General features: G+C 38.7%; 1 protein-coding gene across 1 annotated transcript; it reads right to left on the reverse strand.

Annotated features, from left to right (window-relative positions):
* Positions 1 to 23,385: 23,385 nt before the first annotated feature.
* dipk1c (divergent protein kinase domain 1C) lies at positions 23,386 to 53,213 on the reverse strand. Its single transcript, XM_048266886.1, has 4 exons — positions 52,544 to 53,213; positions 37,863 to 38,594; positions 29,142 to 29,306; positions 23,386 to 28,160 (listed from the first exon to the last, which is right to left on the reverse strand). Exons 1-4 carry the CDS (start codon positions 52,754 to 52,756, stop codon positions 27,900 to 27,902), a joined length of 1,371 nt encoding a protein of 456 aa, XP_048122843.1. The 5' UTR covers positions 52,757 to 53,213; the 3' UTR covers positions 23,386 to 27,899.
* Positions 53,214 to 61,903: the final 8,690 nt, after the last annotated feature.

Below are 61,903 nucleotides of genomic sequence, written 5' to 3' on the forward strand. Positions count from 1 at the left end.
CCGAACACCTGCCATAGGATTCTAATTGCTTAACGGCCGTATTGTGATGTCATAATCATAATGTTAAGTCAATGGGGAAATTTTGATTAGTTTTTAATTAATAGTTTAAAAAGTATAGTAAGTAAGTAAGTTACAAAGCTGAAAAATACATAGCACCCATGTCCTAAGTAAGACCTACGTAACATAGTTTGAATGAAGTTTCTACGTTAAACGGTTGAAGCTGCATTAAGTGCGTTAGAAGAAGAATAAGAACTAGAAAAGCATTTCCTGAAGGAAATACAGTGCATGAAAATGCAAAAATATGATGTAAAATATCATACAGATTAAAAACAAACTATATTGGTTGCTAGGTAGATGAGGTTTAATATAGTTGGAATGACTGAACAGTTAAATAAGTGGATAGTTTAAATGGTTAAATTATTTAGGTAGATAGTTGACGATAACTGACACTTGGAATGGCTCTAATGTTTGCTAACAGTTATGCTAACTATGTTAACAAAGATAATAATGTTAACCAAGTTACTATGCTAACTAGCATTCTAACAATGTTAAAATGCTAAGTATGCTAACCATGTGACTTAGCTAACTTAGCTAATCATTTTTAGCAGTTATGCTAAAAATGCTAACTAGCATGCTAACATGCTAACCATGTGACTTAGCTAACTTAGTTAATAATTTTTAGCAGTTATGCTAACTATGCTAACTAACATGCTAACATGTTAACTATGCTAACCATGTGACTTAGCTAACTTAGCTAATCATTTTTAGCAGTTTTGCTAAAAATGGTAACTAGCATGCTAACTATGCTAACCATGTGACTTAGCTAACTTACCTAATCATTTTTAACAGTTTTGCTAACTATGCTAACCATGTGACTTAGCTAACTTAGCTAATTATTTTTAGCAGTTTTGCTTAAAATGCTAACTAGCATGCTAACTATGCTAACCATGTTACTTAGCTAACTAGCTACAGTGGGTAAGAGTCATAGTTGATGACAAGTAACAGTTACAATGGCTGAACAGTTAAAAAGTTCAGTAGTTTAAAGGGTTAAATTGTTTAACAGTAAAATATAGTGAGGACTTTTATTTTGAAACAGTTTTTGGCAGAGGAAGCAGTTGAACAGGATGTGTAGTCTTAATAGGGCCAGTTTGTATGCTTAAAGCCTGAGACTGGCAGTTGATCCAGGTGGCCCGAACACCTGCCATAGGATTCTAATTGCTTAACGGCCGTATTGTGATGTCATAATCATAATGTTAAGTCAATGGGGAAATTTTGATTAGTTTTTAATTAATAGTTTAAAAAGTATAGTAAGTAAGTAAGTTACAAAGCTGAAAAATACATAGCACCCATGTCCTAAGTAAGACCTACGTAACATAGTTTGAATGAAGTTTCTACGTTAAACGGTTGAAGCTGCATTAAGTGCGTTAGAAGAAGAAGCATAAGAATAAGAAGAAGCCTAGGAAGAACAGTACAGTGCATTTTCATGCACTGTAACTAGAAAAGCATTTCCTGAAGGAAATGCAGTGCATGAAAATGCAAAAAATGTGATGTAAAATATCATACAGAGTGAAAACAAATAATGCAGATATAGTTACAATAGTGTTGCTAGGGTACATATGTTGGTTATTATGCCAAATTAAGTGGTTGCTATGCTGGTTGCTTCGGTAATCCTTTTGGTTGCTATGGTGGTTGCTAGGTTGAAGTTGTGGTGGTTGCTAGGCTGTTGCTAGGGTATTTGACATGGTTGCTAGGCTGTTGCTAGGATATTTGACATGGTTACTAGGCTGTTGCTAGGGTATTTGACATGATTGCTAGGCTGTTGCTAGGGTTGTTATGGTGGTTGTTATGCTGTTGCTAGGGTACTTGTGATGGTTGCTATGCTGGTTGCTAGGTTAAACTCATTGGTTGCTATATTGGTTGCTAGGTTGTAACTGTGGAAGTGGTTGCTAGAATGTTGCTAGGGTATTTGACATGGTTGCTATGCTGTTGCTAGGGTACTTGAGGTGGTTGCTAGGCTGTTGCTAGGTCAGTTGTGGTGGTTGCTATGCTGGTTGCTAGGTTAAACTCATTGGTTGCTATGTTGGTTGCTAGGTTGTAACTGTATAAGTGGTTGCTAGGCTGTTGCTAGGGTATTTGACATGGTTGCTAGTCTGTTGCTAGGGTACTTGAGGTGGTTTCTAGGCTGTTGCTAGGTTAGTTGTGGTGGTTGCTATGCTGGTTGCTAGGTTAAACTCATTGGTTGCTAGGTTGTAACTGTGGAAGTGGTTGCTAGGCTGTTACTAGGGTATTTGACTTGGTTGCTATATTGGTTGCTAGGTAGATGAGGTTTAATAGTTGGAATGACTAAACAGTTAAATAGGTGGATAGTTTAAATCAGTGTTTTTCAACCACTGTGCCGGGGCACACTAGTGTGCCGTGAGAGATCATCAGGTGTGCCACAGAAAATTACCCAAATGTCACTCACTGGTCCAGAAAAGCAACTGTTGCATCAAAGAATTTATAACCACATGCCCTCATTGATTGTATGATTGCACTATTTGTGGTATGCAGGCATTGTACAACTGGGCCCCCATATCCAGTATTCACAGAATCATCACATTTCCAGTTCATAACAACAATTAAATTATAGATATAGTCACCTACAAATGAAACAGAGGGCGCTTGTTTTATTGAGCAGGTCTTGCATAGAAGCCATAATAAAGCCATATCTGTGTATTATTTTAAATTTTAGGCTATGGTATGTTTATTTTTTCTTCACACAGGATGTTAGTGTGCCGTGGGACATTTTAAGTGTCAAAAGTGAATAGGTTGAAAAACACTGGTTTAAATGGTTAATTATTTGCGAGGTAGGTGAGGTTTAATGTAGTTGGAATGCCTGAACAGTTAAATAGGTGGATAGTTTAAATGGTTAAATTATTTGAAAGGTAGATGAGGTTTAATATAGTTGGAATGACTGAACAGTTAAATAGGTGGATAGTTTAAAAGGTTAAATTATTTGCTAGGTAGATGAGGTTTAACATAGTTGGAATGACTGAACTAGGTAGATGAGGTTTAATATAGTTGGAATGACTGAACAGTTAAATAGGTGGAAAGTTTAAAAGGTTAAATGATTTGCTAGGTAAATGAGGTTTAATATAGTTGGAATGACTGAACAGTTAGATAGGTGGATAGTTTAAATGGTTAAATTATGTTGTGGACAGAGGAAACAGTTGAACAAGATGTGCAGTCTTATTAAGAGAATGAGACTGTATGCTTAAAGCCTGAGAAACTGACAGTTGATGTAGGTGGCCGGAACACCTGGCCTAGGATTCTAATTACAGTGCATGAAAATCCACTGTACTGTTATTCCAAGGCATTTTATTATTACAGTGCATGAAAATGCACTGTACTGTTCTTCCTAGGCATTTTATTCTTATTACAGTGCATGAAAATGCACTGTACTGTTATTCCAAGGCATTTTATTATTACAGTGCATGAAAATGCACTGTACTGTTATTCCAAGGCATTTTATTATTACAGTGCATGAAAATGCACTGTACTGTTCTTCCTAGGCTTCTTATTCTTATTCTTCCGCTAACGCATTTAATGCAGCTTCAACCGTTTAACATAGAAACTTCATTCAAACTATGTTATGTAGGTCTTACTTAGGACATGGGTGCTATGTATTTTTCAGCTTTGTAACTTTTATACTTTTTAAACTATTAATTAAAAACTAATCAACATTTCCCCATTGACTTAACATTATGATTATGACATCACAATACGGCCGTTAAGCAATTAGAATCCTATGGCAGGTGTTCGGGCCACCTGGATCAACTGCCAGTCTCAGGCTTTAAGCATACAAACTGGCCCTATTAAGACTACACATCCTGTTCAACTGCTTCCTCTGCCAAAAACTGTTTCAAAATAAAAGTCCTCACTACAATATTTCACTGTTAAACAATTTAACCCTTTAAACTACTGAACTTTTTAACTGTTCAGCCATTGTAACTGTTACTTGTCATCAACTATGACTCCTACCCACTGTAGCTAGTTAGCATGGTTAGCATGTTAACAATGCTAACATTGTTAGCATTTTAAACAAAACTGCTAAAAAGGATTAGCTAAGTAACATGGTTAGCATAGTTAGCATGCTGAGAAACTGCATTTCTCAGCATGCGGTTCCGGTCGGCCGGTCGGCGTGCTCCGTATGTAACTACCTAAACTTCCAAACTTATCTATCTTAAATCTCCTTGTTACCATCTACTTTCTACGGATTTACTGGCTACCGATTATATCTCGTGAACAAACTCTTGCATAAACTGTTGTTGCTCGAGGCTTTGGATTATCGGACTCTATAACCTTGATCGCCAAACTTTTCTGTCAAACGTTAACGTTAAACGTTAAGCCAGTATCAAGGGCTGCAAATAATACCGGGCCAAGGAAACGATATCTGGAAGAAGAAAGCATCAAATTCCTTCTAACGTCTCTCAAAACAAGTGACTCAATATAAAAGTGAGATCTTCTCAGATTACTTACCCGCTACCTGTGTTCGAAGTTATCAAGGAACTGCACGATATCGCTGTTGCTAGCCAACTAGCAAACAAACGTTTAAAAACAGTTGACACCGGCGAGCCCTCGCCGTGACACGATGCCTCCCCTCAGCTGTGCACCAGGCTGCGACTCATGCGCCCTTCTCAGCGAAAAAGATAGTGGAACTCGAAGCCAGAATAGCGACCCTCCATCAGATTGAGAAGGATGAACAGTTCCTCGACACCATTCTCTCCGTGAAGTAACGTTACCTCTCTTACACACACAAATGCCAGATGCCCTGATTTCACTCTGTCCTCCAATACTTTAACCATGCCATGCACTAATGCAACTTCTGTCCCTGTTGCTCTCCCCGGCCTCTGCTGAGAATCAAGCCTGCTCTGCTGGCCAGCTCCACTCCACACCAGCCTGAGCCATGGCGTAGAAGCAAGCATCACAAGCACGGCAGACGGTCCGGACGGCACTCAGGCCCAGCCCAACCTACACGACTGGAAAATCGCTATGCCATTCTGACCGAGGATGAGGAGCCCCTCCAGCCCGAGACAACCATCCTGGTCCCTCCTCAAAGTCGGGCCCCCCCCCCCTCCTCCCCGGACCTCATCAACCTCCACCCTGGTCATCGGCAGTTCCATGGTTAGAGACCTCTGCATTCCCCATCATGTAGCGGTCCCTCCAAGGTCTACTGCTTCCCTGGTGCCAAGGTCCTTGACATCCAGCAGAAACTCCCAAGCATCCTGGCCCCGCCACACCAAGGTCAACAACATCATCGCATTACGCGTGGGCACGAACGACATCAGAGATAAGCAGTCAGTAGCACTGCAGGAAAACTACAAAACTCTCATCACCACTCTGATGGGCACAGAAAAACGCTTTGTCATCTCTGGGCCTCTCCCTACCTACAGAAAAGGTGCTGAGAGATGGTCCAGACTGTTTGATCTCCACACCTGGCTCAAACGCTACTGCGCTTCCCTAAGCATCCCTATGTCAACAACTGGGGCTTGTTCTGGGAGAGGCCCAGTATGCTGAAGCGTGATGGTCTCCACCCAAACCAACATGGAGCCAGGCTACTCTCTGACAACATAGCGTCCACACTGAGACATTGACATTCTGTAGAAAATATTACAGATTCCGCCCCCAGGTATTGATTCGAATGGCATTATACATGTGGATGAGTCTGAGAATGTTTTCTGCAGGGTAACATACAATACTACTACCATAGATCAAGCTGTGTCATGCAATAGCATGACTTATGCTTATAGTTCTATTCCAACGTTGATTTCTACCCAACGTATAGTAAAAAAGAAAAGACAAATTTAAAACTAGAAACCTAACAAATATTCTTTCCATACCTCAGCATATTCCTCAAAAGCCAGAGGCATTTTCAGCTAACATGGGTTTACTAAATATAGGTGCACTTACTACCAAAACCTTTGCAATCAATGATTTTATTAGTGAAAAAAAATTGGATTTTCTGTTTCTTGTTGAAACCTGGCTGACTTCAGACAGCGAAGCTGTTCTTGTTGAGACTTGTCCCCCAAATTATAATTTCTTCCACTCAATTAGACAAGGCAAACGAGGTGGTGGAATTGCCTCCATTCTCTCAAACAAATATAGTTGCACACGAGTCAACTTTGGCGAATTCGCTTCCTTTGAGTATATTGCCCTCACTCTGAAGGCTGACCCAGCTGTACTTCTATTAACCTTATACCGCCCTCCTAAACTATGGACTGGCTTTCTCGACCAGTTTTCTGAACTTATGTAAGCTCATCATCACTAGCTATGATGGGATAATTGTAAATGGCGACTTCAATATTCATGTCAATAAGACAACTGATGCTAAAGCCAGTAAGTTCCTTAATGTGTTGGACAGTTTAGAGCTAAAGCAGCATGTTACAGGACCCACCCACAACCTTGGCAACACCCTCGATCTAGTCATTTCCAGAGGGATAGAAGTCACAGACTTATCAGTAAATGATATAAATATGTCTGATCATCATTGTGTATCTTTTAATATTGTACTACATACTCCAAAAATTCATCCCGAAATTGCAATCAAATCGCGACTCTTGGACATTAGAGCAGAACAGCAGTTCATAGCTCTTATAGACTCCATAAATTTAGATATTTTACATCATCCCATTGATCAAATGGTAGAGGCTCTTAATCGTGAATTAGGCGCTCTGCTTGACAGAGTGGCACCCTTAAAGACTAAAAAAAGGCCCTGTAGCAAACTGACACCTTGGATGAACGAAAATATCCATGATCTAAAAAAGATCATGTAGGGAAAGCTGAGAGAACATGGAGAAAAACTAAGTTACAGGTTCACCGTGCCATTCTAAAAGAAAAAATTGCAAATTATAATAGAGCTATTCGGAATGAGAGGAGGAACCACTTCTCTAAGGTAATTGCTGAAAACAGTGGAAACTCTAGGGTGTTGTTCTCTACCATTGATAGGCTATTGCATCAAACACCTTTTGATACACTCAGTCAGGCATCCTCTCTAAGATGCGAAGAATTTGCAGACTTCTTCAAAAACAAAGTCATTTCTATAAGGGAGGCTATTGGTAACACAAGTAATATGTTTGATAGTACACCCAAAAACAGCCCCCCAAAATTAAGGTCCTTTAGCACTATTACTCAATCTGAGCTTGGTAAAATTATAACTCAAACCGGCTCCTCAACATGTGTTTTAGATCCAATCCCTACTACATTCCTCAAAAAAGTATATGATGGCTTAGCTCCCTTTTTTCTCAAGGTAATAAATACCTCATTAGAAACAGGTATATTTCCAACTGCTTTTAAAACCGCTGTTGTGAAACCTTTACTTAAAAAGTCAAATCTTGACCATACCAATCTGAGCAACTACAGGCCTATATCAAATCTATCGTTTTTGAGCAAAGTACTTGAAAAAGTTGTTTGTAATCAGTTAAATACCTTCCTCAACGAAAACAGTATCCTTGAAAAATTCCAATCAGGTTTTAGATCAAATCACAGCACAGAAACGGCTCTAGTAAAAATAGTCAATGATCTCAGACTAGCTACCGACTCAAACAAAGTCTCAATCCTTATTCTTCTGGATTTGAGTGCGGCATTTGACACCATTGATCATAGCATCCTAATTCCTTTAAGTGGGTGGGTCTCTCTGATAATGCTCTAAACTGGTTTCAAACCTACATTACTGGCAGAGATTTTTATATCAGTCTAGGAGATCATGTATCTGAAAAACATGACTTGCCTTTTGGTGTGGCCCAGGGAGCTGCCTTGGTCCTCTGCTATTTTCTCTATATATGCTTCCATTGGGAAACGCCATAAGTCAGCATAATGTAAACTTCCACAGCTATGAGATGATACCCAATTGTATCTTTCTGTGGAGCCAACTAACCCAGATGGCCTTTGCTCCCTCACTGCATGCCTAACCTCCATTAATCAGTGGATGAGCAAAACTTTTTTGAAACTAAATGATGACAAAACAGAGGTACTTCTGGTTGGACCAAAACTAAAGCGAGATATTATTCTTAGTAATCTGGGGAACTTGGCACACCAGGTCAAACCAAAAGTAACAAGCCTCGGTGTCATCTTAGATGCAGTGTTAAGTTTTAAGCCCCATATCAGTAAAGTTACTCAGACAGCCTATTTCCACTTGATAAACATTGCCAAAGTGCGGCCCTTTTTAACTCAACAAGATGCAGAAAAACTAATTCACGCCTTTATCACTAGCAGGTTAGACTACTGCAATGCACTTTTCACTGGTCTTCCCAAAAACATCTAAAGAAATTGGCACTCATACAGAACTCTGCGGCTAGACTTTTTAACTAAGACTAAGAAGAGAGAACACATCACCCCTGTGTTGGCTGAACGGCACTGGCTCCCTATTTCCTATAGAATTGATTTTAAGGTTATGTTAATTACTTACAAAGCTCTGAATGGCAGAGCACCTTCATATATCTCTGAGCTTTTAATATCTTATCAACCACAAAGGAAACTTAGATCATCCAATTCTAATCTTTTAATCGTACCCAAAGTGCTCCACAAACAAAGTGGAGAAGCTGCGTTTATCCATTATGCCCCCAAACTATGGAACACCCTGCCTCTGTACATCAAGCAGGCGAGTTCAGTAAATATTTTTAAAAAAAGATCTGAAAACATACCTGTACAGGAAAGCTTTTAGTTAACTCATCTTATCCTGTAGACTACATTTTCAGATTATTCTACATCTGCAACTATTGGAGGGCGCAGCCAGCCAGAAGCAGATGGGCTCCCCCTATTAAGTCAGGTTCTGCTCAAGGTTTCTTCCTGGAATATGGGAGTTTTTCCTTGCCACAGTTGCCATATGGCGTGCTTGTGGGGGGTAAGAGGGTTAAGGCTGCCAGTCTTATGACGTCATTTTCTATATTTTTGATATGTTGCTGAGTATATCATAAACAGCAAAGAAAAGTGATTGATAATGACTGACTGACTATTACTGTGTTACATGCTTCAAATGTAAAGCACTTTGAGCTGCATTCTGTGTATGAAAGGTGCTATACAAATAAAGCTTTATTATTATTATTATTATTATTTATTATGCTAGCACGTTAGCATGTTAGTTAGCATTTTTAGCAAAAGTGCTAAAAATGATTAGCTAAGTTAGCTAAGTAACATGGTTAGCATAGTTAGCATGTGAGTTAGCATAGTTAGCATAACTGCTAAAAATGATTAACTAAGTTAGCTAAGTAACATGCATGGTAGTTAGCATTTTTAGCAAAAGTGCTAAAAATGATTAGCTAAGTTAGCTAAGTCACATGGTTAGCATAGTTAGCATATTCCTGGGGGTGCACATCAGTGAAGACCTCTCCTGGACCACCAACACTGCATCACTGGCGAAGAGAGCTCAGCGCCGCCTGTACTTCCTGCGAAAACTCAGGCGAGCAAGTGCTCCACCAGCCATCATGACCACATTCTACCGAGGCACCATTGAGAGCATCCTCTCCAGCTGTATCGCTGTGTGGAGGGAAGCTGCACTGAATACAACAGGAAAGCCCTGCAGCGCATAGTGAACACAGCTGGAAGGATCATTGGTGCTTCACTCCCCCTCCCTGAAGGACATTTACACCACCCACCTCACCCATAGGCGACCAAAATTGTGAGTGATGCAAGTCACCCCCGCTCACAATCTGTTTGATCTACTGCCCTCTGGGAAGAGGTACAGAAGCCTGCGCTCCCGCACTACCAGACTCACCAACAGCTTCATACACCAAGCTGTAAGGATGCTGAACTCTCTCCCTCCTCTCCCCCCTCCACCCTCAGCTACATAACATCCTGGACATTGGACCCACAATGGCCGCCTGCACTACTCCACCTGCACACTTGAACACTTGCACACTTGTACACTTTACAACTTGGTGTTGTTGTCCTGAAAACACAACACTTCTGCTGCTCTTACATAACTTGCACCACTATGCCACTTTCTTTATTATTTAGGTCAAACAGTATTTTATAGTATTTTACAGTATTTGCACTAGTATTTTATTGACTGTCTATGCACAATTTCAACAAAATTTTGCTGCTCTTATTTTTTTATTATTATTATTATTATATGTGCCCTCTTATTTACTTATTTACTTACTTTTTTGTTTACTTGAATGTTATGTTTGTCTGTGGACTTAAAATTGGTCAAATATGTCTTGTCTTCACCGTGGGATAGTGAGAAACGTAATTTCGATCTCTTTGTATGTCTGGAACATGTGAAGAAATTGACAATAAAGCTGACTTTGACTTTTGACTTTGACTTTGAGCATGCTAGTTAGCATTTTTAGTAAAACTACTAAAAATGAAAACATTAGCTAAGTTAACTAAGTTAAGTAACTTGGTTAACATTATTATCTTTGATAACATAGTTAGCATAACTGCTAGCAAACATTAGAGCCATTCCTACTGTCAGTTATCGTCAATTATCTACCTAAATAATTTAACCATTTAAATTATCCACCTATTTAACCGTTCAATCATTCCAACTATATTAAACCTTATCTACCAAGCAAATCATTTAACTATATAAACTATCCACTTATTTAACTGTTCAGTCATTCCAACTATATTAAACCTCATCTACCTAGCAACCAATATAGTTTGTTTTTACTCTGTATGATATTTTACATAATATTTTTTGCATTTTCATGCACTGTATTTCCTTCAGGAAATGCTTTTCTAGTTATACTTCTTCTTCTAACGCGTTTAATGCAGCTTCAACCATTTAACGTAGAAACTTCATTCAAACTTTGTTGCGTAGGTCTTACTTGTGACATAGGGGCTATGTATTTTTCAACTTTGTAACTTTTATACTTTTTAAACTATTAATTAAAAACTACTCAACATTTCCCCATTGACTTAACATTGGGCCTTTATGACATCACAGCAATTAGAATCCTATGGCAGGTGTTCAGGCTACCTGGATCAACTGCCAGTCTCAGGCTTTAAGCATACAAACAGGCCCTATTAAGACTACACATCCTGTTCAACTGCTTCCTCTGCCAAAAACTGATTGAAAGTAAAAGTCCTCACTACAATATTTCACTGTTAAACAATTTAACCCTTTAAACTACTGAACTTTTTAACTGTTCAGCCATTGTAACTATTACTTGTCATCAACTATGACTCCTACCCACTGTAGCTAGTTGGCATGGTTAGCATGTTAGCATTGTTAGCTTTTTTAGCAAAACTGCTAAAAATGATTAGCTAAGTAACATAGTTAGCAAGATAGCATGCTAATTAACATTTTTAGCAAAACTGCTAAAAATGATTAGCTAAGTTAGCTAAGTCACAGGGTTATTATAGTTAGCATGCTAGTTAGCATAACTGCTAAAAATGATTAGCTACGTTAGCTAAGTCACATGGTTAGCATAGTTAGCATGTTAGTTTGCATAGTTAGCATAACTGCTAAAAATGATTAGCGAAGTTAGCTAAGTCACAAGGTTAGCATAATTAACATGTTAACATGTTAGTTAGCATAGTTAGCACAACTAATAAAAATGATTAGCTAGGTTAGCTAAGTCATATGGTTAGCATAGTTAACATTTTAACATTGTTTACATGCTAGTTAGCATAGTAACTTGGTTAACATTATTATCTTTGTTAACATAGTTAGCATAACTGCTAGCAAACATTAGAGCCATTCCAACTGTTAGTTATCGTCAACTATCTGCCTAAATAATTAAACCATTTCAATTATCAACCTATTTAACTGTTCAGTCATTCCAACTATATTAAACCTTATCTACCAAGCAAATAATTTAACCATATGAACTCATCATATTTTTGCATTTTCATGCACTATATTTCCTTCAGGAAATGCTTTTCTAGTTACAGTGCATGAAAATGCACTGTACTGTTCTTCCTAGGCATTTTATTCTTATTACAGTGCATGAAAATGCACTGTACTGTTCTTCCTAGGCTTCTTCTTATTACAGTGCATGAAAATGCACTGTACTGTTATTCCAAGGCTTTTTCTTCTTCTTCTTCTTCTTCTAACGCAGTTAATGCAGCTTCAACCGTTTAACGTAGAAACTTCATTCAAGCTGCGTTGCGTAGGTCTTACTTAGGACATGTGGGCTTTGTATTTTTCAACTTTGTAACTTTTATACTTTTTAAACTATTAATTAAAAACTACTCAAAATTTCCCCATAGACTTAACATGGGCTGATGACATCACAATAGAGCCGTTAAGCAATTAGAATCCTGTGGCAGGTGTTCAGGCCACCTGGACCAACTGCCAGTCTCAGGCTTTAAGCATACAAACTGGCCCTATTAACCCTCTATACCCCGTAGCGGCCGTCGACGGCCGTTCTGTATTCTCCTGTAACGGCCGCGGCCGGCCGCAATTCTTAAAGAGACATCTGCTACAGTATAACCTTCATACATGAAATAATACAGCGTTAGTGGATAAATAAACACCAGACTTTTATTTTGACACACATAAATGGCTAGGTCGCTATTGACTTTTCTCCGGTATTTTGAGTTTAGCCTGTTGACTGACCGGGCTGAGGACTTACGGTGCCTCTGGAGTTATGGCTTCTAACAAGCGTCAGCGTCTTTTCTCATTAGATGAGATGGTATTGATGTGCATCCACCATGTTTTGATGTAAGTGACGATCATATTGATGTAAGAAATTGACAAAATAAAAACATGAAAGTGTAATAAATTTAACGTTAGCATCCTCCCGTTTGTCATGACTGACTTAGCTGCCTCTCTGGCATAAAAAAATTGTATGGCTGTCACTGTGAAAGTCAGTTAAAGTTTAGCTAGCACCAGCAAAATATAGGCATAATTCAATGATGGGTCATGGCCTAATTAACAATAAAGTTTATGATAAACCCATGCCAGGTTTATTTGCAGTTATATCACATTAACATTACCCCTTTCTGGCATGTACAGTAAAGCTAACATTATCGTTATCCCACTTACAGATAGTTATTGCAAACTACTACTTATGTATGTCTCTCTAAATGAGTTTTTGTTGACTAATAACCAAAGCGGGAACCACCGTTGTGTTTTCTGCTTATGGATGTCAGGAAAATGTATTTGTATACAAGTAGGCCAATGTCTCGTCATCTTATTGATTACAAAAAAAGCCTGCTAATTTGCTACCTTCACTGATGTAACGTTAACGTTAGTCTGAGACTCGTAATGTTAGCACAGGATAGGTTGAAGGTTAGTGAACGAGTGCAACAGGTTCATTATCATCAACTGATCAAGTTTAGATAAATTATATAACATGATGTGCATATAAAACAAAACGTAAATCCATGTCAGGATTAACAGTCCCTGTTGTTGGTGACATGCTTATCAAATGAGTCACGATTTCATACGCTATGCTTCATGGCCTCACGTTAGTTCATATCCTCATCATTTTTTTAGCTGTAAGGCTCACTGTCCAGCTAAATCCCAAATAAGTGCAAGATATGCCAGTCTATTTCAATGAAATCAGTACTCATATAGTATCGTGTTTCCCAGCTTCTAATACAGAAATATGTGAACCATATTTATAACTTTTTGTTAGTGAAAAACTTTGAGACTGTAAGTGAGTAGGCCTATGGCTGTCTATGGGAAACATGAATATATAATTTTTAATGGATCATATATCATTTGAAAGAGCAATTTCTAATCTTTAAACTGAAAGAAACTTACAATTGACACTTTTCATTAGATTTTTAGTTATTCTTGGTTATTTAAAATGTTTCTCAAATTGCCCTTTTCTCTTAGAATTCCCAGGAATCTGAAGCATTGTTGTAGAATTCCACTGGGGTATAGAGGGTTAAGACTACACATCCTGTTCAACTGCTTCCTCTGCCAAAAACTGTTTCAAAATAAAAGTCCTCACTACAATATTTCACTGTTAAACAATTTAACCCTTTAAACTACTGAACTTTTTAACTGTTCAGCCATTGTAACTGTTACTTGTCATCAACTATGACTCTTACCCACTGTAGCTAGTTAGTATGGTTAGCATAGTTAGCATGATAACATTGCTAACATTGTTAGCATTTAAAAAAAAACTGCTAAAAATGATTAGCTAAGTAACATGGTTAACATAGTTAGCATGCTAGCATGTTAGTTAGCATTTTTAGCAAAACTGCTAAAAATGATTAGCTAAGTAACATGGTTAGCATATTTAGCATGCTAGTTAGCATAGTTAGCATAACTGCTAAAAATGATTAGCTAAGTAACATGGTTGTCATATTTAGCATGCTAGCATGTTAGCATGCTAGTTAGCATTTTTTAGCAAAACTGTTAAAAATGATTAGCTAAGTTAGCTAAGTAATATAGTTAGCATGCTAGTGTGCTAGTTAGCATAACTTTTAAAAATGATTAGCTAGGTTAGCTAAGTAACATGGTTAACATAGTTAGCATGTTAGCGTGCTAGTTAGAATAGTTAGCATACCTACTAAAAATGATTAGCTAGGTTAGCTAAGTCACATAATACTAGTTAGCATAACTACTAAAAATGAAAACATTAGCTAAGTTAACTAAGTTAAGTAACTTGGTTAACATTATTATCTTTGATAACATAGTTAGCATAACTGTTAGCAAACATTAGAGCCATTCTAACAGTCAGTTATCGTTAACTATCTACCTAAATAATTTAACCATTTAAACTATCAACCTATGCACTGTAAAAAGAAGCCTACGAATAACAGTACAGTGCATTTTGTACACTGTAATTATTGGCCTTTTGTTTTGCTTTAGTTGTTTGTGTTTTTTTTTTGGGGGCCAATATTGTTGTTGCATACCCCTCAAAAATCGGTAGCTGCGCCCCTGTTTATCCTATCAGCTGTTCTGGTGGAAGCGCGACCACAGTGCAACCACTGCTCACTAGAGGAAGTGTCTCCCCTGCTGGCGTGGGGGCGTAACGGTTGGACTTAGTGGTTTATTGAAGTGACCCTGCTGTGGTAGCCTAAAAAATCTAGACGCGCCCCTTGCTGCCAGGGCTAGTCTAGCAACTCTCCGTTGGCTTGTGAGCTCCATAAATCGAAACTCAATCAGGCCAATGAAGTATAAGTATATATACTTTTTTGATCCCGTGAGGGAAATTTGGTCTCTGCATTTAACCCAATCGGTGAATTAGTGAAACACGCACAGTGTACACACAGTGAGGTGAAGCACACACTAATCCCGGCGCAGTGAGCTGCCTGCTACAATGGCGGCGCTCGGGGAGCCGGCAACCCTCCGGTTACAAGTCCAGAGTGCTAACCAGTGGGCCACGGCTGCCCCACAAATGTGTATAGAGTCGTTAGGTGGGCTAAACATAAAAATGATTGATGGCAGAGTTGCAACGGTTTGGCTTAAATTCCCTGCTACTTGAAAACAAATAAGATGGATGTTGCTGTTGGCAAACAGTGTGACATGAGTTAAGCTTTTATTAAGTTGGCAAACGTTTGAGCCAACTAGTTCCGCTGGTGGGAAACGCATGGGACTCATAGCGCTGCCGCTGTCCTATTGCGTGCAGAGGGAATTTGAAAGACAACTGATTATCCCGCCCCTCGGACTGAGCACTGCGAACGGTGAGTGCCCAGACCCTACATTTTAATGTGGGTCTGGCTCGTCAGGCTACTGCTGTGGCGATAGACTGAGAATGTTTTGGACTGTGTAAATAGTCTACTACCAGGGAAATAGCCAATCTATTTATATATATATATGTATATATATATATATGTAAGTATATATATTTCATTCAACAAAAATATATGCAGTTTTGCATATATTTTTGTTGAATAAAGATAGTGATAAAGACAATCATTTATATATTTGCCTTTGAAATTCTCATTGTGTTGGTGTGAAGGGAAAATCTGAATCTAAACTCTATCGACTGTTTTAAGTCAGGTTACATTATTGGAGCTTGCAGGGAACAGACATGTCATACCCAGCATCATTTCTGCCTGTTGAGCGTATTACTGGGAGTTGTTTAAGCAAGACCAAAGGCCACAGTCATGCCAGCATGCACAGTTCACTCCTCCTGCTACCCTGATTTGCATTTGTATAGCTCACAGCATTTTCATTTACATGTTAAAGCCTCCCCTAGAATTAGGAGTTGGGGGGTCATGGGCGGACGACTGCCAAGCAAGGCCCACGTCAATTTCTGACAATTCATGGCAGTTGACTGCAAACTGCCGCGAACAGCCATTAACCTGAACTTCCACGACAATCTACAGTGCCGCATACTGACGAAAATCACACTTCATGCAGTGTTTGCGATGAACGCGGCAGCCGTCTCCCCACTATCCCATCTAATACTGGAGTTCTTTTTGGAGATCTTGTGAAAAAAGCGGAGAAACCACCAAGATCTGAGAAGAAGACACGCACTGAGGATGCTGCTGACGCAGCCTTTTCCATCACCAGGTTCAATTGATGTGCATAGCAATGTACAAAATGTGAATTAGGGTACATCCATGAATGGATTTAAAACAGAAAAATCGTTCTTGCACAGTGTTAGCAGAGTCTATGTAGCGAAACACTACAACTATTTGGCAGTGGGTGGACACGTCTGTAGTCTCGTCTGTTTGCACAGAGAAGAACTCCGCATTTTTCAAATCAATTATGATATGATCCTGCATTACATCCAACATTCAATCCAGTAACTCATTTTGAATGGTCTTGGAAGTACATTTGAACACGGTCACAGTTTCTAAGTGTTTGTGCATTATACTTTCTAACATTGCAACCAGATCCACAAGACCTCTGAAAATACCAGGATTGCTAGGTGCTTCAGTCTCGTCGTGCCCCCTAAGCGCTAGCTCAAACGCACCACAGAACGTATGCAGGTTATCACATTGGAAAGAATGTTCCCACTTCTTTGTTGTGATTTCGCACACTTACACTGTAGCCCTCATCGAGTTGTGCTGCAATATTAGCTTTCCCCAGCATGGCTAATTTCATAGCACAACTCAGATGTGACCTACTAGCCTCATGTTTTTTGCCTTCTCTGAAAAATGTTTCATGTCACACACACCTGCACTACTCCAAACATCCCCTTGTCCCCCAAAAGATCGGAAAAGCAGGCATGGAAAACAGAACATTTATTGCGTTCAGGACAACCAGAGAGCCAGGGCTTCTTATCATACCACAAACGTGAACATGTCCGATTAAATGACCGACCCTTGTCCTTTGTTTGTTGGACGATGTTAATGTCGGGCTGATCAGGTCCTAGGTCTTTGAAAGCTAATTTAACTCTAATCTCAAGTCTTTCGAATGAGTTCTTTAAGAGAAACTCCACACTATTGCATACACGCTGCTCACTCGCCATTTTTCAACGGTCTGTCTGACATCACAAACTTCGTGCGGACTAATACAGTAGGCTACATATAGGGAGGGAAAGTAATCTCATCGCCATCTAGTGGTTGCGTTCCTAGAGTTTAGCGGAGTGGATGGGATTTTTTTTTTAGAAAAAATATATCTCGGTGCACATTGGGATCTTAATTTAATGCCTTCCATATGTTGCCACTGGGGTCACCTCTATTGCTTCAAGTGGTCATACCTTATTTTAAGGATCAGTTGAATTGTTTTGAGTTTTTGTCGCAACATGGTGATAAGGAACTACAGCTGCATGTGACGTCACATGTTTGGGCGCTTAATCTCTAACTTCTTAACTCTCAAAAAGAATTTCAAGTTTTTGCCTGAAATTGCACTGTGCCTATTTACAAGGCCATTGTTCCCACCTCTTCTGGGGCCTACTATCAAATGTTGGACCTCTATAGAAAGCTGAGAACCTCTAGTTTTCGTAGGAAACAGTCACAATAAATGTGTGATGTACTCACAAAGAGTTACAGAGGCTAGAATATAGTTTTTTCTTTCTGCCGGATTACAGCACCAGATCTTGTGAAGTTGTGTGCAAAAGTAGATCAATATAGAATGAAAATATGAGTGCTTTAGACTATTATTTGCCAAGGTATGCCCATGCGTTTTGTAAAATGCCTATGGATACTCCCCATAGGACTTTTTGTTATCCAAAATGCATACTGACAATCAAATGCTTACTGCACATGAACCCCTTAGTGTAGAAGCATAATCCTGGTCTCAAATGAAAGGTAACACTTTGAGGTTTCATGCTTGTATTTGGATTATACTTCAGGGGTTCTGATATGGAATGACTACACTAAATATGGAATGATTACAAAAATGTCTCTATTTTGAGTAACGTTGAAGGGTAAAGTCACGTGACTTCTTTTGTAGTTCGTTTATGAAACAAAAGGAGCAATTTCGATTTTCTTTTTCTTTCAACCACTTGGGGCGCTGGTTTTCACTTTCCCTCCCTATTACAGTAAGTTCTGCCATCGTATAGGGTGGCCCCCCCCCCCGATCTTCTACTAACCGCGCTCTGGCTGCAGTTCCATTATCGGTTGACAGATTTACATAGACAAACAGCAGGCGCTGTTCAATTTCTTCAGGGCAGAAATACATTGCCATTTTTGCATTTAGCCTGTATATCAAGTATCCTGCCAAATGTAGGCTAATTTATTTATTTGTGAATCCATCTATAGCTAAACCAAATATGCCCATGGTGACCTATCTGACTGCATACTGCCTAATACTACTACTAAAACAGTCCATTTTCTCTTCCACAAAACCCAACATAGGCTAATCAAGGATATATGTTTTATACTTTTAGTTTTTATTTGAAATATCTGCATTGATAGGGGCAGTAGGCAAACGTTAGGCCTACTTTCGTTTTGCACTTAAGCTTGTATTCGGTGTAAACAAACAAGCATGCGTGGAAGCCTGGAGTTGTCAGTAGCGTTCTACCTTTGAATAAAATGGGAGTATTACGGGAGGCTACTTTTGTGCCGGTTCGCTACAGCTATATTTTGCATATTGCAGCCAATACGTCAGCTGGGCTAAAAGGCATGTTAGGTTATCTTTCCTTCTCTCACTGCATTCTCAGAATCTCATCCTGTTCCTCCTATATCCAATGAATTCGGTGGATAGAATAACTAATTTCATCTTTGCATCTTGGCTGTCTAGTCTAACTTTCCGCTTTTTCTGCGCGCTCTTGGATTTGATAGAAGCGACTACTAGCGAGTCACAACGCGAAACTGTTAACGTTCATGGGAGGTGTATTTTGTAGACAAACATTGACATGGTTAGAAGTCATTCGCACCAGTGCGCCTAAATATTTTTTTGCACTCGCACGGCATCATTTTTACTCGCATGTGCGAGTGAAATGGGCGCACTGTAGAGCCCTGTGAGAGTAGTCTATTTACATTTCTGAGTGGAAGGCTTCGGCTATGAGTGGAAATAACTTTTTACATAGTGCATTACGATATGTGGATGCAATTCGGGATTTTCTTTGTCATTAGTTAAAATAAATGTTAAAAAATAATTCGAATAAAATAATGCTTGTATCATAGAAGAGGTAAATGTCATGCAATGTTATTTATTTCAATGATTTTGGTAGCAGTACACAAACTAAGCCCACAAGCTAGCAAACATGACACGAGCTAAAAGGACATCTCCAGATGTAAACATTTGCCAATGGGTTGCATAGCCTACTCAAATGTCAATAAACCAAGTAGGCCTTAATTAACTTACTTTCATGGCCTAGGTAGGTTAGCAACATCAGGTTGAGACATGCAAGTAAGCAGGGGGCGGTTCCCCAAAATGTTCTTATCGCTAAATAGTTCTTAACCTATTCCTTAACCTTTCTCTTAATGTTATGGCACGATTCCCGACACGTTCGTACGCTAAGTTTATCTTCTGTAAGTCACACGTTCGTAAGGTTGGTCTGGGCCTAGTTCCCCGAAAGCATTGTAAGCCCAAGAGCATCGTAAAGTCCCTCTTACGAACGTCTTAAGATTTGCCGACTGTTTCCCGAAACCATCGTAGCTTAAGAGCGTTGTGAAAACACTCGTAGATCTACGAGTGCTCCAGAGTTCAACTTACAGAATCCAACTTACGTTCCCATTCTTTATTGTGTTTACTTGTGATGAATCAGATTTTAGAGGACAAAAATGCAATCAAGTTATGAAACGAGACGTTACCAGAATAGTTTGCCATTATCTTTGCTAAGTGAAAGCTAGCCTATATTTTATTAGACCTATGAGGTAACAGCAGAGAAAGGAACATGTAGTTTAGTCTGTGCTGCGTCAAAATATAAGCCTTACATGTATATGTTATTTAAGTAGCCTGGGTGCCATTCCGAACTTAGTCCTGCCCACAACATTTGAGGTCGGGAAGTTCTGTCTGGCATTGCTCCATTGTGGAGCAAGTATGCTCGCCCTAGATCGGACGGACCAATCAAATCAGGCTTTAAGTATTAGTATATACACTTTTTTGATCCCGTGAGGGAAATTTGGTCTCTGCATTTAACCCAATCGGTGAATTAGTGAAACACAAACAGCACACAGTGAGGTGAAGCACACACTAATCCCGGCGCAGTGAGCTGCCTGCTACAACGGCGGCGCTCAGGGTTTTCTTCCTACACCTCACGGTAAGCTATTTCGTTGCTCTGATTGGTTAGGTCTATCCAATTGAGTGCAGAGGCATTCCCCCCCTGTATCGGTTGAAACACGCCCCATAATTATGTCCCAATGGAGCAGTATCAGACTCATATTCTGACTAGAATTGAGTATGACTACGTCAGGCTATTATTTAAGCCTATTTCCTCACTTTCTTACTCGACCTCTTTCTTATCTTCAAACGTCTTTTTAAGTGACACAGACATAAACGGTGCAACAATCTAATCTTAAGGGAACCGTATGTAAGACATGTATTTCAATTAATCATAAAATGGCCCTAATATGTCACTAGACATTAAAGGGACACCAGCCAACGTTTTCATGTTAATTAATCATCTTCGTAAGTCGGTATATGGTTAAATGACTCATTACAGGGTGAATGAAGACTCTCTCGCCCGCCCCGACTGCCTGTTGGAAGAATATCAAGTTCAGTGTATCGTACCTGCCAGCCTTCAGTCTCACAAAGTCTCAGACATCGCGAGAAGCAGGATCAGTTTACATCCTGCATCTGTAACGGAGGCGATCTGAGCTAGCATGCTAGTTGCGCATTTAAATCCTCACACCCCTAACCTTAAGAACGCTTCTAACTGCTGAGTTGGAAGCATTGGTTGCATTTAACTCCCATGCCGGTGTGTGTTGAGGTGGCGGTTTCGAGGGACGTGAGCGGCGGACGAATTACGACCTCTGTTACACATCCACAGCACAGAGGCAGGCTAACGAAATGCTAGCGATTGTTGCAAACGTGTGTGTATAATGGCAAAACCGGCGAAGAAGCAGCGAAAACCCTTGACGGAAAATGCAAAGAAAAGGAAAAGAGCTTCAGACCGAGCAAGGGCTTGCACACGTATCAACTCGTACAGACGCTAACGGGGAGTTTCGTAGAGAAAAAGCATCAGGCTTGCCTGGTGTCCCTTTAAGAAATCATGTTTATTTCAAATACTTATATCACTGACAACAGTAGTCCGGCCAGGATATTGTCATTTAAAAAGTGAAGTTGCAGCCCTTAACTGATGTTGATGTTGTCTTTTGGCCTGATGCGCCACCCTCTACCTATCTACTAATCACAAAGTCCGTAGTGCGTTGTAACCTTGAGTCAGGGGGGAGGGGATACACCGCTCTCCAGTCATTTGAAAGTGATTGCAGTACCAGTTTTGGCCACAATCTTGCATAATGTATTATGGTTCTTTTAAATAATTATTATTTATGTCTGTGTGTGGTCTAGGCGTAAATATTTATTTACCCACAATAAAAGGTAGAGTGGAGTGGAGATGTGTATTTGTGTTATATATTATATATTTATTTATTACACGACTCTTCAGAGTGCTGCAGAAAGTTCCATTCACATGAATGGGCCTTCCCAACGTTCAGGCCTATGTTAAATCTATTTAACAACCTATGAGACATTTAACAACCTATGAGACATGTCTCACCCCTGTCCCTAAGAAGCCACACCCTAGTGAGCTTAATGACTACAGACCTGTCGCTCTTACATCACATGTGATGAAGACAATGGAGCGATTGGTCTTAGGCATGCTCAGACCCCAGGTACGCCATGCACTAGACCTGTTACAGTTTGCTTACCAGGAGAAAGTGGGCGTGGACGATGCCATCACTTATCTTCTACACAGGACACATTCCCACCTGGACAAGGGGAAAAGTGCTGTGAGAATCATGTTCTTTGATTTCTCAAGTGCTTTTAACACCATCCAGCCCCTCAGATTGGGAGACAAGCTCTTGCAGATGGGTGTGGACGCTCACCTGGTAACCTGGATTACAGACTACCTGACCGAGCGACCACAGTTCGTCAGACTGAAGAACTGTCTCTCTGACACTGTGATCTGCAGCACCGGAGCGCCACAGGGAACTGTGCTCTCTCCAGTCCTGTTCACCCTGTACACATCTGACTTCTGCTACAACACCGAGTCATGCCACATGCAGAAGTTTTCTGATGATACTGCAATTGTGGGGTGTATCAGGAACGGGCAGGAGGAGGAGTACAGGAGCCTGGTGGAGGACTTTGTGCAATGGTGCAAACTCAATCATCTTCAACTTAACACTTCAAAGACCAAGGAGATGGTGGTGGATTTCCGCAGGTCTAAGCCCACTCTGCTACCAGTTCACATTGATGGGGTCAATGTGGAGGTGGTTAGCACCTACAAGTATCTGGGTCTCCACCTGGACAATAAACTGGACTGGTCAGCCAACACTGATGCACTCTACAAGAAAGGGCAAAGCAAAGTAAGCTAGTAAGACGTTGCCACGCAACACCTGAAACTGTCAAGTTCTATCTGTGTGACAAACTATTTATTTTGTCAGCGGAAGACACGAAACGGTAGCAAAATCATTTTTAAAGATTCATTGTGTTAGGTTTCTTTTCCCGTTTTGGCAAGTAGCCGTGTAAAAAGCGGGATAATGTATTGTCCGCCGGTAATTATCAGAAAATAAGTCCCTTCCTCCGCTGCGCGTCGTGGTTCTGTTCTCCCTCCTCGGGACTTATTTTCTGATAATTACCGGCGGACAATACATTATCCCTTACGTATTTGTGGCCTCATGCTTAATTGCCATCTGAATTAAATGCATCCATGATCCATGCCCTTTCTTGTAGAGTGCATCAGTGTTGGCTGACCAGTCCATTTTATTGTCATTGATGCATTAAATGCATCCATGATCCATGCCCTTTCTTGTAGAGTGCATCAGTGTTGGCTGACCAGTCCAGTTTATTGTCCAGGTGGAGACCCAGATACTTGTAGGTGCTAACCACCTCCACATTGATGCATCCATGATCCATCAAAAAAACAACAAACAAGAACAAAAAACATCAAACAAACAAAAAACATCAAACAAGAACAATTGAGAATGTTGAAAAGAGAATGTATTTATTGTACTTTACCTACTACAACCACTGCTATTATTGGATATTATGACAGAGATAGGTATACAGGTGTGGAGGACATTTTCTTTAAACTGTGGATTGTGCAGGAATACTCTGACTACATGATCACTGCTTCAGGGCAGACACACATTCCTGTGTGCAAGGCATGTTGTGTCGTGCTCCAGCAAATGGAATTTTCTTCCCCTTTAGTCTTTATTGACAGTATTTACTTGAACTCTGAACCTGAACTGTGTTGATGTGTAGCAGTCAAGAAGCCTCCCCATAATTCCCATTTTTTATGTGAATCATCAAAGTGTTTTTAAAAAAAAAAAAAAGGTTTCAATTTAATATATTCCCTGAAGTTTCTCCAAAGTTTTTCCAGGGCCTTTTGCCAATCTTATTCCAGTTGTAGGTAAGCCTATAGATATGTTTTGCTATTAAGCATCGGATGGTGCAAAAGCCCTATTGTTTCTGTAGGATTATTTATTAGGGCCCGAGCACCGGATAGTGCGAAAGCACTTTTGTTTCTGCAAGGATTATTATTGGGGGCCAAGCAGAAAAGCTGCGTAAGACTTCAATTGTATGACAACAGGACAAGACAAAATGTCAGGTTAATTACATTGCTATTGCAAACACAGTCGACTTGAAGAGTTTCTAAATGAACAAACAACATTTATCAACGTCCAGTAAATGAGACGGGGTGAAACAATCCGTGTGTCGACCACGGATGGCTCTGTGGTCCCGTCACAGAATTTCGGTTAGCTGCTAAGCAAAAGAAGGCTAGGCTATGGGATCATCAAAATGAATTATTATAACGACAGGACAATGCTGTAACTGTCAGGTTAACATCACTTAGGTGTAGGCCTATGGTGAAAAAAAATCGACCCGAATAATTAAACAGTTACGTTTTCCAAATGAGAAAACAACGTCCATTGAGTGAACATTGCATGCGGTTGTTGAAACGGGATCTGTGGATCACAGAAAATGAGTGAGTTATATCCGTGGTCACATCACGGAATGAAATCTGTAGCCTACTCTGTCATTGAAACGGGCATCCGTGTGTGGACCACGGAAGATTAGTGTCATTGACTTGCGTTGGAGTTATATCCGTGGTCGTATCACAGAAGTTTGGGTGATTCCGTGATGTTTACACGGATTTTGAGTTACGGGCCCGTGGACATTTCACGGATTTCTGTGAGAGCAGGTTGGCTTGACTTAACTTTCCTTTATGAAACTAAACAATGTAGGTGCCTGTAGGGAAATTCCTGTCAAGTGGCGGGTGAAGTTTTGGGCTATAAAGCCTTAAGAGAGCCAAAAATCATTTTTAACTGCAGCGGATCTTGAGAAAGTCATACATGCTTTTATTACTTCCAGACTGGACTATTGCAATGCCCTTATACTAGAATCAATTAATCATCACTCATCACACATCATCAAGATTACAGTTAGTACAAAATGCAGCTGCTAGACTTCTTACTGGGAAAATGAAACAAGAACATATCACTCCAGTACTGGTGGCCTTGCATTGGCTTTCTGTTAAATTTAGAATCCAGTTTAAAGTGGCATTGACTGTTTTTAAATCATTAAATGGGCAGTTTACACTCCATTACGACCACTAAGATTTGCATTCCACGCTCACCTGGGCACTCCCCGTTCCTGCACACAGAAAGGTGACCGTGCTTTCAGTATTCATGCACCACGCCTCTGGAACAGTCTACCACAGGACCTCAAATCAGCAAAATCTGTGACTGTTTATAAATCGCTGCTAAAAACCCATCTTTTCAGACTTGCTTTTTAATAGCCACTGAGCCTGTGGAACTATGGATTGATGTCACTTGTATTTTGTCTACATGTTTTATGTCTGTCTCCTTTGTTTGGTTGTATTGGAGGTGCCAGCTGTAGTTGTCACCTCACCGCGGTCTTTGAATGGTTCTGAGATTGCCCATTCGTGAATTGCATGTATCAAACCTGTTTGATATTAATGACACAGTTTTTAAACCATTGGGTTGCATTTGAATTATGCTTGTAAAACACTTTTATAAGATCTTGACATAAATGACAGTGTTCTCGTTTACAGAATGTTATGTCTTGGTTACAGGTTGTGAGTTTTCATTCTCAATACATAGTGACCATTATCAAAATGTGATACCACTGCTTGGTTGAATTTCCCATTGTCATGCATTCTTTAAAACGTGAAATAACCGTAGGTAATTTGCACACCTGTGAAGTGTGAAGTAGCTCCAGTATTTTTGGCTGTATCACACTTATAGGCTATATATTGTATATCAATTTGCCAAACTCGTTGTGAAGTTTAAATGAACTGTCACGTTGCATCAGAGTTGTAAAATACAGACATTTAGAACATAGCAACATTGTAGCATATGACGGAGGTGGCTTTTGGCTAGTTGCATGGCAGTAGGCTAAGTAGCCTATATTAGCGATGTTTCAAAGCTGAGATTCATCATAATCCTGGGATATGCCCGCTTGACAACAGGAGAGATGGAACTAACGACTGGCCTTTGGCCATAGCAACCATCCATTTAAAATTAATAAAGGCAGTTTGTCATGCAAGTTGAGAAATGAGTAAGATGTAGTTCTACAAACAAGACAGTTTTAGTGATGAAAACATTTAAATTATAACAATAATGAACATAACGCAAGTGGCAACAGTGGTATAAGCAGGATAATGGACTCCACAGTGTTGGGTTCACTTACGAGGTGTAATGGCCCTCCGCTGGCGCGTCGGGGCCATTTTACCACCTCAAATGTGCATTTATTTCTGTGTGAACCGAACACCGTGTCGTCCATTATCCCTTACTTATAGGACAGTAGCAGCAGTGATGTCAGCAGACAATTATATTGCTCAGTTGATCAAACACATTTTATTATATTAATGAATCCAGTCATCAAGAACACTGTCCCAGTCCACAGGGAAGAAGTGGAATCAATAGGAAGCAGTCAGGCATGCTCATAGGAATATTGTTGGGCAGGTGCAGAGGGGGAGAGCTTGGGGTGAAGTTACAGCACATGAGAAGAAACAGAAAGTAACCAAATTTGGTTGTAAAGAAGAAGAGGAAGCTAAACAATCAGCAGTGGTATCAAGCAAAGTGTTATTGAGAGGAGGAAGATCAGCTGGATAGAACTATGGGCCATGGATGTGAACTGCATTAAATTAATTGTAGGAGTCATTTATTATATTCTTCCTACTCCACAAAGTATTCAGTCCGGTAATAAACTGACCAGGCTGGCTATGGTGTGTATGTACTGTAGCTACTCAGGGTTGCTGCACAATTATGTTTGCTTGAGAACAAGAGAGTTTAACTCTTTTACAGTTTGTAACGGGGACAGTAGAATCTCTTTTGTGCAAGAGGGATAGAAATGTGAACATGAGGCAAATACAAGCAATACAGGAAGATGGGGCAAAGCACAGGACTGGTGGATATCAGAAGGCAACTTGTGATTCTTTTGAAACCAGACACGGCATATCCTGAGGGTGAGTGCATTACCTACTTTATTGAGCTAACTTTTGTCTTTGAGGATGCAATGGAAGGAACTATTTAAAGGAAGGAGTTAAAGCTATCTATGGCTTTTTGTCTTTCCAGTAGTGATGAGTCTGCATTGATATCAGACTGTTTTAGCCTTCATTAGACTGTAGACTAAAGTCAGTCTCCCTTTTCTTTCTCTGCACTACGCACAAATATGTTACATAAAACAGAACAAAGAAAGTGCAAAACAGATGCACTGTTTATTGTGTTTACAATAGCAATCGGCTGTGCACATCTCTGAAACAAATAATAATTGCAACATTACCTTTGAGACAGCAGCTTCTTCATAAAGAATCTCCAGTCTTGAGGTTATGGTTTTACAGGAGGGAACTTTATAATCTGGCTTCACATACTCATCAACTATAGAAAACCCCCACCTTTGACAAAACTCTGCGTAGCATACTGGGTTAAAGAACATTGCAAGAGCTTTATTCTAGACCGAATGTTTGCGTTTTAAACTATTTAATATTAAACATGTAGAATTTCCTTAAGTTTTATGTTACAAAGTCTGCATTCAAAATATTTCCACACCCGACTTTTTTTTTTTCGACAGTCACGTGACTTTTTTTTTCTGATTGCTTCCCATGATTCCATGCATTGGATAACCGAATAGGGATATTAATATTTGAGTAATTCATTTTCGAACAGTTAACCTGTTCTTTGACTCTGTGTTAAGTTCACCCCTCTAACCTTAAGGACAACAAGTGTAATACCTTTCCTGTTTATGTTTGAAAAAAATGTTTATTTTGTATTTTATAGTGCATTGTCAGTGAAAACTGTATTAATAATTATTTGCTAAAATGTGTTAAGAATGAGAATTGCCATGGACTAAACTATTCCATTGCATCCTATTAGGATATCATTTAACAACTCCATGTAAGTAGAGTAGATTGGCATGGATAACTGCCATTTGTTCCAACTGCAGAAACTAAAGCTGTCTCTATGATGTCAGAACCCCATTTGAAAACTTAGAAGTTTAATGCAGTGTGAGGGTATCCTGATCTTATGTGTTCCTGTGCCTGCTTGTTGGCAGCACTTTCCTGCAGGAGGTGTGTTAGCAGTCTGGAGAGGCGTTGCCTAATGGCTCGTCCATACTCTATGTCCAGGCCTCCTTCAGTCTCAGCACACTCCTGCACTGCACTCTGTAGTTCCACCTGCAGTGGGAGTCCTGCCTTGGAACCGAGGACCGTGGGAGAAAACCAAGGTCTGAAGATCTTCTCACAGATCACCTATCAAAAGCAGAGAAAGGAATAAAGAAGGATGAGATACGACCAGACATGGAGGGTGACAGACTGAGAGCCCCATGAAGGGGGAGGAAAATTACCCCCTGGGTCAGTTATCTCAAGCATAACCTTCATTTCATTATCAGCAATGCCATCATCAGCCATATTCCCATTACCCATTTGTTTGAAGGATGGCATGATGCTTGACCTCTCAGCCACAGCACAAAGCCTCTTTTGTTCTTAAAGGCAGACAGCATAATGGAGTGGAAAGGGTCAGTGGACTCATTAACTGAACTGAATCATGAACTGTGAGTGCTTTTCTGTCTGCTTCACTGGGGCTCTATGCACACATTTTATACGTAGACTTTGGTTCATCCAACCAACAATTAATTAGTTAGGCATTGTTAAGTAAATATGAAAATGATGCTACATTTTGTGTATGCTAATCTCTCTTCCTGTACCTGGTTGAATTTCATTTGTAAAATGTTAACATTTTAACAAATTTTAACATTTTAACATTTATTAAGTTTCCCCTCAGCTAATATGAATATACAATGATGGCAATGATGTTTTGTAATGAAGTAGTAGCACACCACTCTTGCCTAATGTTAGATGGTAAATCAAGAATTAATGTTTCTAAGTTCAACCAGTCTCCAATGTGGAGAGCACAGAGAAACACAACACAACCTATATACCTAAACATTTCGGCAATCCTAGTAATCCTTTTAATCTACTCAATCAGTTGACATTTAGTGTGTTGAAAAGTTGCTGAGAACCCATACCCAGTTTGTTCCTATTTGGCTTTCTTGGCCAAGTTAATGTAGCTGACACTACAAAATAAAAACATATCTTTCTTGAAATGTGAACTGTAATGCATTTGCTTTGAAGGCCACCTAACCATAAATCTGTCTATGTTTTGTTTTGTTTTGTGTTATATTTGTGTATATTACTGGGTCCACATCTGAATAATATGCAATTATAGCTTACCTGCAGGTTGCTGTTTTTGCGTTTTGAGTCACATTTTCTTTTGTGTGTGTCACACTTGGAGACACAGTCAAAGAAGTTACAGTCTCTGTCACTGGTGCAGTTCTGCTCTAATATATCCTGCATTTTTGGCTCAAAGAAAGCCATGTCCACATCTATAGCCACCACCTTCAAAAGAACACAGTTATAGAGGGTTCGTAAACAATAAAGAGCATTTGGGCCTGTGTCCACCAATCACGTTTTTTGCGCTGAGAGCGCCTTCAACTTCATTTTCGGAGCGCTTCGGTCAAGTGTTTGTTGTTGCTAGATTATGGTTGTTGAGAGAGAAGTGACATTAACTGACCCAGCGCTGTTCTAAAGGTTGACCAGATTTAAACTTTCAGCACTCTGAGTTCTGCGGAAAAAAATGGTCAGCTCCGAGGGATTTTTTTCCGCCGAGGGTGCTGAGCCCTGTGAATGTTGCACTTCATAGGATTTGTATAGCAAGTAGCCGCCGTCGGCGCAAAAAACGTGATTGGTGGACACAGGCACTCAAGGAGTTTTTCATCCAAAATTAGTAAGATAATAATAATAATAATATGTTTTATTTAAATAGCACCTTTCTCAGACTCAAGGTCACTTTACAAAGTCAACACAAACAGAGCAAGACAACATAAAAGTAAACAAACAAACAAACAAAAAGATATCAAGCAAAAACCCTGAAGACACCCTTAGATAGTGTTTTTTGGTGATACTGTGGCTATGTAAATTTTGTGGGGTGTTCCAGCCTTGAGCACAGAATTACAGTAGCCTACAGAGTGCATATCTTAGATGGTTTGCAGGAACAACACATGTTTATCTGTCTTCCACTTTAACAAAACTTGCCTATAAAAACATACTAGATACGGAAAATTTTTGCAGTTTAAAGTTTACATTTTTTAAACAGACTAGTTGTACCCATACAGAAAAAATATAGGGCAGTTCCAGCGTTATGGATGTGACAATTGGACTTATATTGGTAAACAAAATGCCTTAGAGTGCAATGCCTTAGAGAGCAAAATTAGTATCAGTGAATTAATTTGCATAAATTTTAATGCAACCTCTGTCCTCTGAATACTGAGAAATCCTCAAATGTCATATAATCAATTTCATCCTAAGAATACAAGGCATTTTATCAGCGTTATGGATGTGACATGAAATAGACACACTTTTGTGAGAGATTACAGGTTTTCTACAAACTCTGTGAATTTTGAAGGAAACTGCTGAAACTATGATATATGTACCATGAAGGAGACTTGAATGAACACAAAAAGTGTGCTTTTGAAACTATGCGTCATTTTCGTAATGTATTATGTAGGAAAAACTGGCGTTATGGATGTGACGGTTTCACGTTATGGATGTGACGTGTCTGAACCAGTCCTCGACAAACTACATGAAACACATAATTAAGTAGTGAATTTTGATATGAAACAATTGAAATAGTAATCATGAAAAACTAGCGATGAAATTATTGCTTCCTCAGTGCCCACTATGATCCACAGGAAGAATCAGGACAACAAGTCATTTAGAATATAAAAAAGAAATTAATTTTTTTATTTTACCGTCATCAATTTTGGTCAGTGATTCCCGGGAAACACCAGGGAACATGAAACTTGGTGGCCACTCCCCTAAATAACTAGCCCTACCTGAACCGTTGCACCTAAGATGACAAAATATTTATGGTATGTTAGTCTCAAGAGCCCCGCATGAACCTAACCCATACCCACTCATTTGTGATTTGCACACATAAAGTACATGCACGCGGCAGCGCACATGCACCTGCCGCGACACACACGCACGCACAGTCGCACACATACAGACAGGCAAGTACATAAACACATACAGACAGGCAAGCACACGCACACACACACATGCACAAACACTCACCCACATGAATGCAGACACATAAACACACACACACAGGCACGCATACGCATGTGGGCATGCAAACACACACACACACACAGGCACGCATACGCACATGCACACAAACAGAGTTACACACACACAGACACACCCACACACTCTCTTATAAACAAAAGCAAACTCACATATGCACACACTCATTTACATGCACATGAGTTGCAGGAGTAGAAGATGGAACAAATTGACAAAGCGTGATTTATTTTTTTGAAGAGAATATGCAGGACTGAGAGGCGGTCATATTTTGTACCGCTATGCGGTACATCTAGTTTATTGCTGCCCTTACTCATGTTACTCTGTGGGTATTAGCTACAGAGGACCTGACACTTCAAATGCTGTCATATCGCGTCACATTTAAAATTAAACTGTGTTAAGCAGACGTGAACGGCAGGCTTAACAGATCTGCAAAAGAAGGAGGTTGCTATGTTAACTCCAGCTGCAAAGTCAGCCATCTTCACCAGCTAACACGATAATGCAGTTACTGTACAACATTAGTATGACAGTTACAGGAAGATAATCTCTCATATTTTCGTTATTAGGCCACTTGAAAATAGGCTATGGCTAGGCTAATTACTGGAGGTATTTTAATATTATGTTTGTTTTGCTAATGGTTAGGCAAGGCCTCCCTGTGGTTTTGAACCACCTAATAATCTTTGAAATGTCAGTTGTAAACACTAAGTTGAAAATCGTTGAAACTGACACGCCACCAGAACAGACGTTTTATCGGCTTTGAGGTATAATAAAGTCCCCAGTCTTGTAAATTCACATTATGTAACATCCATAACGTCACATCCATAACGCACGATTAAAGGTTTTAAAAGTAAGAAAGGGGCACAATTTGGTCATCACACTTTACATTGATATAAATCAGCTTTGCACAGACACTATGGACATTGTCGCATCAACACTGTATGTGTAGCATAAACTTTTCCTATAAAACGTTATGGATGTGACATGGCCATGGAACTTGCTGACTTAAAAACAAAAGCCTTACAAATGTAAGGAGTTGTGCTCTTAAAGGCAAGCTGAGCATAAACATCACTCTACCATTCCCTTGTCAATCTGGAATTTGTCAAATGACACAATTTGTTTGAACATTGGGTCCATTTATCCACTTTTGAAATATGTATAATATTACCATGTGAAATATGTTGTTTCTGTATGGTTGCACACCATATTTATGATGTAAAAAGAGTGTCATTCTCCATCAAATTCAATCAGATCAGCTACAAACAATAAAATATAGACCTAAATTTAGATTTTAACAACAGTTCTATTTGCGTATGCACAACTTTTTTTTTCCATGGTAAGGATGACCTTTGCATGGAATTGCATGGAATTGTGAAGTTGTTGGTTCCAAGAGTTTGGTTCCAAAACGCTATATCTCCGTTTTTGAAAACATTAAAAAGTCAGCCTATTTAATTGTGTAGTTCAGGTAATATCAATAAAATTGCAGTTGTGTTGTTTTGATTGAGTAAAGATACTTGGAAAACAAAATGTAAAAAAATATTTATGAAAATTCATTAAAATGGTGTATATAGCGTTTTGGAACCAAACTCTTCATATATATATTGGGCCAATATTTACATATATTTCAAAATATATTGTGAAAATATATTTAAAATATATTTTTGTTGTGTATGGGTACAAACATCAGAATGTATGTAAATATATGTGAATAAACTATATGTGGATAAATGTATGTTATTGCATTCTGAATGTTTAATTATAGGTACATTGTTGTCAAAAAAATGCTTTCATCGCCTGAATGTAACTCTACACCTTCTTCCTCATTTTGTGAATTGGGATCTTCTAGCACAGTGACCAAACAAATTGTGCCTGTTTGTAAAATATCTTCAAAATGTACCCTTGGCCTCTCTGAAAACAGAAGGATGCCCTGTGGTTAAAAATAATTCTCTCTCTCTCTAACAAACATTGTTTTATGGACCAAACTGGACACAACACTAACCGTTTTGAAATTAGGTAAATGTTTAATCAAAGAATTATATTGAATTATACATGAATTATATTATTGTCTGTATAAGTCTGCAACTGCCTTTTGACCCCAACTCTCCCTAAACACTGTCTGTCATTTTATCCAGCTAAACTGATGTCATGTTCTTCTGCTCTGTCTCTTCAGCTGGAGTGTCCAGAGTACGCCCTCAATACTCTGAGTGTGACCATTCGTAAATTCAGAATGCTGTTGGATTGTTCTTCGTTTATTCAAAGTGCCAGAGTAGGCTATGCTTGGAGTGGTCATGGTATATTTTTGAGGTCCACATCCACTAAACGTTGACCTACCTGGGCACAATGTACTCTCACTGGCACACTGTACTCACATGAAGTCAAAATGACAAATGTGAAAGAGATGAGAGATGCAAAGAACCAGGCACGTGCAGAGAAGGGGGGCTACAGGGGCTCTAGCACCTGCCCTTTTGCCCCTTTGATGTCCAAGTGCCCTTTTGACAAGACCCGTTTTTTACTTTTTAAAATGTGTAGTACTTCCGCTAGTTACAACGTGAATATTCGCTAAAATGTCTCATTAATAGTTTGTGAAATTAGAAATTTACAAAAATAAACATTTTCTGTTTTAATTGAAATGCCTTGCGGCCACCAATCCGTGACGTCATACATTCAGTGAACTCTCAGAAGGTGCACGCAGGCACAGTGCTGCAGGAGACGTTCGGGAGCACTTGGCAGTTAGCCTATCTGAACATGTAATAGTATTCAGCTAAGAGACAGAGAATAACATGGTTAAAGTTGTTTCATGTTTAATGAAGTAGGCTATCAAACCCGTTTTAACCATGTCATGGTCCATCCATTTCAATAACCTGGCAGCTTCGAAAATCTAAGGTTGAACGTTCATAACATATTCTGTTTAGGTTACTATGTTATAGTAGCTTAGGTTAGTAGACCTAGTTCATAAAACAGAGTAGGCAAACCTTTTCTAAATCGTCATAAGCCGACGACATAGGCTACTGTAGTTTAACTAACCCAACTCCACACGTCGTTCTCTGTTTACAGTAGGCTACACGCGTCATTTCACTCAGTGGCCACGCACAGCACGTGAATCTGTGATAAACATTAAAATTATAGCCTGACAAAGCCAGACAATAACATATTTGCTGCTGCTGCTAGGATGCGTCTAGATTTATAGGCTATTAAAATTAGCTTTGAATTTAAATCAATAAGATGTAGCCTTATAGCCTATGATCTCTGTGTAGACAATAGCCTAATGAAAACTGAAAAGACCTATCTGTCTGTGCCCTGGCTACAGTAGGCCTACAGTACATGCACTCCTATTGAATTTTCAGAACCAAGGAGAGAAATGAGAAAAATGTGTTACTGCTCTGTCTGCTATTTACACCCATTCTTCTTGATACATAATGAATAAATATGAAAATGTATGATATGTTTATCAGTACATTAGACTACTTTGCAAATTGCTAAACCATATAATAGCCTGTCCCACCATCATCATTGAAATAGCATAATGCTAGAATTTAAATGATGGAAAATGTTTTATTTTTATATAATTTGCATGTAGCCTATGTATTCTCTATTGGGTTGTAATCCAATTTAAGTTTTAAATAAAGTTAACACGTTTTCTGAAAATTTTGTTCCATGTGCCCTTTTTTAAAATTCGAGCCCCTGCCCCTTCAAAGGTCTCTGCACGCCCCTGCAAAGAACAGACAGACATACAGACAAATATCCCTTGCTTTATAGATAGACTACTGCAGTGCGTTAATCAAAATTGACATGCATAACATTAACAGCTGTGTTGAAATTAGGTTTATGTTTAATTCAAGAGTTTTGATGACCGTGAAGATGATAAAACCCACGTAGCAGATTGTTGAATGATTAATGTATGTAATTTGCTGATAAGTCTGCCTTACTGCCTAACTCTCCCAAAACACCCTCAACTCTCCCAAAACACCCTCTGTCATTTTATCCACCAGCTGCTGTCAGTCAAAACAATGTCATAGGTGACACTGCATTCATTGGGCTCTATCTTGGTGATTTAAAACGCATGGTCACTAGCGAAAAACTTAAAGGGACACCAGGCAAGCCTGATGCTTTTTCTCTACGAAACTCCCCCTCGCTCGGTCTGAAGCTCTTTTCCTTTTCTTTGCGTCTTCCGTCAAGGGTTTTCGCTGCTTCTTCACCGGCTCTGCCATTATACACACGTTTGCAACAATCTCTAGTGTTTCGTTAGCCTGCCTCTGTGCTGTATTGATCCTGCTTCGGTCAGTGGGTAGGATACACCGAATTTGCAAGTGGGATATTCTTCCTACAGGCAGTAGGGGCGGGCGAGAGAGCCTTCATTCGCCCCGTAATGAGTCATTTAACCATATACCGACTTACGAAGATGATTAATTAACACGAAAACGTTGCCTGGTGTCCCTTTAAATACATTTAGGGGTGTGTCCAGTCCACATTCGCTTGGCGCAAAAAGGAGGTTCTTTTGTTTCTTAGGCATGTTTTGGGTGTAACATCCGACATCTGTCATTCCCTTTAACAGCAAGCAGCACTTCAAACGGCACTTTGGTATTTTGATAGTCAGCGGCATATTGAATGAATCTGCTTGCACCTGAGACCATATGGAAGAGGTATTCTACTAAACCATGCTTAACTAAAACCTGTTTGTGACTAGCAGAGTATAGGCTACACACGTTTGCACTCATCTATTATTTGAACTCATAGGCAAAGTGAAACTAATTTCACCATGATGTCATAGTCAAGGACAAAACAGTTATACACAGTTAATTACTTTCACTATTGACTGACAAGGGTTACCATCGAAAACATGTGAAAACACCTGAAAAAAGCAACACATACCCCAATAATGTTCGAATGACTGAATAAAAAACCTAAGAACATTTATCAGCTGTGCTTCATATGCGCCTTTCACTATACAGTAGACCAGGTTTTTCTTGGTCAGTGGCGTAATGCGATTAATGCGATGGTGTAAGAAAGCGATTTTTTAGATCACGGGCCAGACCACACCTTATGTCGTTAATTGCCACACCCCTGAGTGCATTGTTTAATAAAAGTGAAGCGCATGCTGAAAAATTTGAGTGTAAGATAGGAAAAAGCTTTGCGGTGGGATAACAAAAAAACTTTGCACCGGGTTTCTGATCGTCAAAACAGGGCCCATTCGCCTTATTCACCCGGCGGCCATTACGAGGCATAGGGTACACTTGCCATTACTCCTCAGTCCAGCAGATGGTGGTGGTAATGCACTCCGTTTGCAAACTGCAAAAAAAAGCTCACCGAAAAAGAAGGGTTCATTGGCCTGTTCTTCTTCAGTGAGTTTTTTTTTTTAGCAGTTTGCAAACGGAATGCTTTACCACCACCATCTGCTGGACTGAGGTGTAATGGCAAGTGTACCCTTTAGCCCCGTAATGGCTGCCGAGTGAATAAGGCGAATTGTGTCCTTAGTATACCTACCAAGTGTGAAGTTAGTCAGACGAACAGTTGCACAGGTGCAATGAACAGACAGACAAATGCGAAGAACAGTCAGAGAAACAGGCAGACGTACAGATAGAAGTTCCTTGAATTATAGATAGTTTATAAATAGATGAGTATGCTTATCTGTATCTGGTGCCATCCCTGCTTGCCTGCAACTGGAGCTGACTGGCTCACTCGTGCTCTACTTCTATCTTTCCATTTATTCATTTGGCAGAAACTTTCACCCAAAGTGACTTTCATATGTCAATTCTATTAGAAGGGATTGCATTGTCCCTGGAGCAACTTGGGGTTAAAGCAACACCAAAGAGTTTTTTGTACCCTAAAATAATGTTTCCCAAATCGTTTCAGTGGTTCATCAACTCGTAACAGGGTGAACGGCACTTCTGCATTTGCTTCGCGACCCTCTATCGGCTATGACCGCACTATGCAAGTTTGCCAGATCGGGTAGCAGACCTGTAGTTCGATGGAATGAGACATAAGAAACTACAAATTTGACTTGCTTCTGATGTCACAATACATCATACTTTCATAAAATCATGCAATTATTCGACCTTGTCTGTGGACATTGTTATTTCCAAAGCCGTGCTGGATAAACAAATAGCTGGCATGCGACAGAGGAACAGTGCTTTGGTGTTGCTTTAAGTGCCTTGCTCAAAGGCACAATGGTGGAAGCTGGGAATTGAACCCACAACTTTTTAGGCTACCACTATGCTACCACATCCCTCTCTCTATGCCTTTATTAAATATGTTTTACACTTTTAAATGTTTGATGTTACATTTCACATTTTAAATATTTTGTTTTGCATGCATGTATGTCCGACAGAGGAACAGTGCTTTGGTGTTGCTTTAAGTGCCTTGCTCAAGGGCACAATGGTGGAAGCTGGGAATTGAACCCACAACTTTTTAGGCTACCACTATGCTACCACATCCCTCTCTCTATGCCTTTATTAAATATATTTTACACTTTTAAATGTTTGATGTTACATTTCACATTTTAAATATTTTGTTTTGCATGCATGTATGTCCTTCAGGAAATGCAAATCTAGTGATTTCAATATATATTCTTTTTTTCCAGATTGGCCTCTACACTAATTGGTTACAGTAAACTAGTGAGTGCACTGGTCATTCCAGACTAATATCTCTCCAAAGGTGCCCTTGCTCAAATGTTTTGTTGTTTCCCTGCTCTGCATACTGACTAAGCCTGTAAGAAGTAGTCTTGGTTAGCTAGGTTAGATAACACATTAGATGAGTCGGCCGATCTGAACTTGTTCTTCTGTGTATGTGTATGTCTATGTGCATGCAGTACTCAACTGTAAGATCTTTCCTGATGGCAAAGTTTTCAGGCTTGATGTCACAAAGGTGAAGATGGTGGGAAAAGTCCTCCTCAAAATGTTCAACCATGTCTAAGAAGCTAAGTGCAATGCGATGTATCCTGTCCCTGTCTACCCCTGGTTTTCTATACCCATTCCAAGAGGTTTGATCCAAGCCAGAGGAATCGTCTACAGAGAAGATATTTTGATCCCAGGCATGTCCGGCCACAAGATACTCCACAGCATAAAAATGTCCACATGAGCCCACCACCTTGGCTACATGGTGGCTAAGGTCCTGAAGCACCCTGAGGAAGGTGTACTCCTCCTGCTGAAGCAGTGCCCAGAGGGATGCCAGCTCTGCCTGGCTGTAAACCCATCCCTGTTCCCTCACATGCTGTCCCCATAGCTGAGGCAGTGACATGTTGACGTTAATCTCCAGCCCCAGAGAGTTCTTTATCTCAAGGGTGGCATAAAGGACCACGTCCAAGGGTGTGAGCTCTTCTTGAACCCCGGTGTTACCTGGTGTGTCTAGGTAGTCCAGGAAGCCAAAGGGCTCATAAGAAGAGAAGTTTTCCAGTTTAGATTTGAGCACCACTGGTATGCCACGCCAGTCAGCCACCATCACCTTTTTGCCATTCTCATAGTAGAGACAGCGCTTGTATTCAACATTACCACCAATACACAGGTCTTCACACAGGTCACCAGTTAGAACACCTTGCTGGTACTCCTCACACTGAAAGACACACAAAAAAACGTTCACAATCACAAATATGTTTATAAGTTGTCACCCTCGGCTCAGCACATTCACCAGGCAGAGGAGTACAGTATGTTTAGTGGCAGACTGCTGTCACTGTCCTACTCAACAGACATACTTGTCTGTAGGGCCAGAGCGGTAGAGGAAAGTGGTGACACTTCCATAGGACACCATGGAAAAAAATGGCGGTGCTTTGCCCTGCCATTTTCTGGGTTATGGAGACGAGAATAGTTCCAAAAACTGGCATTCATGGCAAAGAACTGTTCATTTCCATTGCTTGGCAGCATGTTCAACCAAAGACTTTCTAATGAGGAGACACAGCACTGAAAGAATCTCCCATAGAAATGTATGGGGTTAGTTCGTAATGCAAACATGGCAGTCGTCTACACATATTCCACCTCTTCTGCCGCCAAAAGTTGACATGTGAATACATCGTGCCAATCATGTGTTGAGATCTCCCAGCTGGAGCGAGGTTGGTGTGTAGTGATTTGTGAAGAATTGCACACGTGCAGTTCTACCCGAAATAGATGCCCGATAAGTGCCCAAAAAGCGTTGCAATATGGCCGTCGAGTGGAGGGACTTGCCTAAAAGGACTTTGGTTCAATCTTAAAGGTATACTATGCGGTTTCAGGTATTTTGGGCGACTCTGGAGCTCCCCCTAGAGTAGTGATAAATGTATGTTTTACTTTGCGGTTGTAAATAGGCTACTTCTCATGGCTTTTCCCCCCTGTACACAATGGACATGGCTTTGTTGTGGAGGCGAAAGGCTAACAGGCAAAAAGCTATATCTACTGACAATGTAATGTTTCACAATTCTCGCGATAATGCAATTCTTGACGTTTCATTGCTGGTGGTCTTGGTAGCAACCCGCTACAGCTATTCTCTATGGCTATACTAAGTGAACGATTCCCCTAGGCTTCGTAGAGGTTATATTAAGGTAAAAATCTTGCATAGTGTACCTTTAACTTGATGTAATGACACATGGGACATTAACTCATTGAGTGCCAAAAACGTAATATTACGTTTTTCCTTCCCATGCGTTGAGTGCCAAAAACGTAATTTTACAGTACATTTTTAGCTTGTTTTTTAAATTATGAAACTAGACACTCTAACACACCTTATATGTGATTTTGGGAACTCTGTGATGAATGGAAATGAAATATATGACGATCGAAAACTCATGAAAACGCACAATCTGGACATTTTATCATAACTCGGTTGCCGCTTTGGGTCGAATCAGTGACGCATGCACGTCAGGTCAAAACCAGGCCATTTTCGTGGGTCTATCACTAGGTGGCAGTCTCGCCAGGTCTCGCTGATCACTTCCCGGAAAGTTTACAGGCAACACTTCATATTTCATGAAAGACGTTATATCTCCATTTCTAGAAAGAAACTGCGATTTTGATGAAAACTAGCCACTGTTTAGCTTGGGATTTCTCAGGAACAGAGGCGTCTAGAAATACACGGTTTGCACCCACTGAGAGCTTAAAGTATCACCTTTTAAACGAGCCATTGTATGTGTTCATTAGCCTGGCGAGCCAGACCCACATTAAAATGTAGGGTCTGGGCACTCACTGTTCGCAGTGCTCAGTCCGAGGGGCGGGATAATCAGTTGCCTTTTAAATTCCCTCTGCACGCAATAGGACGCATGGTCTAGATTGCTGGCACTCTAGGACAAAGCTTCCGAAAACAGCTTGGCATTCAATGAGTTTAACTCTTACCAAATCATTTCATACAAGCAATCTTGTAAACAAAGGTTTTAAATGCAGTTGTTAACTTAAGTTCGAAGAAATATATGCCCATGTCGGATTAGCGATTGTATTTGTGTGCCCGTGTTTTAGGAACATTCAGTGGCCTCTTGGCCAGACAGACCTGCAGAGCAAATCCCAAATTTGCCAAAAGTTTGTATGGGTGTTCCCAGGCTAGACACATAACCCATCAGAGGGAGAATTCTCTGTAGAAATTCTGGTGAACAGACCAGATCATTGTACAGTTGAACTTCTTGAGTGTTTTTTTCTGTTTTCTTTATTATTATTGTTACAGTGCATGAAAATGCACTGTACTGTTCTTCCTAGGCAGCAACAACTTATTATTATTATTACAGTGCATGAAAATGCACTGTACTGTTCTTCCTAGGCAACAACTTCTTATTATTATTATTCCGCTTACCACTTTTTCCATTTAACAGTTTAACTTAGAAACTTCATTCAAACTTTGTAACATAGGTATTCAAACGGACCAAGCTGCTATGTCTTTTCAACTTTGAAACTTTTATACTTTTTAAACTATTAAAGAAAAACTTTTTAAAAATCCCCATAGACTTAACATTGCCGATTATGACATCATAATACGGCCATTAAGCAATTAGAATCCTATGGCAGGTGTTCAGGCCACCTGCAGCCTCAGGCTTTAACCCTTAAAGGTGTAGGTTTTTGAACGTTCTAAGTTCCGCAACAATTGAAGGTTCTAAAATTCTATGTTGAATTCAATGAACCCAGATATTCTTTAGAACGTTCATTTCTCCGTACTCCTTTAAGGGTTAAGCATACAATCTGGGTCAATTAAGACTACACATCCTATTTAACTGTTTCCTCTGCCCAAAACTGTTTCAAAATAAAAGTCCTCACTACAATAATCCAATGTTAAACAATTTAAAGGAGAATTCCGGTGTGATATTGACCTAAAGTGTATTGAAACATGATACCGAGTGTGAACGTATGTCTCATAGCCCATCTCGACTTGTCCCCTGCACTCCAAAAATCTGACGCTTAGTTAGCCGATGCTACCAACAGCTTTTTTCAGTAGTGGTGCTTTCGCATCGGGCTAGCCATGCAAATAAATCACTGTTTTACACCCATTTACGAGGCTCAATGCATCTCCACACTTCATTGGTAGACTTCCGAGGGCCCTGACATTTAAAACGAGACATTGAGAAAAAGCACTGGTAGTTTACTTACAAGACGATTTATACAGACAGTATCTTCAACGAAGTTTAACGTTTGCAGCCATCTTGAATTTAGTCACGATAAGTCGAAAGCAAAAAAGTAAGAATGAACAGGTATGATAAGGGATCAGATTCCAAAAATAATTCAGTGGAAATGCATGGATTCCAGTTTCTTCCAGTAGCAGCAACACATTCCAGCTAACAGCTGTTTTGTTGACTTTGTCAAGGCTTGGCCAGTTAATGGGTCTGTCTGTATTGACATAACATGTTTGTGTAAGAAGCTCCTTCTCTTTTCTTAAGCACTGCTGTAGTTGTACACTGATAACCAGTCGGATGCCAGTGCTCAGTCCTGTAACGTAATATTAAAATCTAGTTTGTGTCATAACAGTCTCTGTCCCACATCTCCCACAAAATAAAGGGAAGAGTCTAATCTGTGTCCATCTGTGTTTAACTGTCCCAATGGATTTTGGGTGTCTTCCCAGATTCTTTTTATACATATCCAAGCAGCTGCAGGTTCCACATCCTATCCAGCTTTCCAGCTATCGCGTCACAATGGTCAGCAGCTGTTTTCAGCTTCTGTCTGCACATGCAGTACGGCTGTTTTCTAGAGAGTGGTAACATTCATGTATGTTGTGACTTATTTGTACTAAGTATATGCAAATGCTGGGGATGACAGAATTTCAAGTCTTCTCCAGTGTTTCATTTTTCAGAACTTCAACACAGCACACACCTGACCTTGATCTATTACTACATTGTAAATATATTGTATATTTCAAACAAATCTAACAACAGCACTAATTTCATGTCGTCAATAATTCAAGAACACATGACAATGTAGCATTAGATCTGTAATGTGCTCTTGGGTAAATCAAACATGTCCCTGAAAATAAATGGAATCCTTGTATATCATAAATATATCAGTAATTCAGTATCCCAAAAACACATTAAACTAATATGTATCTTGTTCTGTATGAAAAAAAAAAAAATCTGACTAAACCTATATGACCGCCGCTTCGCTGCGCGGCGGTCATAATTAGTCCATCCTGGAAGTGGTCTACTATGATTGACTCATAACCCTTGCATCTATGTGTTTTATGTCTGTTTTAGCCTATAGATGTAAGAGAGTATTGGGTGATGCTGCTGTTAAATACTGTAAAGCAGAACTGCCTGGGCAATGGTCATTGTTGGTTTGTTGGAATGTTATAAACCAGAGACAACTTTCCACTCCATACATTTTTTTTTCAAAGAAAGGCAGATCCATCTTAGGGTACTGAATGAATGCCAAGTTAGAACAATTTCGAAAATATTTTAAACAGCACCAGATCACATTGACATACCAATGCAGAGGAAGGAAACAATGGTAATGCTGTTTGAGTGACCATAAAATGGACTACATGATGTTTATTCATGTTTAAGTGAGTGGAACAATGAAGGCATTCATCCTTCCACAAAGTTTGATCTGAGTGACAGTGTGTGAACAGTATTTCAAGCAATTATGCTAGCTGAGAACAATACTATGTTGTAGCAGCAGAGCCAAACTGAATATAAAATACATTTTGTATATAATATAGCAGAAAGTTATTGTCAATCTATGTCCCTTCCTCACAAAGGACATAAGGCGTTTCTCTGATTTAAACTATGGGCTTGCAGAGCACAACATATTAATTAGCATTAGCATGGATTACACTCTAAATGATATCTAGATGTTTCTGATTTTACCATTGCTCCTAATCCATAGAAATATGTAAAGCTGCTATAGTGGGAACTCATTTAGTTGTTTTGTGAAGGCCTTTAGGGCAGTGGCTCTCAACCGGTGTGCCACTGCCCAGGCATGCTTGTATGCAGTGGAATTTTGAGGAACTCAATGCACTTTTACACATGCTCATGAAATAGGCTATTTTTAAATGCATCAATGGCAGCTTCTTAATTAAATGTTTTAGGTAGTCATAAAGGGGTTGTTGTAAAGTAGTCTAATAGGCTGCAGATCTATTGCGCAACTCAGTCAACATAATGTGAGCATATGCCTATCGCTGTGGTCTCAGCTCATGAACATTCTGCATAGAGAAAATGTGGGCATAAGAATGAACACCCTGTTGCGGATAGCGCGGATAATAATGTGTGTAATACTTCATAAACAGCAACCATAAGTCGGAGTGCCTTGTTAGTTTGGTTTTACCTTTGGTTTGCCTAAACCCAGGGGTTCCCAACCTTTTTGCAGGTGACCCTATTTTGATGTCACATGTTGTGAGAGAGAGCACATCTCATCTCTGCTGTAACATCCAGTTGAGAGCAGTATTCTCCCCCAGATGTCCTAGCAAGCTAATTTGTTAGTTTGACTAACTCACCTGGTTGTTTTGCTCATTTGTTTGGAACGTTGATCAACATCGTTATTACATTATTACCCGTGATGATCTCATGCGGGATGTCTATGTTTATCTTTACATAGCTAGATTGTAGTGGAGGATCCAATTACTTACTTAACTTGGATATATATATATATATATATATATATATATATATATATCTATATATATATATGTGTGTGTGTGTGTAATGTACTGGTCAATTGTAAGAAACCCAGTATCTCAGCCGACCCCATTCATTCAACCCCACATGGGGACCCCAAGGTTGTGAAACGAGGCCGAAAAAAGGTTGAACATCTTCTGTAGTGTATCAGATAAGGTAGTATTGTTTACCAATCAGGCATTTTATTTCAGGGGTCATGTTAGAGGGGGGCCAGAGATTTCTCCCCCTGGAAAATTTGATTATCTATTAAATTATAATTATAAAATTATCTATTTTGTAAGTTAATGTAAAACACATAGGTTGTTGAAAGAACTGTAAACTCAAATTCAGCTCATTAAAGTGTAAGCTCATTAAAGCATGTTTAGACACACACATTTACACTTAGGCCTACTACACATGATTTTAAAAACAGTAGGCCTACCATTGCAGTTGTTATGATTTGATTGATATGTGACCTACACTGTAAAAAATACTGGATTATTTTCTCAACCCAAACGCTGGGTTGAGGCTGTCAGGTCATTTTGTGGGGTTGTTTTTACTCATGTTGGGTTATTTTCCTGTAACCCAGCTTGTTAGGTTGATAGTTTGGGACAGTGACCCTCCTCTCTCCCACCTGACGTGGAGTACACTACCCAGCACTGGGTGACTTTAACACAGCTGCATAGTTATTTGAGAGTTCGAAAAAACATAGTTATTCTTCCAACCGTCCAGTCCAGCAGCTGTCAACATGCAATGGAAATCAGGCGATTTCGTAAGGTATGTATCTTTAACTTTTTTTTATTTTTATCCCGACGGATTTTAAAAGTCCACCCAGAGACGTACCCTTCACGTACCCTGCCAATTTAGTTCAGCCTCAAGCAGGTTAACAATTGTGTCATTCATGCTAACTAACGTTAGCTAACATTAACTTACAATTACTGTTAATGTTAAATATACACAAAGACAGACTCATAAAAACATAGTTCTTTGTTCACTGGGTATGAACTGCTGACAGAAACAAAACAAACTTTTACAACGAACTAAAATGAGCATACCAAGCTGGTTAACATTAGCAGACGACCATATAGCTATCTAGAAGCTATGCTAATTAAATATGCTTCGTGGTGGCTGTAGCTTATGGTTGCAGCTAACGTTTGTCAGCTAATATTAGCCAACACAGTTGAAGTAATGTTAGTCTCTTCACAAGCCACATGTACGGTAATAATAATGGCAAACAACATCTTATTAATTAATTCAGGGTAGCTTCATATTATAGCCACGTAACTTAACGTTACTGGATGTTTTTGGTTGTAGCATTATCAGACAGTCATTTAGCTAACGTTACCCGGTAGCATCTATAAGTTATTATAACAACTCCATAGATGGTCATGGTTTCCGAGTGTGTTGCGCTAATATTTTGTCTCCTGGTGGATTTTTAATGTTTGTCAACATCATTCAATGACAATGGTTCATGAAAGTCTTGATATAAAGTTCTGTAAATAACAGTGATTAATGCACTCTTTTTTTTTCTTTGATTCACAGGGGTGACCCCCAAAACGGACGGTGGAATCTGCCTGCCTTCATAGAAGTATCACAAGCTATCTGTTCAAAAAATAAATGTCGAACTGTTTTATTTCATTGCAAGGCTATTGTTGCCCATTGGATGGATTTTATAACATTATATTGTAACATTAATGATTTGCAAACATTTGTTTTAATTATTATCAATTAATAGTGATTGGATTAAGGAGGAAAATAAGATACTTAGAATAACCCACAAATTAGGTCAGCATAACCCAGAAATGACAGTGAAAATAATATAAATGCTGGGTTGCATAAGATAGCCAACCCAACAATTATGTAGGTTTAACCTAACAGTTTTGTTACGATAACCCAATGTTTGGGTTAGACTATCAACCCAACTCATTGGGTTGACCGAACAACCCAATTTTTGGGGCTGATATAACTCTAATATAATATAACTGGGTTGAAATTGGGTTGTTTTTAACCCAATGTTTTTTACAATCTTACATTAAAAAAGGTGTTGAGGTCTGACTTTGTGGTGAGAGTAAGGTTAACACTAAATATTTGAATATTTTACTAGTGCTGTCAGTTAAATGTGTTATTAACGGCGTTAACAGAAACCTATTTTAACGGCGTCAATTTTTTTATCGCGAGATTAACGTTCATTTTGGTGTAACAAACTTTGTAGTTTTTTCACATGCTGTTGCAACAACTAGTAACGTTAGAACAACTACAACACCACACCGATCTAGCCAGACCGGAAACTAAACAATACTTAGAGTGGCGAAGTCCCGCCCCTTCCGTTTGCCTCCATGGGACCTATCTTTCAAAAAAATTTGAACGGCAGTCTATGGCGAAAAAGAAATTATTTTCTGGTCCCGGTTGACTTGTGCCTTGAATTACCCATATGATGTTTGTCAATTGTAAAGACAATTTTTCATATAAAGACATTTGCAGTTGGTTTAGTAACTATTGAATTACAACATTGTGAAAGATCGTAATTCCAACGACTACAAACCCATCAGTCGCGCTAGTCACGTTAGCTCATTCACAGCCACACTAGATTGTACAAGCATACCAGCATCAGGTCTTAATTGGGCTTTCCTTGCCGAAGAAAATACCATGAGTCAGAGGATTAAACACATCAGGTAAGTTGTATTCGTCCATAGACTGTACATTACATACTGTTAAGTGACATAGCAGGCAGCAAGATGCAACCGTTAACTAGCATAACAATCGTTTCATTACGTTGGTGACGTACATCGTTCGAGACGAGAGATGTAGTCCACTGAGGCCACATTTACACATAGCCGGGTATTTAGAGAAACGAATATTTCCCCCCCTCCGTTTTCAATAATAACATCGTGCACACAACATTGTTTTCAAAAAACTTGTAATTTACATCAACCCGCGATAAATACGCTTGTCGAAGCCATAATAACTATGCCAAACCTATGGGTGGCAGTGTAGGGAAAGGAATAAAGCCATGCTGGACAATCAAAATCCTCAGAATCGACACCAACGACTAACACGAAAGCAGTAAAATGCTGACCTCCGTCGGCGATCCTTAGCCTCTGCTCCTCCATGTAGAGCAGTTGTTGCAAATGCAAACAGGCCAGAAGCGTTTGCACAAAAGTAAAAATTAGTAGCACCTTAACAGCATCCATGATAATCCTGATCAGTAGCCAAAGAAACTGTAAACATCAGGCTTCACATGACGTTAAGGATTTTCTGGCGATAATGTGACGTTTAGAAGCTAAAACGCCGCTTATCCCTGTTGACACGGCAGCACATAACCGGCGTTATCAGAAATCTCCACTTTGGCCGGAGGTTTTAGAAATAATCGTTTTCTGTGATAAAAACGGGGTTTTGGTGTAAACGAGAGGCCAAACCACAGGGGAATATCTGCGTTTTCCCTTCGTGTAAATGGGGTCTGAGTGGATTCGCACAAAACCAACATAACTTTTGAAGTCTATCGAACAACAGTACTTTCTTGACGTGAAAAATGATCTTTTAAATTCACACACATCATATGTGAAATTCGTGGCACAATTCAAACTGGACCAAAAAATAATTGTTATCTCTCCATTAACTCCCGTTCATAATTTTTTGAAAGATAGGTCCCATGGACCGGAAGTAGAAGGGGCGGGACTTCGCCACTCTATGGAATGGAACAGAACGTTGTATGTGCTGCATACACGCCCCCTTTTAGAGGGATGATGACTGATATAATGGAAATCTATGCTGCATCAAAGTGGAGAGCGAAACGTGCTTATAGTAAACTTACTAAATCTTGAAACAAACATGAATAAAAGGCACAAAATAAGGTTGGTGTAAGAGTTATCTCTGTGTCGTTATGGGATTAATGTGACCATGTTCCTATGTTTTGCTCTCTCCAGTTTACTAACAGGAGTGTCACGAATGTATCGATAGGCACAGTCAAACTCATACCTGTCAACATTTAGCTTTCCAAAAACGGGAGATTTTTTTTCGGGGGGGGGCAGTGTTTATACCGGATCTGTGTTTGCATATCTAATACGTTTCATACGCGTGTTTCAACACTGCATTTCGGTCGTTGCTTTTACCTTACTATTAACTTACGCATGCCAGTTATGTATCCACCAGCTGCCTGCCTGCAGCCTACTTCTAAAACTCCAAAGCTGCTTGCTTGTCAGATTTGGTTCCGAGGGAACAAGTTCAGTGTAGGCTATCAGCAACACTCAATAACAGTTTATGTGATGTGTTAATCAATTAAATTCCCAACAATTTCACAACAGCTAGCTGGAGTTGCTTACGACTCGGCGCAGTTGGCACCCGCTTCCTTATTTGGGTTTTGGGTTGCTAGGTTTTAGCCTTTGACAAAACGGTTGAAATTGAAACTGATCGAAATTGACTGAATTGAAAGTGATCGTGTATGTGTAGGGTGTATTTCATATACAATCTGCCAACCTGAATGGATGATGATGATTTTAAAATGAAGTTTGATGGCCATGCAAATTTCGGGAGTTTTCGGGGAGAAATAACAAAACGGGGGGAGGGGGGGTGCTGGGAGATGACCTTGAAATACGGGAGAAACCCGGTAAAAACGGGAGTGTTGACAGTTATGGTCAAACTGCCTGTGGCTGACTAATTAAGTTCAGCAAGCTTAACTTTACATGTCATAACATCCACTAAACATAAGTCACACATTCATTTTATCACTTGTAATATGAACGTAGCCTATTTCCTACAACTAGGTGAGATAATTGGCTATGTTATACTGAAGTTCCACAGATAGCTAGCTAGCAAGCTAACCGTTTTGCATGGGATATTATGGTAAGTGTACATGCTAAATTTGTATAATACATGGGGTATTGCAAACGAATAAGGTTGGTAATGTACATCGTTTCGACATGAGTAAGTTACATAAACACAATTCTTCATAACTGCCGTGTTAGTATAATGATTGAATGTCCTGTGAATTAATAACTAGATGTAACGTCAACGTGCTGTCTTACAATGATATAATGTTAACATGTTTTCCGCTAAAATGGGGCGTGATGCAGATGCAGATCAAATGTATCTTTATGATGATGCGCCATTAGTAGGCTACGTAAAGGCATGCTGCACACACTTGGTTGGGCTAACGAGCCGGCCAAAGAGTAGTAGCCTAGGCTGACGCATTAGTTGTGTGCCGCCAAACATTTTTTCACCGTCACTTGTTCTGTTCTCAACATTCCTCTTTGGCTGCTACTATTTGCGATGCACTCTGCTTTCGACATTCATTTACATTAGATTCCATTCCTTTCAATACAACTCCGCACACCAGCATCGCACTTTGCAGCCGTGTAATCACGATTCAGTTATATTTGGTCGCTGCTCCATAAAATCCATTGTTCATCCAGTGTTTGCCTGTTAAAAACTTCGGCGTTGATGTGTGTGGCAAGTGACAGTGCACCATAGACTGTAGGCCTATAAAATGGCAATGCACTCATGTTGAAAAGTTCCTTATTTTCAACTGAACTCAAAGATTATGAATAGCCCTATCATATTTTCTGTTTGTTATGCCCTTTATAATGTGTATAGGCCTACATTTTGTGCATGCACTTATGCAGTAGCATTTATTTCAGTTTATATCAGCTATATTTCTGAAGAATATATTGTGTTGCCTCAGGTCTGCTGCACATCTTTTGAAATTTGATTTGAAATAATCAAAAATAGACCTATGTCTTAAAGTTCAGTTAATAAAGTAACTTGCTTTGCTTTCATTTGAATCCCAATCAAGATAAATAATAATTGCTTTATTGTTAATATGAACTCCTGGAAAGTTCAGAAATGCAAAATAATAGAATTTTAATCATATTGTCACGGTTGCAAGGGCTTGACCCACACGCAGGGCAAAGTACGGCAAGGCAATCTTAAGAGTTACAAGAATCTTTATTCCCAACTAAACAAACCTTGTGTAACGTAACACAACACACATTGACTAATAACCGACGAAGACTGAGGGGAGACAGAGGGTTTAAATACACAGGGGTAACAGGGCACAGGTGGACAATGAACAAGGTAAAACAAGACAGGTGGAAACCATAATTAACAGACTAACGCGAATCAGGTGAGGGGCGGAGACACGGGCACAGGGAACAGAAACACATGGCAAAACAAACAAACACATGGAACAGGACACAGGAAGTAAACAAGAGGAGCAGACATGAAGGAAAACACTAAACAGGGAAAACAAAAACAGGACAGGACCCTTACACATATGATAAAATATGTGATTAATCGTGATTAACTATAGGAATTCAGCGATTAATCGTGATTAAAAATTTTAATCGTTATAATTCGTAATATATTTTTCATTATCATGGCAAGCAATAGGCTACCTCATTTTTAAGTTGCTACCTGCAAATCATGAGCAAGTGACCTGATAATAAAGTTATAAGCACATGAGAGAGACTATTATACTTTCTTGCCCTCTACATCACGGTCATAGCGATCCTATTTAGGCTATATAAAACAACTTTAGGCTTCCTTTTGAATCTCTTTTCACTACATGGATTAGCTGCCAGATACGAGAATAGAACAAGTGGAGAAACATCCAATGCGATGCCTTGGTACAGTAGGCCTAATGTTATTAGGTTGGATTTTGTAGTCACTGCAAACACCCTCGTTTCTATGAAACTGGAAACAATTGAACCAGGAGACTTTGCCAAATTTTTGTACAATTTGTAAGAGTAGCCTAGGCTACGTTACACTGACACCATGTAGGCTAACGTTAACATAATGCTCTGAATTCGCGGCCAACATCAAATCCATAGTTCTAACTTTTCACCAAGTCAAAATTTCCTGGTCAACCACAAATAATTCCACTACTTTTTATTGCTTAGCTAGACTACTTACCACTTCAACACCATTGACTGTATCTGTTTAAACTGTAACTGTAACTGTAACAGTTCAAACTGTAGCCTAAAGTTAACTGTAACAGTTCAACACAAGCAAAACATTGCGAGCTCAATGCGCGTGAGAGTTCTTACGGGAACATACACAGACACTACTTTTAGGAAAAGGGCTGATGTTGACTGGTCTTCAGCTATTTTGCTACGGTCTATTACACATCCAGAAGAATACATTTGAGTCGTTATGGGCTCTGGCTTATTATGGAGCATAATAGGAAAGTTATGATCAAAAAAATGATCAGGGAGGAAAAATCCGAGGGGGCACGTGCCCCCTTTATTTCAATGGGCATGACGCCACTGCCCATACTTCTGTATATGTTCTGACCTACTGGTCTGACCACATTGATTCTGACTAACTCCAGGAAGGGAGCTGCTCTAGATGCAAAGACTGGGGTCTGTTTGGACCTAAATTGTTGAACATTTGTGGATCATAATACATGCATTTTTTAAGTAATTTTGTGACATTCTGTCTGTCCTAAGTCTCCTATTGTTTGACTGTTCAAGTGAGACTATGTGAGTGAAACTTAAACAAAATTTGAAGCAGTTTTGGTATGCATTTTTATTACACTTCAAAAACACTCCTAATAGAAATATGTTCTGGCCTTGACGTTTACCTGTTGAAAAAAAGCTCAGCTGGTCTAAATTGCTGCACTGATTCCAATGGAATTCCATCCATTATAATAGACAAACATCAGACACAAACGTACACAAAATGTACATTAGCCTGAAGAGGCCTCCAGTGCTTAAGGTAGATGAGAGAACATGATAAGGGGCTTCTACAGCGAATCTGAATTCTGTATTATAAGACTAGTTTACTAGTTTTGAGGACAATACACCATAATCAGTGCTTTAAAATGTTATTTTATTTTACATAGTTGGTGCTGTTTGATGCCGTATAGCTTTGAGGTGATCATGCATTTAGTGGATTTGTCAAATTCTGGCAGACCTGGGATCTTTAATGTGGATGACATGAGCTTGTTTGTTAGTGATGTAATAACTAGCAAACTTTTTAATGTGTCAGCAATGACAATTTCTTTTGTACAATTTACATTGTAAATAGGTTTATCTCCTGCTATTTTTTAAATGTAGTTAAATTCAGTTGATCTTAACTTAGTTGTAGACATTGGATCAAAGGATTATCATTTTTCTTTATCATGATTATCAATAACAGCCAAAAACAAGGCATAAAAAACATACAACAATGAGGCAAAACATTAGATACAACATACAACATTTAAATAGCCTAAGCCAAACAGATTTAGGAGTATGTGAAAAAATGAACACAGCTGTAAGAAAGAAGACTCTAGCCTCATTGAAGAAATTGTGACTTTGACTACATGTACCAATTAACTGGAGTATTATTGTAATAACAATATTGGGAAATGGTAGAATAAGCACTGTTGTAACCCAAAATATCTGGGTAATGTATGTACAATGTACAGTATGTACACACACAGGCAGTTGATACTGATATCTAAAACAGATCAATTCCACAATAATAAGCTAAAAACTCCTACCACTCGCTGGAGTATGCTTCGGCTCTTGTCATCTGTGCAGACATCTGAGAACATATTCCTGTGTACAAGCAACAGGCCATTAAGGAGCAGCCAGGAGCCGAACCATAAGACAGCAAAGAGGAAAGTACTCCTCTTGCACACCTTTAAACTAAACCATTTGAGAAGGCCACACTTCCTGGCTGTGCACAGGACCCGGCATTGTGATTCCCTCATCTCTTATTCCTTTATTCTCCTGCTTCTCCCCACTTTGGCTGAGACTCAGTTGTTGTGTTGTTGACCAAACACTGTCAATTCACCCAGATCAGAAAGAAACTTTAGCTCTCACTGTGGTCCTCCATGGTATTTACTGAGGTTAAAGGAACATGGTTGTGGAAAGCTCCAATCAAGGGTGCCCCTGATGGTATTCTGCTTCGGCCTCTGTCTCCTTGCCATATCAGAGTTTCTTCTGTTCTCTCTTGCTTTGTTTTCAAAGTTGAAGTCTTGTTTATAGTCCTTTTCTAGTTTGTCCTCCTGCATTTAATTCTGGAAACTGAGAGGGGGAGAGAGACGGGCACAGAAATTCAGTGCTCACTCAGGCACCGAGTTCTTAAATCAGACAATCTTTCTCAAACCAGAACCACTTTCTCGTTTGCATTCTCATCTCTCTCCCACTTTTCTGTCTGTTACACCCTCCCACTTTGTTTCCTTTCTTTTTTTCCCTTTATGGGCTTTCCTCTGACTTTTTCTTTACCACTACACCCCACCCCTTTCCTTTCCTTCCCACCCCTTTTTAAGGCTTTCCTCCTCTGCTCTGGGTCGCCTGGACACAATCAGCCTTCCCCTGTTTCCTTGGTAGCCAAAGAAAGCCCCTCCCTTCCTTAACTGTCTCCACAGCACTGTCACACCATGTGTTGTACATGAAAACCCAAACAAAACTCACCCAAGACCATAACAGCACTCATTTGTCATTTGATTGAGAGTGAAAGAATCTGTTAAATAAGTTCCTTTGAGATCACTTATTCCATAACTTTAAGTTTACTTGGCCTTTTGCAAATGATTGCCTCAATAAAATGTACATGGAAACGATCCTACTCACAGAGCTACTCTCTTATTTTCTCTAAAACAATGTGCTCGACATGAAATTGGTGCTTTACTTAGTTTGCTAAGAAAGTTGGAAAGCACTAACAGCACTTAAAACCATTAAAATTCATGGTTGCATAACTGGAAGCAGTGTGAGCACCAAAGGACAGCATTTCACAGAACGCCTTCCCTCAGCCAGATTGTAGGTAACAGTTGTGTGGACAACAGCAAACAAGCCCAGACAGCAAATTATTTTGGTTCAGCACCATCCTTAATCTAGTAAAGACCTGTCCATAAAAGATTAGACCTTCTCAAAGTCATATGTCATCAGGAAAAGCTGAGGATATTTTTTAATAACTCTTCAAAAATGAACTGTATCCATGTTTTAAAAGCTGTTTATTTTACATATAATTTCAATTTGCATTATGAATGATCTTATAAGAAATATGAATAAAAGGTATGGAAGTCTTTGTTTTAAATCTGTAAGTACATAGGCAAAGACATATGCATTTCAGCCAGTGTGATCAAACACGCCTACTTTTAACTTAATTTTATTGTTCATTTTTTACATCTTTATAATGCTTTAATATAATTTTGGAAATGGAATGGAAAACCTAGTGATATTGAAATATTCTCTCAAAGCCAGTTTTTTCTTTAATGGCATTTGTTTATTTACAGATTTTTTATGTATTCATACGGTGGCTAACATGCAGTAGCCACAAAAAGTAATTAGATTAGTGGGAGTCACTAGATTATTGGCTCCCACTGTTGTGTCCTAGAGCACTTAACCCCAAGTTGCTTCAAGGAGACTGATCCCTGTTGGTATCTGTAAGTCGCTTTGGATAAAAGCTTCAGCTAAATGCATAAATAATACAGGAATTTTAAATGGATGTGAACATTTACTGTATAGGGATCACGCTACCCTGAGTGTTACAGCTGATTCTGAAGTCTGAAGTGTTCATGTAAACACTTTGGAAGAGTTTGTATGGAAGGCATTATTGTATCAGTTCTCCAGTATAACATTATGCTCAGGGAATACATTGTAAAGTTATTCTTACATATATGATTATGTATTATCATGTTTTTTGTGACAAAATGAAATAAATAAATGAAATATGAAATAAATAAATGAAATAAATAAAAGTTGAAATAAATACATTACATATTAAATAGATAAATAAATAAATGATTAAATAAATAATAAAATAATAATAATATTAATAACTAGAAAAGCATTTCCTGTAGGAAATACAGTGCATGAAAATGCAAAAATATGATGTAAAATATCATACAGAGTAAAACAAACTATATTGGTTGCTAGGTAGATGAGGTTTAATATAGTTGGAATGACTGACATAATGAATGACATAACCAGCCGCTGCATCCATGTAAAAACAACTTCTAACTAGTTCTTTTGGCTGTCCAACTGTATACTGTTCTAAAAAGTACAGTCGGTCCTCATTACTGTCAGTCTTATCCTCTATATTGTGTTTAAATGCTTGCATAAATAACTGAAAGTCCAGAGGGTCACCATTGAAAACAGGCACCTCCTTCTTTGGAAGAGATGATTGGCATAGAACAGATACAAGCAGATTTGTCAACTCTGTGCCATCAGGGGGATCTGCTGGTTCCCTTCCAGGAGTAGATTGTGCTCTTCTCGGCTTAGTGGCTGTAGTTCGGTAAGTTCCTTGGCTTGGTACATTTGGCCTTGTTGCTGCAGTAGTGGTTGGTTCTGGTGCTGCTACCAACTTCTGATGTACACGAATAGCTTTCTGAAATGGTGTTTTAGGTATTGGTCCCAATTCCACAAAATCCAGATGAGACATGCCAGTAACTCTGCAGCAGTAACTGCTGTTGTGCTAAGCTCTTTAAAAACAGGTTTTCTCTGATCGTCTTTATTTGTTTCTGGGCCTTCGGGCTCATCTTGAGTTTGTTCAGGTTGTTCCGTTTCTTCCTTAGACATGATCACAATTATTTTATTTTGTTTTAGTACAATTAATATTATTCCCTCTTATTCAGTCACATGCATACAAACAGCGTTTTCATTTAATCATGGTTTCATTTTCTGCCGCCTGTTCCTTCGTTCTGTGTTGCGTGCAGGCTCGTAATTATTATATTGCTTTATTGCAGGTTATGCTTATAGTCTTAGTTTGTTATGAGAAGTCCTCTTACAACAATGTCCACTTTCAATCAAGACGTCGGGATCTCAATGAATCAGAATCAGTTCGAATTTTCAGCAATTGCGCAATTGTATTGTCCCATCAAACATTTTAAAGTCTCTCTCATAATGTCTGATTGTACCTGGGTCTGAAGACAATGCCAATCGCCAGGTTACTCACAAACGAAGGTACTGAGTGATCGTAGTTCCAGGTATTTCCAGGGATATAATCCACGGAATAATCCACAAGTTTCCCGGCTTGTCCGACGTTTCATGAGCAAATTTTCAACTTGATGTAGTGACAGCTTTGCGGCGCTCACTTCTGAGAGCGGATAAACGCGCGTCTTAGAATATAGAGTAATTGCATTGCATGTAAATGCAATGGACTATTATCACTTTTCTTCTTATCTGTTTTTATTGCATTGCATGTAAATGCAATGGACTATTATCGCTGTTCTTCTTATTAGAGTGCATTCATGCACTCTACTGTTATCCGAATTATTCTTATTACAGTGCATGAAAATGCACTGTACTGTTCTTCCAAGTTTTCTTATTACAGTGCACTGTTATTCCAAGGCTTTTTACAGTGTATGAAAATGCACTGTACTGTTATTCCAAGGCATTTTATTATTACAGTGCATGAAAATGCACTGTACTGTTCTTCCTAGGCTTCTTCTTCTTCTTCTTCTAACGCGTTTAATGCAGCTTCAACCGTTTAACGTAGAAACTTCATTCAAACTATATTACGTAGGTCTTACTTAGGACATAGGTGCTATGTATTTTTCAGCTTTGTAACTTTTATACTTTTTAAACTATTAATTAAAAACTGTTCAAAATTTCCCCATAGACTTAACATGGGCTGATGACATCACAATAGAGCCGTTAAGCAATTAGAATCCTATGGCAGGTGTTCAGGCCACCTGGACCAACTGCCAGTCTCAGGCTTTAAGCATACAAACTGGCCCTATTAAGACTACACATCCTGTTCAACTGCTTCCTCTGCCAAAAACGGTTTCAAAATAAAAGTCCTCACTATAATATTTTACTGTTAAACAATTTAACCCTTTAAACTACTGAACTTTTTAACTATTCAGCCATTGTAACTGTTACTTGTCATCAACTATGACTCCTACCCACTGTAGCTAGTTAGCTAAGTTAGCTAAGTGACGTGGTTAGCATAGTTAGCATGCTAGCGTGTTAGCATGCTAGTTAGCATTTTTAGTAAAACTGTTAAACATGATTAGCTAAGTTAGCTAAGTAACATGGTTAGCATAGTTAGCATGCTAGTTAGCATTTTTAACAAAACTGCTAAAAATGATTAGCTAAGTTAGCTAAGTATTATGGTTAACATAGTTAGCATGCTAGCATACTAGCATGTTAGCACGCTAGTTAGCATTTTTGACAAAACTGCTAAAAATGATTAGCTAAGTTAGTTAAGTAACATGGTTAACATAGTAAACATGCTAACATGCTAGTTAGCATTTTTAGAAAAACTGCTAAAAATTATTAGCTAAGTTAGCTAAGTGACGTGGTTAGCATAGTTAGCATGCTAGCGTGTTAGTATGCTAGTTAGCATTTTTAGTAAAACTGTTAAACATGATTAGCTAAGTTAGCTAAGTAACATGGTTAGCATAGTTAGCATGCTAGCATGCTAGTTAGCATAACTACTAAAAATAATTAACTAAGTTAGCTAAGTAACATGGTTAACATAGTTAGCATGTTATTTAGCATTTTTAGCAAAACTACTAAAAATGATTAGCTAAGTTAGCTAAGTAACCTGGTTAGCATAGTTAGCATTTTAGTTAGAATAGTTAGCATGACTACTAAAAATGATTAGCTAGGTTAGCTAAGTCACATGGTTAACATAGTTAGCATTTTAACATTGTTAGCATGCTAGTTAGCATAGTAACTTGGTTAACATTATCTTTGTTAACATAGTTAGCATAACTGCTTGCAAACATTAGAGCCATTCCAACTGTCAGTTATCGTCAACTATCTACCTAAATAATTTAACCATTTAAACTATCCACCTATTTAACTGTTCAGTCATTCCAACTATATTAAACCTCATCTACTTAGCAACCAATATAGTTTGTTTTTACTCTGTATGATATTTTACATCATATTTTTGTATTTTCATGCACTGTATTTCCTTCAGGAAATGCTTTTCTAGTTCTTCTTCTTCTTCTTCTTTCTAACGCACTTAATGCAGCTTCAACCGTTTAGCGTAGAAACTTCATTCAAACTATATTACGTAGGTCTTACTTAGGACATGGGTGCTATGTATTTTTCAGCTTTGTAACTTTTTATACTTTTTAAACTATTAATTAAAAACTAATCAAAATTTCCCCATTGACTTAACATTGGATTGATGACATCACAATAGAGCCCGTTAAGCAATTAGAATCCTATGGCAGGTGTTCAGGCCACCTGGATCAACTGCCAGTCTCAGGCTTTAAGCATACAAACTGGCCCTATTAAGACTACACATCCTGTTCAACTGCTTCCTCTGCCAAAAACGGTTTCAAAATAAAAGTCCTCACTATAATATTTTACTGTTAAACAATTTAACCCTTTAAACTACTGAACTTTTTTAACTGTTCAGCCATTGTAACTGTTACTTGTCATCAACTATGACTCCTACCCACTGTAGCTAGTTAGCATGGTTAGCTAAGTGAGTTAATAGTTGTTAGCATTAGTTAAAGATTTTTGTTAAAACTGTTAAAGCATTTTAAACAAAACTGCTAAAATGATTTTTAACAAAGCTAAAAATGATTAGCTAAGTTAGTAATTATGGTTAACATAGTTATGCAGATTAGCATGTTAAGAGTACAAGATTTTTGACAAAACTGCTAAAAATGATTAGCTAAGTTAGTTAAGCTAACATGGTTAACATAGTAAAACATCTTGCTAGTTAGCATTTTTTTAAAAAATTATTAGCTAAGTTAAAAATTATTAGCTTGTTAAGATTTTAGATTTTTAAGAAAACTGTTAAACATGATTGCTAAGCTACCTAAGTAACATGGTAAGATAGTTAGCATAGTTAGCATAACTACTAAAAAATAATTAACTAAGTTAGCTAAGTAACATGGTTAACATAGTTAGCATGTTATTTAGCATTTTAGAAAAAACTACTAAAAAATGATTAGCTAAGTTAACTAAGCAACCTGGTTAAGATAGTTAAGATTTTTTAGAATAGTTAGCATGACTACTAAAAAAATGATTAGCTAGGTTAGCTAAGTCACATGGTTAACATAGTTAAGATTTTAACATTGTTAGCATGCTAGTTAGCATAGTAACTTGGTTAACATTATCTTTGTTAACATAGTTAGCATAACTGCTGCAAACATTAGAGCCATTCCAACTGTCAGTTATGTCAACTATCTACCTAAATAATTTAACCATTTAAACTATCCACCTATTTAACTGTTCAGTCATTCCAACTATATTAAACCTCATCTACTTAGAAACAAATATAGTTTGTTTTTACTCTGTATGATATTTTACATCATATTTTTGTATTTTCATGCACTGTATTTCCTTCAGGAAATGCTTTTCTAGTTCTTCTTCTTCTTCTTCTTCTAACGCACTTAATGCAGCTTCAACCGTTTAACGTAGAAACTTCATTCAAACTATGTTACGTAGGTCTTACTTAGGACATGGGTGCTATGTATTTTTCAGCTTTGTAACTTTTATACTTCTTAAACTATTAATTAAAAACTAATCAAAATTTCCCCATTGACTTAACATTATGATTATGACATCACAATACGGCCGTTAAGCAATTAGAATCCTATGGCAGGTGTTCGGGCCACCTGGATCAACTGCCAGTCTCAGGCTTTAAGCATACAAACTGGCCCTATTAAGACTACACATCCTGTTCAACTGCTTCCTCTGCCAAAAATGTTTCAAAAATAAAAGTCCTCACTACAATATTTCACTGTTAAACAATTTAACCCTTTAAACTACTGAACTTTTTAACTGTTCAGCCATTGTAACTGTTACTTGTCATCAACTATGACTCCTACCCACTGTAGCTAGTTAGCATGGTTAGCATAGTTAACATGTTAGCATTGGTAAAATTGTTAGCATTTTAAACAAAACTGCTAAAAATGATTAGCTAAGTTAGCTAAGTAACATGGTTAGCATAGTTAGCATGTTAGCATGCTAGTTAGCATTTTTAACAAAACTGCTAAAAATGATTAGCTAAGTTAGCTAAGTCACATGGTTAGCATGCTAGTTAGCATTTTTAGCAAAAGTGCTAAAAATTATTAGCTAAGTTAGCTAAGTAACATGGTTAGCATAGTTAGCATAACACCTAAAAATGATTAACTAAGTTAGCTAAGTAACATGGTTAGCATGCTAACATGCTAGTTAGCATTTTTAGCAAAAGTGCTAAAAATTATTAGCTAAGTTAGCTAAGTCACATGGTTAGCATACTTAGCAATTTAACATTGTTAGCATGCTAGTTAGCATAGTAACTTGGTTAGCATTATTATCTTTGTTAACATAGTTAGCATAACTGCTAGCAAATATTAGAGCCATTCCAAGTGTCAGTTATCGTCAACTATCTACCTAAATAATTTAACCATTTAAATGATCCACCTATTTAACCGTTCAATCATTCCAACTATATTAAACCTCATCTACCTAGAAACAAATATAGTTTGTTTTTACTCTGTATGATATTTCATATCATATTTTTTGCATTTTCATGCACTATATTTTCTTCAGGAAATGCTTTTCTAGTTCTTCTTCTTCTTCTAACGCAGTTAATGCAGCTTAAACCGTTTAACGTAGAAACTTCATTCAAACTATGTTGCGTAGGTCTTACTTAGGACATGTGGGCTTTGTATTTTTCATCTTTGTAACTTTTATACTTTTTAAACTATTAATTAAAAACTACTCAAAATTTCCCCATAGACTTAACATGGGCTGATGACATCACAATAGAGCCGTTAAGCAATTAGAATCCTATGGCAGGTGTTCAGGCCACCTGGATCATCTGCCAGTCTCAGGCTTTAAGCATACAAACTGGCCCTATTAAGACTACACATCCTGTTTGTAGTTGCTTCCTCTGCCAAAAACTGTTTCAAAATAAAAGTCCCCACTACAATATTTCACTGTTAAACAATTTAACCCTTTAAACTACTGAACTTTTTAACTGTTCAGCCATTGTAACTGTTACTTGTCATCAACTATGACTCTTACCCACTGTAGTTAGTTAGCATAGCATGTTAGCATTGCTAACATTGTTAACATTTTTAGCAAAACTGCTAAAAATGATTAGCGAAGTTAGCTAAGTCACATGGTGAGCATAGTTAGCATGCTAGTTAGCATAGTTAACATAACTGTTAAAAATGATTAGCGAAGTTAGCTAAGTCACATGGTGAGCATAGTTAGCATGTTAGCATGCTAGTTAGCATAACTGTTAAAATGATTAGCGAAGTTAGCTAAGTCACATGGTTAGCATAATTAGCATGTTAACATGTTAGTTAGTATAGTTAGCATAACTAATAAAAATGATAAGCTAGGTTAGCTAAGTCATATGGTTAGCATAGTTAACATTTTAACATTGTTAGCATGCTAGTTAGCATAGTAACTTGGTTAACATTATTATCTTTGTTAACATAGTTAGCATAACTGCTAGTAAACATTGGAGCCATTCCAACTGTTAGTTATCGTCAACTATCTGCCTAAATAATTTAACCATTTAAATGATCAACCTATTTAACTGTTCAGTCATTCCAACTATATTAAACCTTATCTACCAAGCAAATAATTTAACCAAATAAACCCATCATATTTTTGCATTTTCATGCACTGTATTTCCTCCAGGAAATGCTTTTCTAGTTATTATTCTTCTTGTAACGCTTTTTCTGCGTTTAATGCGGCTTCAACCGTTTAATGTAGAAACTTCATTCAAACTGCGTTACGTAGGTCTTACTTAGGACAGGTGTGGAATGTATTTTTCATATTTGTAACTTTTATACTTTTTGAACTATTAATTAAAAACTATTAAAAATTTCCCCATAGACTTAACATTGCCGATTATGGCATCAAAATAGGGCACTTGGAATCCTATGCCAAGTGTTCCGGCCAGAGCCATATGGTTCCGGCCACCTCCAGCAACTGTCTGTCTC

Source organism: Alosa alosa, chromosome 16 (assembly GCF_017589495.1).
Source record: "Alosa alosa isolate M-15738 ecotype Scorff River chromosome 16, AALO_Geno_1.1, whole genome shotgun sequence".
Taxonomy (NCBI): Eukaryota; Metazoa; Chordata; class Actinopteri; order Clupeiformes; family Clupeidae; genus Alosa; species Alosa alosa.

Excerpts from the sequence above, each read along its gene's own strand:
- dipk1c (XM_048266886.1), bottom strand. The coding sequence starts at position 52,756 with ATGAGGGAATCACAATGCCGGGTCCTGTGCACAGCCAGGAAGTGTGGC. Across the intron at positions 38,595-52,543 it reads GAAGCATACTCCAGCGAGTG|TGTGAGGAGTACCAGCAAGG; the intron begins GTAGGAGTTTTT and ends TGTGTCTTTCAG. Across the intron at positions 29,307-37,862 it reads CCATCAGGAAAGATCTTACA|GTGGTGGCTATAGATGTGGA; the intron begins GTTGAGTACTGC and ends GTTCTTTTGAAG.